This window comes from Lactuca sativa, chromosome 8 (genome assembly GCF_002870075.4).
Source record: "Lactuca sativa cultivar Salinas chromosome 8, Lsat_Salinas_v11, whole genome shotgun sequence".
NCBI lineage: Eukaryota > Viridiplantae > Streptophyta > Magnoliopsida > Asterales > Asteraceae > Lactuca > Lactuca sativa.
The window spans coordinates 187689813-187761901 of record NC_056630.2 but is presented as its reverse complement, the minus strand read 5'-3'; the positions used below and the strand labels follow the sequence as shown (position 1 = coordinate 187761901).

Here is a 72089-nt window from a genome sequence, read left to right as displayed (position 1 = left end):
AAAAAAAAGCATTATACTATTTAAGTACAATGGTCTATAATAAAAAATATTAAAAAATAAAAAAGAAATAAATAAAGTATGTTGCTAGTTCAAGTATTTGGCCCCGTTGATTGGACTAAATGCAACAAGAATAACAATATATTTTTCGGCTTCCAACTATTTTGACCGGTTAAAATGACCAAAATGATAATTTTGACCAAAATAACAAAATTAATATTAAATGGTCAATTTGATGAAGGACCAACTATGTTCTTTTGTACCTACAATTCCAAAATTAAAATGACAATAAATACTAATTTTTTTATGTTTTACTTGATTGAAATAAGAAAAATGATTAAAATGGTTTTTTTTTACCAAAATGACAAAAATTGTCTTGAGTGTTAAATATGATAAAAACTATCCACATACATTATTATGTATGGTGAATGTGAGTTTAAAATGATCAGAATAGAAACTGCATATGTTTTACCTGATTGAAATAAGAAAAATGACCAAAATAGTCATTTTAATAAAAATAGACTTAGTCAAAATAATCAAAACAGTCCAAAATGCTTTCTTTTGTACATGTAATCGAAGTTTAAAATGAGAAAAACACAAATTTTCTTCAGTTTAACCTTGTAGAAATGACCAAAATGCCTAAATTGGTAAAAATAACAAAAATAGCTTTAAATGGTCAACTTGACTTAGGACTCATTGTGTTCTTTTATGCATGCTATTCCAAAATTAAAATAAACAAAATACTAACTTCTTTATGTTTTACCTGATTGAAATGACAAAAATGACGAATATATACTTAAATTGTCAAAAATGATCAAAACGATTAGCAGGTTGTTAATTTAACTGATTTTCTAACTTCAAAAAAATATCAAAATAGCATACTACTTTGAAAACTCTCAAAATAGCATTTTTTTTTCATTTTGATCATTTACTTTAAAAAAAAATTAGAAAAGTGGCAATTTGGTCATTTTTTCCAAATTAAAAAAAGTTGGCAATTAGGTTTTTTTGGATAACATAGATGTAGCATTTTGGTTATTTTTTCTAGAAAAAGGATAAATGGTAATTTGGTCATTTTTAGAGGATAGTAAAGTGGTAATTTGGACATTTTGTGGTCGTTTTATTTTCTTGATATTTATTGCACAAATGATTTTCTAGATTTTGACAACCAGATTTGTCATTTTACCATAAACAGGAAATGAAAAACATAAATTTGATCATTTTTAACAATATTTCAGATCAGATATGGAAATTACCTGAATGATACTGGCATTTTGACAAGAATCTTGTTCATTACAACTCGAGGTTGATTTATTTGGTGAATAAACTTATATATTTGTCTTCCATTTCCAAGCTCAATTTTGAAGAACCCCCTTCATGGAACATACTGCTATTATTTATTCAATAAAATAGAGTCAAAACAACTAATTTTAAAACTCAAATCTCGTGAAATATATAATGCTTAGAAAAATTTGAAGTACCATTTTTACTTTATAATATATACTACATATAGAATGAGATTAATATTCAAATTCCTACATATTCATATCAAATACTGAATCAGAGAAAGTTACATTTTTTACCTTAAAATTCAACGAGCCTTTCCTCCGATTTTTTAACCAAAATCTTAACAGTAAATAGCAATGCGCTTTTGACATGAAAAGCCAAAGAGAAAGAAGGAACATACCATAAAAGGAGAAGTTGGAACTTTTTCATCATCATCATAACCAAAAAATAGGAACATATTTCCATCTTTCATCATCATAAATTTATCATATAATGACAAGCATTAGAGACATGAGAAAAGTGGCAATGATATGATCCGAAAAATGATAGGCAATGTATTCACTTATTTAAAAGGAGTTTGTGCCATGATCCGTGAAATGAGAATTTCTCAATATTTTAGACATCCTTATATGGACAACCATGAAATTTTTTAGTTCAAAGTTTCATCATTAGATCAAAGAGAGTGAAATAATTAAGGACATAAGTTCTTACAGTAACAAATGCCTTTGGAACCTAATGCTTTGAACCACACAAATCGTCCCTACTTTGAACAAATAAAGAGATTAAATCAATGTAATCTCTATATAAGGAACTACAATGGTAACATATTCAAAGATGCACCAATAACTAACTCTAATACAAGGGTAACAGAATGATACGAAAGTAGAAAGCTATAAATATAATGTACAAATAAATAAAATCATGTCGCAATTTATTGCATTTAGCACATATATACATGTAATTCTTATTTCATTCCCATTTCAGTATAAACTTTTTCCAGTTCTTGGACTCTTCTTCTTCTGGCTTCAAACTCTCAATATGAAGTAGTTGTCCTCCTGCTAATGTATTTGGAAAATTTCTTAAAAAATAGGATAATATAAATAACAATATCAACATAAATCATTTAGTTATCTTTAACATAACTAACACAAAATATACTCTACTTTACCTTTTAAAATTATCTGCTAAGTCCTTAAAAGCATTAAATCCAGCTGCACTCTTTGTTTATGATAGTATTCTCGCAACATCTTCCTTGAAAAAAAATACAAAATAGTTAAACATAAAACATATTTATTGATAGCATAAAGTCTAATTAGTTTTTGTAAATAAATAAAAAAAGAAACATAAAGAGTTTGAGACCTCTCTTAAGCATAATATATATGTCTATTTGATGGCTGGGAATATGGATGTAAGTGCTTAAGACATTAAGCACTTAATGAGTTTTGAAGTTTGTGAGAGTACGCCCCACGTATTCGGAGTATGCCCTGTGTACGAGGTCAACCACACCGTTGGGGGTCAACATTTGAGGATGGAGTATGCCCAGTGTACCTTTGGAGTATGTCCCGCGTACTCACACTAGGTCAATTCGGTTAAGTTGACTCAGCTGGATTGACTTAGTTGACTTAGTTGGTTGACAAGTTGACTTTAACTTTGACCAAGTTTGACCTTAAGGATATTTTGGGTATTTTGGGAATTCTAATTGAGATTTGTCATTTAGTAGGAATAGAAGGCAGTTGGTGTAGCAACCCGTTATTTCGAATCAATAAAAGTCAAAACAAGTCAACAAAATTCAAACATCTAAAATAAAATTCTAACACATCAAAATTTTAGGATAAATAATGTTATTATTTATTTAAAACATTATATATATTTCGATATTGAAAATTTCATCCTAAAAGTATGGATCAAAATCACCATTTGGTGACTCCATACAAGGCCGAGAACACCCACTGAAAACCTCATGAAAGACCCCACCTCAGACCGAAATCAGTCTAACTGCAAACCACATCGGACCGAAATCTCCTTATGACCGCAAACTCCCTTACACCAAAAACCTTCCTTGACCGAAGACACTATGTTCTCGGTTGAGTTGATAGACCATAATGTCCTTCTTTAGGCGGTGCCACACCTCCCTAAGTGATAAATTGCACTTCCTTATACATGCTAAATTATATTTTACTCCATATATATATATATATATATATATATATATATATATATATATATATATATATATATATATATTATAACCAAAAACCATCCCCCATAACTCTCATTTCCATTTAAAAAGCTTCTCAATTTTTTCTCTCAAAGTCCATACGAAATCACCTTATGATCTTAAGTGTTCTTTTTACCCAGTATCTTCAGACCTTCAAATCTTCTTAATTACCTCAAGAACATCAAGAACACTTCATATCTTCAAGTTTCCTCGGAAGAACCATCACTTAAATTAATTCTTAGGAATTAATTTGGTAAGCACTCTTATTACCATTTAGTTTTTATTTAACACTTTAAATAATTAGTTGTCTAATTTATACTCGATAGTATGTGTTAATATAGATTAGCATACGGTTAAATTATACGTGTTGTAGCCCGGGGATTCATCGCGACAAAGTTGCACCCAACCAAAAACACGCACACGATGTGAGTTCATACCCCTACGTTTTCACAAATTTTAAAATATTTTTTTGGGGAGGGGGATACAAGTAAAACACCATAAATCTTGTGTTTAAAAATATAAATTTCTTATTATGTTTTTCTTACCGTTAATAAGAAATTAAACATGAAATTTACTAAATATGAAAAATACCGTTACTATTGAATTTACAAATGATTTACAAAACATGTTAATACGCAACAGTTTTCACAGCAACACGGAAACAAACTTATAAACTATAATAGGTATAGTTTATGGAACAAAGATAGTATTTTATAAAATTCAGGTTACAACACGGAAAAAAACTTATAAACTATAATAGGTATAGTTTATGGAACAAATGAACTATTTTACAAAGTACAAGTTAACATATAAACAAAAAGGGTTTTCAACTATTACTCGTAAAAATGCTGAAGCAATTTGTGAGACGTCTTCGAGTACGTATCTAAGTACGGGTAAAAGTCATGCCCTATAACCAGAATCTCTTGTAGGGAGAGCGAGATATTTGTGTATAGATCTATTTGTGGCTAACAATCTCACATCCCGACTATTAGCTACAGTCAGGCTGGTACGCCTGGGGTGACAAATGTCGTTAACATTCTGACGCTTGAAAAACGACGCGATCAGGCTGTGACATCCCCAAAATCTCGGCTAGAAAAGATCGGTTTCATTTATGATTTTTAATATAATTTCAGAGTAAATCCTTTTGACTTTAAAAGAGATGCGGAATTTGTTCCCATAAACAAAACATGATAAAATAGATCTTTTATCAAAACATTTCATAAAGGAATATAATTTCATTTCATAATCAAAAATCGGGATGTCATGTTCCGATAATGACCATAAAGCATAAACGATAACATTACAAGTCATTCAACAAATATATACATATACAGACTTGTAAACAAAACAAGTTGATGATTCATCCATCTTTATGCTCTTGCGCCACTTCCTGTAATACAAATAAACTGAGTGGGTCAGGCTTGGGAGCCTGGTGAGCATATAGGGTTTTCAACCCACAATAAATAATTATGTTTAATTCAACAATCAACAATAACCCGATTACCCATTCCCGTTATCCTCACTTTACGTCCCTAAAACAACATCTATTATAAGGGACCTAATTTAGGATTTTCATCGGGACGGACATTACTGCAAAGGGGCTTACTTAGCAATAAAGATCCTAAAGGCAACCATGAGGGGGATAGAGTACACCGGTGAATACATCGTTCACAACACCTACAGGTTATGAGCCTGCTAGTGTTCCACAGGACTGTCTAGAAAGAATCCGTGGTCGTCATCCATACTCTGCTAAATGACTAGATCAACGACAACAATATTGAGGCCTCTCATCTTTTATTACACACCAACTATCTACCCATGTTCTACCCAACATATTAGTAGATAAAAATATACATTTTTATACATAGTTTAAAATCTGTATAGCATGCTCAATCAATACATTTTCCATATAACAGATGAGGCACCCACACATAACATGTATTTCATAGAGAATAAATCAGATCTATGAGATAGAAGAAAGTGAATATACATTCACACATATAATCAACAAGGTATACACGTAACACGTATTTCATATAAAATACTTCATAATAATGTGTTGGAAGAAAATGACTACACACTCGCTTCCCGTATTCTTAAATACGTTCAAGATTACTTGTATAATATCGCGTACTGAAAGGGACTATACACTCACTTGATCAGAAGATGGTCGGGCAGCACTACGGCTTGCAGAAGTAGTGTTTCTCCGTAGATCTGGAAGATCTTCACAAAAACTGGGCCCCTCGCGGGCAGGGCTTCGGCTCGGAAATCTCACTTCACGGGATCCTCGGGGCTTCGGATCTTGCTTCGGGGCTCGGGAATAATACCGGGGCTTCGGGGTATAAATGGCACGCAAATCGAGGCAAAAGCTAGAGAGAAAGCAAGAAGTTTGTAAAAGGAAAGAAGTTGCCCTCGTATGCTCCTTTTATAGGGCTGAACCCTCGCATTACGTTGGGCGTACTTCTTCGGTACGTTGGGTGTAATGCCAAAAGCGTCACTACATGCGTCATCGGAGTACTCGAGTGCGAGGCTGCGTCATGCTTTACTGTACGTTGGGCGTACGACGTTACGCTGGGCGTAACCCGAATAAGTCCGGGGACTCCCCTTCGGATAATATCGGAAGTTTAAATTTAAATTTATATTTTAATTATTTAATAAACTTCAAATGGTCATATCTCCCTCATACGAACTCCGTTTTCGACGTTCTTTATATCCACGCGTAGGTGAGACTACGTTCTACAACTTTCGTTTAGATTCCGTCAGCTAATTTTGACTTTATTTTTATTATTTATTTTTAGTAGGCCGGGACAAGAAAACTTCGTTATAAATTCATAACTTCTTCGTCCGACGTCCGTTCTCGCCTAACTTTTCATCGTTTCGCTACTAACAACGAGATCTTCGATTCTCATTTAGATTGTTTCGGCTAAAAACCGCTCGATCTCAAATCGAGTATTCGGGCTGCATACTGCCAAGTCGAAACTTCAGAAAATCATAACTTCCTCATACGAAGGCAGATTTGGACGTTCTGTATATATTCAGAAACTTCGTTTCGGCCGGTACAACTTTATGCAAAGATATCGGGCATATATCATACTTTAATTTTGACGCTTATTTTATTCTTAATTCATTAAATTATAATAATTAAGAAAATAAACACATAAATCACATAATTCACATACTTCACAAATAATACATTTTTATTATTTCAAATTAGGTTACAAAGGTTAACCTAGACTATTAAATTGCTAAAAATGGCAAGCCCAGAAACATAGGCGTTACACAGACCGACTGGGTTAGTATGGTTATAAGAACTCCCAATGAAAAAACAACGATATATTTATGAATAATATATTATCAAATAATTTTATTTGATTATTAACCTTACATTCAGATTTCAGGGAAAATATTATTTCAAGGGTTTTATTTAAATAATAAAACTATATTATAGTACTAAATTTCTAGATTTACACATAGTACACAAAAAACAAAACATTATATTATTTACTAATATGGTACGAACAGAAGTTAAGAAAACATATATCGACTATTACTTTTACTAAATCTATGATTACTTATTATATACGTTAGGGTTATTGTTGGGTCAAAATATGGTTTATACTTTGCTTTTCTACGAAAATGTATTTTTATTTCTAGGACTGTAAACAGCTCTGTGTTTACAGCCATACAAGTGTTTACGGTTGTGTTTACGGCCGTAAACCCATTGGACCCTTTTTCCCCATGTATATATATAGGTGTTAGGTGGTTGAGGAGGGTTTGATGAACAGAAGAGAGTGTACGGTCTAGAGGAGCTTATGTGTGTGTATTTGAAGGTGTTCTAGAGAGGAACAAAAGAGAGTGTGTGTTAGTGTGTGTGAATCTTGTATCAGGATCTTCATACATATCAATACATACAAGAATCATCACCATCTTCTTCTTCTCCTTCTCTTCTATTTGATCTGGCATCATCCGTTTGATTGGGATTCTGCACCATCAATTGGATCTGACTGATACACAAGCAGATTGGGGACTTACAATTGGTATCAGAGCTTGGATTGTATCAGTCAATTTTGTCAGATCTGGAGCTTATTTGATCTTCATTTCTAAAGATTTTTGAGTTTTTGGATAGATCTTTGAAAAATAAGGGGGGTTTGTTCTGTGCGCTTTTCATAAAAATGAGCTTTTGATCGAGTTTTGGAGCAAAAAGGGGTGAAAAACACTGTTTTTCACGTAATTTGCGAGGAGTTTACGGCCGGAAACAGTTTATGGCCGGAGTTTATGGCCGGCGGTGTGCGGCTCGCCAGACAGCTTGGTGGATCGCGGCTCGATGAACGGCTAGGGAAGCCGGCTAAGCAGCAGCCTTCGTCTTCGCACATTAAAAAGGGGGGGGGGGGGGGGATTTGGGTGTGCCGGAGATCGAACCCGGGACCTCTGGTTCATACACTCAGCGCCCTAACCAACTCCTCTAGCTAGTTGGATGATAAATTTCTTCGCTTCTTAATTAAAATATCGTATCTGCGCACCTAATTTCGCCAATTTGACACTTTTAACCCAAAATTTAATTTCTTTTAGTTTTAAATTCTTTTTTCATCCAATATATATATATATATATATATATATATATATATATATATATATAATTTAATTTTTGACTTTTAATTTTGATTTTTTTATTTTTAACTTTGGCTTTAAAACTTGACCTTTGACTTTCTCGTTTAACTTTTAAATTTTCAAATTTAGCTTTTCGGTTTGACTTTTAAGTTTGACTTTTCAAGTTTGACTTTTTAAATTTGACTTTTGAGGTTTATAGTCAAAGGGAATTTTTTTTATTTTATTTAAGTTTGACTTTTCAAGTTTGACTTTTGAGTTTGACTTTTTAAATTTGACTTTTTAGGTTGACTTTTGAGGTTTATAGTCAAAGGGAATTTTTTTTATTTTATGTAAGTTTGACTTTTAAGTTTGATTTTGGCTTCTAGTTGTGTTTTTAATGGATTTTGAGGTCAACAAGGGAAATGAAGACATGAAAGAGAATCGTCATGATATGTTAAAACAAAATTTCAACATGTTCAACTACATTCTCGGAGAAACCCTGGAGGCTCAACTGCAGCAATTCACCACTCTCACTACTGAGATGAATATATCTAGGGTCTTCTTGACCAAGTCGGAGATAAAGAAAAAGCTAGTGAATTCACATCTTAAATCGTGGGACATGAACGTGGCTGTCATCAAGAAGACAAAAGATCTCAATCATCTTAGTCTTGTTGTAATTGAAGAACTTGACGCTTTGAAGTGTGGAAAAACAATGAGTTCCACAAACATCCCGGTCAATGAAGTTTCATGCTCTCAATCATGTGAAGCTACGATTAAACTTCTTCGTGAACATAATGATTTGCTAAAAAGGGAAGTCGAGGACCTAAAATACGAAGGATATCAACTTAGGAAAGGACAGAAACCCCTAAGGCTGAATTAGAAGCAAAAACCAAAGACTTTAGGAGGCTTCAAGAAGATTATAGCAACAAATGTGAAAATTATGACTATGTTAAGAGACAACTTGCTGAATTAACTGCTGAGCTTGACATTTTAAAAAGCAAATTTGAAACTGCAGATTTTGATTTTAGAAAATTTGATGTGTCAAGCGAAGTAGTTGCGAACATGATAGACCATTATTTGAAATTCAAAAATAACCAGCAAAAGGGTTTAGGGTATTCCTCCACCTTTCAATCATAACTACACATCCATCCCTCTGACTAAGGAGCAAATTGAAAAAGAAGCACATCTTCAGTATGGCCAACCCCTGTTCCAGCTTCAGTTACGACTGAACAATTAGGGCTAACTGAGGGTTTTGAGATGAAAGATACTAATGTTTCTACTTCCTGTGCAGGTAAAGTAGCAGAAGATGAAAGCAAGGAGAAAACCATTGAACAAACCAACATCTCCTTGAACTTTGAATCTGTTACTTCAAACTCAGCTGCTTTTGATCAACCTGCTGTTGAGAAATACATGCCACCAATTCTAGTGAAACAGAGTGCCTGCTGCAATTGTGCTTGTGGGAACAATAAGAGACAAGGCAAGGACACGCCACCAGGGGCAGGAAGAAACAACTTCACAATGAAGAAAAATACATGTTTTCACTGTGGAACACCTTGACATATTGCCAGAAATTGTCCTAATCGTGCATATGTTCCCTACTATGCACAAGGGTGGCAGAACGCGCCAAGAGGGAGATACTCCAACAGAAACCCCTCAAGGTCACGTTCAGACAGTGGCGACTGGAATGCCCAGAAGGCCAATAATCAATCCCACAAGGCCAAGAATCCAAATCCCAATGGCAAGAAGGAAATGCCTGCCAAGAAGCCAAATCCAAGGGTTGCTCCATTGAAACAAAGACCGGTTAAGTCAAAGTCGTCTCAACAGCCGACATCAAGTTCAAAAGCAAGTACTGAGTCAACCATCAGATCGAAAAAGAAATGGGTTAAAGCCAACTACAAATGGGTTCCGAAGGCTCACCATCCCAAATCTTCTAACGGTTCTAATATTTCTACATCTTCTATTTGTGATAAACAGGACATGTCGTGGGAGAATGTTCCTTGCAAAGATGACAAAGGTCGACCCAGTTTCAAAGTGGACTGGGTTCCAAAGACCAACTAATTCTGCTCTGTGCTGGAGCAGCTATGGAGGCATATCATCAGACTTCGGTTTGTTGATAGTGGCTGTTCCAGGCACATTATAGGGGACATCTCTCAACTGTACTACATTCAGACCTTTGTTTGAGAGTATGTGTCCTTTTGCAGGAAAGGAGGAAAGGAAGAGATCACAAATGGGGTTAGTGCTTAATGACATGAAGAATTTTCTGATCTGTTATGAGATTATGCGTGTTATTCTCAGACCTTCTGGATACAAATTCAATCGGTGAATTACGGTTTGCGTTTTCTTCTCTATACTCTTGAGTTTATCTTACTCTGATTCGTTTTAAAGACAATTTTTCATTTTCTTAATAGTTTTTCGTTAGTATTTATTATTGGGAAGTGATATCAAGAATGTGATAACGGGCAGTCTAAAACATGTGTAAAGGACTGAATCTGAATTGTCTAGACTCTATGTTCAATGTATTGGTAGGCACGAAGGATTTAACAGTGTGGATTTAGATAGGATTTTTTGGACTGACCATACGACGCTCGAGTAGATTGAGCAGTGAGATAAACACGGGATACACTAAATTAATATGCATCTAGAATAGTGGTTCAACTTTTCCTTGATGTACGGACTTATGTCCTTAATTTTGGTTCTGATAGGGTGACCGGGGGGTTCTGATAAAGTAGGTCTGTAGGAAATTATTTTCTTGCTTTCTGTCTGTCATTCATATGTTGCCTCATCTGTGTGATCGGAAGATCCGACCTGGATTGCAACATATGCAACTCTATTTCTACGCACCTCCTTATCTATGAAAATTTTCTTATCTGTTAGCCATATGTTGTCTCCTCTGCGTGATCGGAAGATCCGACCTGGAACACAACATATGCACCCCACTATTTCTATAACCCTCTATCTCTGTTAGTCATATGTTGTCCCCTCTACGTGATTGAAATAGATCCGACCTGGGACACAACATATGCATCTATCTCTAATTCTGACTTCCTCCTTAATAATTGTTTACTCACCTAAAGTAAGGAGTCCTTAGGAAGTTCTTGATAACCAGGGTATATCGGGAAGTAGGGATCATATTCTAGTGCAACTAAAATTAAATCATTTAGAGGTTGTTTGTAGATCTTGCTGCTTAATTTAAGTGGACAACAATACCTGTGGTCGTTGTCAGCTAAATGGTTTATTTAGAAAAGTTTGTCGATATCTTTCGTGTTTAAGTGGACCATAATACCAGGAATTAACTAGATCTATTCATGAAGGTGAAGGTACTGATAAACAAAGTTAAGACTATCTCAAAACTTTGATCCCAAATATTTTTGTTTTTGTTAAATTTGTTCATAGTTTTCCTCTATGCACAAATTTAAGGGGAGAATTAAAAAAAAGAAATTCAAAAATCAGAAAAATTCAAAATCAAAAATTGGTGTTATATTATGTTTTATTTCTTGTTCAAGAAAATCAAAAATCCAAAAATATTTTTGTTTTTTTTTTTTTTCGGAAAATATGAAAAACCCAAAAATATTGTGTGCTAAATTTTCTTTTAGTTTTGTTTTGTCTTGAATAGTGAACTCAGGTGTAGATGAGACTCATAGAGACTGTATCGAAGATTTTTTGAGCCAAGGTTTCATCCGTGATCATCGAAGAATTTTCATTCGAAGGAGCAAGAAATGAAGATTATTCTTTCAACATTCAATCCTTCAACCCCATAAGCAAGGTGAAGCAGAAATTGAAGATTATTTGATGGATTGCATTGAAGCCTCCTCAATCAGTCTGCTACTATCGTTGTACCTACTAAAGTGAACCAGAAGATTTTTTCTCTCTATGTTCTCTCTGAATATTCTCAAGCTGAAAGCACTATCTTTCAAGAATCAGTACATCAAGCCTCCTCACCCAATGGGCGTTCAATGTCAATTTCTGCAGAAAATCCCAACTGCTCAAGATGAAGTCATTCTTTGAAGATTCATCAAGTTCATCTTGAAGTTGTAAAGAATTTGAAGATAAATGCTGAAGCCAAGCTTATGATGAAGATTAACAAGAAAAGCTAGCTACTTTTTTAGGGGGAGTGTGTTGGGTCAATTAAGAAAAGAAAGCTATAAACCAAGGGGGAGATTGTTGGGTCACAAATATGGTTTATACTTTGCTTTTCTAGGAAAATGTATTTTTATGTCTAGGACTGTAAACAGCTCTGTGTTTACGGCCATACAAGTGTTTACGGTTATGTTTACGGCCGTAAACAGGTTTATGCCTATAAACCCATTGGGCCCTTATTCCCCAAGTATATATATAGATGTTAGGTGGTTGAGGAGGGTTTGATGAATAGAAGAGAGTGTATGGTCTAGAGGAGCTTATGTGTGTGTATTTGAAGGTGTTCTAGAGAGGAACAAAAGAGAGTGTGTGTTAGTGTATATTAATCTTGTATCCGGATCTTCATTCATATCAATACATATAAGATTCATCATCATCTTCTTCTTCTCCTTCTCTTCTATTTGATCTGGCATCATCCGTTTGATTGGGATTCTGCACCATCAATTGGATCTGACTGATACACAAGCAGATTGGGGACTTACAGTTATATATAATAAAGATCTGATAGGCAGTAGAATGTGTGCTTTCCGCATTTCTTCATGTTCCTTGTTTGGTTGTGGGCTTAGGGCATAATCACCCAATCAACTGTCCGTTCGATTTTGATTATATATAATTTGTATACACTAAGTAATCATAGGAGGAAACATTATGGGTCATACCAATTACATGAATCATAACCTCAAATCATAGGTTATAAACATAAGAAACTTATACTTTTTAGTCTCAAAGTACTAAGACCACGATTTATTTACTAAGAAAATATTTTGGATTTTCTGGAAGAACACATTAACGTTTTCAATAACAAAGAACTTATCTTTTCCAACAAAATACTTATGAACTCACTAACTTAAATGCTGACAGTTTTTCAAACAACTTGTATTCTTAGGAAAGTTAGTAGACAGGTGCCCTCTCAGGCGTTACGAAGACGGAGCATAATAGCATTATGTATTATCTTTTGCTATGGTTTTAATGTTAAACAAGAAATGTTTTGGACACAATGTAAATACTATATTATTAATACAATGGTTGTTGTTGCTTTGATTATTATTTACAATTGTTGTGATACTGTACATGATGTCCTCCACCCCCGAACATTTCTGCCGTTCCGGTTTGGGGGTGTAACAGTTGGTATCAGAGCATTATTTATAGTGAACTAAGTATATCAACCTATAAAATATATACAACTATAAACACAATGGGATAAAAATACTCTGACCAATAATTATATTTTTAAAATATATTAATATTTTTATGAAAGTATAAATACATGCATATATATATATATATATATATATATATATATATATATATATATATATATATATATATATATATATAGGCTTAGGTTATTTTATTTTTACTAACTATTATTTGTCAGAATGCACAGATCTAGACCAGCGGATGAAATAGAATCAAAGGTCATGATATGAGGGTCTGTGATATCATAATAGGGTAACATGTAGCATATAATCACTCAAATTCACACATAAGGACATTTTAGTCAATTAACCTATATTAAAAAAGGAAATTTTCAGATTTTTAGGGATAACTAATTCCATTATTTTTAAAAATCTGAATATTTTAAATTAATTCAAATTTAAAAATCTGATATTATTCTATAAGGATGACAGAATGTCAACCATAAACTAGTAAATATATTTTCGATTTTATTATTGCAGAATATATTTAATGCAGATATTTTTGATAATTAACATGATTTAAGAATTCTAGATATTATTCATAGACATCCAAGTTGGGTCTATGATTTTATTCTTAATACACATCCGAAATAAAAATACAAATTCATACATATTCTTACATACTAATATCCTTATACATTTTAATATAGTTATACATATTCTAACATATTCTAACATAATATCTACTTGATATTCGCATATATACTTGTTGTTGAACTCGATTCCAAATATTTCTCTTGTATGATCAATATTGAATTCCTTCTTCATGCAATTCTGAAAGAATAAGATACATTACTCGTTAGTATTACCCGTTAAACAAATATACTTGTTGTTAACAAATACTCTCAAAGACATTCTAACAGAATGCATTTATATACATAAATTTTGACAGAATACATTATAGAATACACTTAAATAACATTCTTTAACGAATTCTTTTACGAATAATAGGCATCAAATCGATGAGTGTTACTAACCTCACTCTAAAAGAATATTGTGTTTTCTCATTCTGAAAGAATTTACAGGTTTGAATACACCAAAATAACATAACTACACATATTAACTTCAATTCTAAAAGAATATTTAATTTCCATTTGTTGCTTAAACATCAATTCCTTAAAAATTCTTACAGAATATTATCTGCTTTACTTCTAACATAATATTTCAACACAAGTATAAACATGTTATTGTAATTCTAATAGAATATTTCGACACAAGTATTTCAAACACACTCCTTTGATTTTGTATTACTACTAACTAACCATAAACATAACAAGTTACCAAAATATTTACTTACCTGTATATTCAACTTTAGAACTTAATTGCAAAACTGCCTCATTGACTCCATCTGATTAAATGGCATGGGATCTCCTAATACATCATTATTTGTCATCTCACTTGGTGCCATATCATATCCCATCTCATCTACCCCCACATAATTTGCCACATCACCTGCCCCCAAAACACTTTCTTGAACATTATTTTCCTATAAACTCTTATAATTAGAAGATCAAGTGTAATAATGAAAATTTTCATTATAAAGGTCCCAGTCATCTAACCTGCAAACCGGTATTTCCATCATCATCATCATCATCATCTCGATCCGGTGACCTCTGCCATTCATGGGTTTGGGGCATACAAAGTTTTTAGGAATTTGTTCACCAAAAAGATTGTATACATTATTGATGTAATCTTGTTTGTAAATCCCTGGAGGACATGCTTCAGAAAATCTATATATTGCCTGCATGATTTGTTAAACATAAAGAAGACAATTTAAGATTTAAGAACTCTCACTGACTAATCAAATTCATATCACTTACCTCTGTGAGGGAAACTGATTCTAACCGAATAAGAAAATGCATAATCATATAACCTGTCCAATTATGTCCATATGTGTAGTGGACAAGCACATACTTATTTAAATGATTTTTTTAGGAGCTGAATCGGGTTTTCTAAATAACATAAATGCAAATGTTAGTAACAGATCATATTCATAAATCATAAGTGTCGAAATTTTCAAAAACCAAACTAACAGATGCCTACTACCTCCTAAATGAACTTTTCTACAGACTCGTTATCAGGCACTGAATCCCTTCCTGCACACCTAATCTGAGTTTAAAAGGGCGATTGAGAAAATTAATGAGCTTGTTTTATTGGGATTTGGGACACTTATACATAACAAGACCAAGAAGTAGTCACTGAAGATCTTACCTTAACATATGTAATATCTTCTCTCATCTAATCTGACTCCCGATGGTCGATCGTTTTAATCAAATTTCAAAAAGGAACTGTTTTAATCGAAGAAGGAGATGGAAGATGGTCGATTGTAAAATCATAAATTAGGTTTAAAAATTAGAAATTGAGTTCAAGAACATACCAACGATATGATGTTGGTGTACGACGATAGCTATTGGCCGATTTCGGTGATGGAATACGAAGTCGGCGATGGAGAGGGAGGAAGAAGAAGATACGACAGTAGCAAGATGAGGGATAGACTGCGAATGGTCGATGGTTATAAAGAAAAGATATTAGGTCAACATATATTTATTTTATTTCCTTAATTGAAAGTGCAAAAAACCAGAAATGCCCTTTTTGATTTAATTAATTATTTAATTATTTGCTAATTTGTGATTGGTGCATTTAGGAACACAATAGTTCTAGAAACATTTGAACCTAGCTCTCTCTCTCTCTCTCTCTCTATATATATATATATATATATATATATACACACACACACACACACTAGAAGTATCACAAGAAGAACAAAACAAAAGTATTTAGATGTTGGACACTACAATCAAACCTAGACAGTTATGTAATCATATTTGGGATAAATATAGCCTGGTCAACTATATCATTTGAGATACGACCAACATGTGTTTGGGAGTGATAGTGGTGTTGCAACAAGTCTAAAACTTACTAATTCTATATACAAAGGAATACTAGAACCAAACATAAAGTTTAAAATACTATAGGAGTATTTTATTATACTATACAATAACGACAAGTCTAAAAACTTATCAATTTCGTATACCAAGAAGCTCTAGAATCAAACATATAATTAAGATACTATAAGAGTATTTTAAGAACTATAACTAACCTATGTAAAAACTAAAAGACCTTTACTGATAGGTCTATAATAACTGCGTGTATACGTTAAGGTTATATATAATTGAGATTTTGTAGACTTAGAATTTATGATTTTCACTCTACTTCCTATTCCTTGTTTGGTTGTGGTCTTAGAGTATGATCACTTATTCGAAGGTTTATTTGATCTTGGTTATATATAATCTTTATACCCTACGTGATTATAGAAAGTCCCAGTAAGGATCATCCTCATAAAAAATTATTTTTAATAGAAATGTTTTATTAATCTCGTAGATTCTTTAGACACTCCCATTCTCGCACGAACAACATAAGTAGATGTAACCACTCCACTACAATAGCCAACAAAGGAGTTGAGGAAGAACCAAAAGAGGGTTCATGAGGAGAATTCCGAGAAACGACCGAATGAAGGAGGCACTAGAGAGATCGTTAACAAACCTTACCCTATCAGGAACAAACTAGAAAGCACTCTATACGTCACGCTAGTAATGTATAAACTGATATAACTTAGTGAGTTAGTGATTACACTACTCGCACTATGTGTTATGTTTACCGTACCTTTCATCACAACTAGTAACAGTAAAATCAAGAGAGATACTCCCTTCCAAAACCCATGAAACCCGATCAACTTAAGATTTCAATATCTATACCCTATTTTGTTAAACTTAACATTTGTACAAAACCTATTTCTACTCTCTACCATGAATACATCATAGGGATGTAGGTCGAAACATTAAGAACCATACAACAAAATGAGAAATTTATATGTATATATAAATAGATAAAGTACAACTAGCAACGACCATAATTACTTACCATCTCATCTCACATCATGCAACATAATCATGTCTTCACATGGAAATAACTGGTCAACCGACGAAACCCCAATTCTACATATAGACTCTGTTACATTCCAAGCCACAATAATAGCTACTATGACAACTGTCATGGCGTAATTCAATGCTAATAACCCAAACGAAAATGGAAACAGTGTCGACAATTCCAACCGTAGTAACAACCAAGGAAACCAATGAGTGTCGGTCATCAAGCGCACCCTAGACCACAAACCTAAGAGAAAGAAAAAAAAGTTTTGGAACAAAAAGGAGCGCAAATTATCTCAATTACTTGCCAAGAGACAGCAACTTGTGGCAGCCCCTGCAGCCACAACACCTGCCGCTCTGATACCAGCCAATCGATATGTTGGAACACTACCAAAGTGCAACAAGTGTGACTTCCATCACAAGGGAGTCCGCCGGGAATTACATTGCAAGAACTACAACAAGAATGGGCACACTGCCCGCTTCTGTAGAACTCCAGCCCAACACATCACTTCAACCACCAATGTCGGAGAAAGACCAGTGTGCCATGCATGCGGTGCAACGGGACATTTCAAGAGAGATTGTCCAATTGAGAGGAATGTCGAAGGAGAGGGAGGAGTTTAACGGAAGGACATAAAGGAGCAACGAGGAACCTATTGGGCCCTTTGATATGTTTTCTAAATATAAGCATCGAATTTTCACAAAAGTTTTTTTGACAATTAAAATCAAAATCGTAAATTAACGCATCGTTCATATAAAAACTAAGAATTCTCACAGGCGAGCTATGATGGCTTAGTGTAACATTAGAGTCATAAATAGTTAAGATTTTGTAGGCTTAGAGTGAGTGATTCCGCCTTATTTCCTGTTTCTTGTTTGATTGTGGATTTAGGGCAGAGTTACTCAGTCAAATGTCTTCTCAATCTTAACTATGTACGATTTGTATACACTAAGCGATTATAGAGGGACTTTGTAGGAATCATATTACGAGAATTCATAACTAATTATAGGAGCACTCTTACTACCTATACTAGTTAAATGTGGTGTAAATATTCGCAACAGTAATAACAAGAATAAAACAGAAGGCACTAAAGACATATACATAGAGTACGCCATCGCTCTAAATAAACACTTCTTCCTAATCAACTTAACACCCATTACGATATGAAGTTCCGGCGTGGCCATTAGAAATGGATTGGCTTGGTCCTCACCATACCAACTCCATATGCCACGGAAATACTCTTCGCTTTAACCGACCGTCTAACTAAATCTTTTCAACCTATAACGATAAATCCGACATAAACCTCTCTATCATCTCTCACTTCAAAACTCAGAAGTACCCATGTGAGGGATACCACGCTTTCCTAGCTTACTCCGTAGACAAGAAACTTAAAGTGAAACAAACCAAGGATGTTCCAGAAATCAATAATCTTCCCAAAGTATCCTCTGCAGACCTCCCAGGAATACCACTTGTACAACAAATCAAGTTCAAGAATAGAGATTAAGGACCCATGCGGTTAACCTATCACTGCTAAATGTATACACGAGGTTGGTATATAATTAAGATTCTACAGACTTAGGATGTGTGATTCTGCCCTACCTCCGGTTCCTTATTTGGTTGTAGACTTGGGGCAGATCCACCCATCTGAACATCTTTTCAATGTTAATTATATATGACTTGTATATACAAGATGATGATAGATGATCCAAGTATGATTCCTACCATGAACCTCGGGGCAAAGCTGCCCAAGACTACGAGTGGGCGTGCTATTATTCAAGTAAACATAGACAAGTAAACCAAACCCACACTTTCTCCCATCTTAACTATAGTACCATCCTAAGATAGACAGTCAGATTAAACGAAACAAGGTCGCATACAAATAGCGAAGGTCCGCTAGAACGCCAAGCGAGGACCTGGATTCATTAGCGAACAGAATAGCCAATTGAAACAAAGGTACCCACATCCTTTCCCTAGATCATGAATAGCCGCTTTAGAAACAATTTCGGGATGAAATTCCCTCTAACGGGGGGATAATGTAACAACCCGTTATTTCGAATCAATAAAAGTCAAAACAAGTCAACAAAATTCAAACATGTTAAATAAAAGTCAAACACGACAATATTTTAGGATAAATAATGTTATTATTTATTTAAATCATTATATATATTTCGATATTGAAAATTTCATCCCAAAAGTATGGACCTAAATCACCATTTGGTGACTCCATACGAGACCGAGAACATCCACTGAAAACCTCATGAAAGACCCCACCTCGGACGAAATCAGTCCAACCGCAAACCACTTCGGACTGCAAACCTCATGATCGAAATCTCCTTATGACCGCATTCTCCCTTACACCGAAAACCTTCCTTGACCGACGACACTATGTTCACGGTTGAGTGGATAGACCGCAATCTCCTTCTTTAAGCGGTGTCACACCTCCCTAAGTGATAAATTGCACTTCCATATACATGTTAAATTATATTTACTCCATATATATATATATATATATATATATATATTATAACCGAAAACCATCCCCCATAACTCTCATTTCCATTTAGAAAGGTTCTCAATTTTTGCTCTCAAAGTCCATACGAAATCACCATATGTTTTTAAGTGTTCTTTTTACCCAATATCTTCAAACCTTCAAATCTTCTTAATTACCTCAAGAACATCAAGAACACTTCATGTCTTCAAGTTTCCTAGGAAGAACCATCACTTAAATTAATTCTTAGGAATTAATTTGGTAAGCATTCCTATTACCATCTAGTGTTTATTTAACACTTTAAATAATTAGTTATCTAATGTATACCCAATATTATGTGTTAATATAGATTAGGATACGGTTAAATTATACGTGTTCTAGCCCGGGGATTCATCGCGACTAAGTTGTACTCAACCAAAAACACGCACATGAGGTGAGTTCATACCCCTACGTTTTCACCATTTTTAAATTGTTTTAGGGGGGAATACAAGTAAAACACAAGAAATCTTGTGTTTAAAAATACAAATTTCTTATTATGTTTTTTTACCGTTAATAAGAAATTAAACGTGAAATTTACTAAATATGAAAAATATCGTTACTATTGAATTTACAAATGATTTAGAAAACATGTCAACACGCAACGGTTTTCACACCAACACGGAAACAAACTTATAAACTATAATAGGTATAGTTTATGGAACAAATATACTATTTTACAAAGTTCAGGTTACAACATGGAAAAAAAAACTTATAAACTATAATAGGTATAGTTTATAGAACAAAGGAACTATTATACAAAGTACAAGTTAACATATAAACAAAGGGGCTTTCCAGTTATTACTCGTAAAAATGTTTAAGCAATTTGTGTGACGTCTTCATCTACTTATCTAAGTACGGGTAAAATTCCTACCTTATAACCAAAATCTCTTGTAGGGAGAGTGAGATATTTGTGTATAGATCTATTTTGGACTGAAAATCCCACATCCCGACTGTTAGCTACAATCATGCCGGCCTGGGGTGACTAATGTCGTTAACATTCTGACGCCTGAATAACGTCGTGATCAGACCGACTAGGTTAGTATGGTTATAAGAACTCACAAAGAGAAAACAACAACATATTTACGAATAATATATTATCAAATAATTTTATTTTATTATTAACCTTACATTCGGATTTCATGGTAAATATACTTTCAAGGGTTTTATTTAAATAATAAAACTATATTACATTATTTATAAGTACTAAATTTCTAGATTTTCACATAGTTACACGAAAAGCAAAACATTATATTATTTACTAATTTGGTATGAACAAAAGTTTAGAAAACATATATTGAATATTCTTTTTACTAAAGTCTATGATTACTTATTATATACGTTATATATATATATATATATATATATATATATATATATATATATATATATATATATATATATATATATATATATATAATAAAGATCTGAGAGGCAGTAGAATGTGTGATTTTCGCTTTTCTTCTTGTTCCTTGTTTGGTTGTGGGCTTAGGACAGAATCACCCAATCGACTGTCCGTTCAATTTTGATTATATATAATTTGTATACACTAAGTAATCATAGGAGGAAACATTACGGGTCATATCAATTACATGAACCAGAACCTCGAATCACAGGTTACGAACATAAGAAATTTATACTTTTTAGTCTCAAAGTACGAAGACTATGATTTATTTACTAAGAAAATATTGGATTTTCTGGAAGTACACATTAACGTTTTCAATAACAAAGAACATATCTTTTCCAAAAAATACTTATGAACTCACCAACTTAAATATTGACACTTTTTCAAACCACTTGTATTCTCAGGAAAGTTAGTAGACAGGTACCCTCTCAGGCGTTATGAAGACAGAGCATAATAGCATTATGTCTTATCTTTTGCTATAGTTTTAATGTTAAACAAGAAATGTTTTGAACACAATGTAAATACTATATTATTAATATAATGGTTGTTGTTGGTTTGATTACTATTATACAATTGTTGTGATATTGTACATGACATCTTCCGCCCCAAACATTTCCGCCATTCCGGTTTGCGGGTGTGATAGTTGGAGCTCAGATTTGGAGTTGAGATTACATCAGCTTTTGTCCAGTTTGCAAGGTGAGTTTTCCTCATGGTACTTATGGGTCGAAGGCATCGAGGCCTACCCATTGGTTTCATATTCATTGATATGCTAAGTATGGAATAGAGTTGCATGTTTATATTAGTTATTGATATGTTAGTCTGGTAGATCTGTAGGACTACCTGTGATTCTGTTGCATGATCATCTATATATGTTTATTATAAGGTATATGTCGACATATTGTGTTGGGTTGAGGTTGTAGTGCTCCGTGCAGTAGCCAACAAACCCTGGAGCATTCTAGATATGAGATGAGGGTCGGGTAGGGCATGCTAGACTCATAATGAGGGCTCATGAGCATTCCAAATACAAGCTAAGGACTAGGTGGTATATCGGAATCGTACTGAGGGCTTTATGGTATTCAGTATGAGGACTGATCTAGTTGGGGAGAAAGCCAAACATAAGTTGTGGGCGCCAAGGGCAAGCCAGACATATGTTGTGGGCTCAGGGGTAATTCAGTATTTTAGTTGTGGACCCATTTCATGTTGTTTTTGTATATGTTATTGTTTATGTGATGGTATTTTGGAGGAACTCACAAAGTGTTGGCTTACAATTTTGGGTTATGTTTCAGGTATTTCGGATGACCGTAGGAAGGCGAAGGCGTGACCGTACACATCCTCTTGTTATGATCTATGATTTTAGGAAAACTATGATGTTGGAAATGTTTTGAAAACCATTTTGTAAACACTTTATGGTTTTGGGTGGTAGTTAAAAAGTTTAAATTTATCATTATTTTAATAGATGTTACAAGTTTGTATTAGATCCTTGGTTTGAGTGAATTGGAGGAACACTCGTGTGAATCCAGTCTCAAACTAAGGAAAAAGATTTTTAAAAATGATTTTTAAAGTGTTTTCAAAATAATCAAAAAGATGCAATGTGTACGATCAGCCGGAGCTAGTAAGTAGAACCCAAATTACCACACTGTTATTTGATCTTGTGATATGTTAGAGAAGTATACCAGTGATAGGCTAGGGATCTTCAGGAATTGTATGATAGAATTGTCTGATTATATGATGCCTGATAGCCTAGGGTTCTTCTTTATATGAAATTGACAGCATTACTGTAGTTGCTTAGTGTATGCATTCTATAGCCTGAGAATGTTTGGTTTGGCCTTATTTTTTGTTCTTGTTTGATGAAGGTCTTAGGGTTGGATCAGATATTCAACTGTCCATAGCGTCCAGTGTTATGTATGATTAACATACACAAGTCCTGCAGGGTTGGTGAAAGTTTCATGGATGAGTTGTGTGGGGTCATGTGACATCCCCAAAATCACGGCCAGAAAAGACCGGTTTCATTTATGCTTTTTAAAATAATTTCAAAGTACATCCTTTTGATTTAAAAGAGTTGTGGAATTTGTTCCCAAAAACAAAACGTGATAAAATAATATTTACCAAAGTATTTCATAAAGAAATGTATTTTTCATTATATAATCAAAACTCGGGATGTCATGTTCCGATACAGACCATAAAGCATAAATGATAACATTACAAGTCATTCAACAAATATATACATATACAGACTTGTAACCAAAACAACTTGATGATTCATCCATCTTATGCGCTTGCGCCACTTCCTGTAATACAAATAAACTGAGTGGGTCAGGCTTGGGAGCCTGGTGAGCATATAGGGTTTTCAACCCACAATAAATAATTATATTTAATTAACCAACCAACAATAACCCGATTACCCATTCCCGCTATCCTCACTTTACGTCCCTAAAACAACATCTTCTACAAGGGACCTAATCTAGGATTTTCATTGGGACGGACATTACTGCAAAGGGGCTTCCTCAGCAATAAATGTCCTAAAGGCAACCATGAGGGGGATAGAGTACACCGGTGAACACATCGTTCACAACACCTACATGTTATGAGCCTGCTAGTGTTCCATAGGACTGTCTAGAAAGAGTTTGTGGTCGTTACCCATACTCCGCTAAATAACTAGATCAACAACAACAACATCGAGGTCTCTCATCTGTTTATCACACATCAACTATCTACCCATGTTCTACCCAACATATTAGTAGATAAAAATATATATTTTTATACATAGTTTAAAACCTATATAGCATGTTCAATGAATACATATTCCACATAACAGATGAGGCACACACACATAACTCGTATTTCATAGAGAATAAATCAGATCTATGAGATAGAAGAAAGTGAATATACATTCACACATATAATCAACAAAATATACACATAACACGTATTTCGTATAAAATACTTCATAATTATGTGTTAGAAGAAAGTGACTACACACTCACTTGATCAGAAGATGATCGGACAGCACTACGACTTGCAGAAGTGGTATTCCTCGGTAGATCTGGAAGATCTTCACAAAAATCGGGCTCCTCGCGGGCAGGGCTTCGGCTCGGGAATAACGCTTCTCGGGATCTTCAGGACTTCAGAACTTGCTTCGGGTCTCGGGATGATACCGGGGCTTCGGGGGTACTTCTTTGCTCGTAAATCGAGGTAATATGGGTGAGAGATGAGAGAATATAGCAACCCTAAACGGCTGGCCCTTCAAATCTATTTATAGGGCAAAATTGGCCCTTGCCATGCCGTGGCACCTTTTCCACGTCGTAGGCTTGGTCGTCACTGCATGCGCCATCGCAAGTTGCATCTGGGGGACTCCCGGACGTGTCAGAAGACCTGCCACGTCGTGGCACTTCTTGCCACATCGTGTTATCTGACAGTTTTGGGGTTTCGCGCCCCGAACTTCAGAAATTCATAACTTTCGCATGCGAACTCCGTTTTCGACGTTCTTTATATCGACGCGAAGGTGAGACTAGGATCTACAACTCTCGTTTAGACTCCATTGGCTAATTTTGAATTTATTTTGAATTTATTATAGATATATTATTTATATATTATTTTTAGTAGGCCGGGACAGAAAAACTCCGTTATAAAATCATAACTTCTTCATCCGACGTCCGTTTTCGCCTATCTTTTTATCGTTTCACTAATATTAACGAGATATTTGATTATTGTTTAGATTGTTTTGGCTAAAAACCGCTCGGTCTCAAATCGAGTATTCGGACTGCATACTGCAAAGTCGAAACTTCAGAAAATCATAACTTCCTCATACGAAGTCAGATTTGGGTGTTCTTTTTATGCACGCTCTCGGTTTAACAAAATCTACGACTTTCATTTATATCACTAAGGCTAAATATTGCTCTAACATAAATTTCACTTTTTACGTTATTCAGCTTCGTACCGGTTCTATCGCGAAACTTCGACATGTCATAACTTCTTCGTTATAACTCGGATTTCGGCATTCTTTATATATTCGAAAACCTCGTTTCAACTACTACGACATTATCCATAGATATCGGCTTTATCTACTATTTTATTTTGACGCTTATTTTTATTCTTAAGTCACTTAAGACACACAATTAAGCAATTAAGCATAAAACACATAATATTCAGATAATACATTCTTATTATTTCAAAATGGGTTACAAAGGATAACCTAGACTATTACATTGCTAATAATGACAAGCCCAGAAACACAGGCGTTACAGGTCAGTTGGCCAACTTCGTAATGTTTAGTCTTACTTTAGGAATTGAGGATTGAGTGTTTGTATGCATGTTAGTGTATATTGTTAGGGTTGTTGTGATGATCCTCTGGGACAAATACGAGTAGGTGTGGAAGGTAGTATGGGCCCATACTACTGGAAGAACATGACCCGTAAGTGTAACAGGGAAGTCACAACCCCTATGGTTTTGTTAGGAGTTGGTTCTCCTAATATGATATGTGTGTTATCTGATATCTCCATGGTTTATTTTCGGTATGGTTATGGCACGTCATTTCGAGGTAGGATCTGGATCAGGATCAATGACAGGTGGCCAGAGTGGGCCAGCTATGTCCGAGGACAAGATTAGGGAGATCCTTTAGGAGGAGGTTGTTGCTTACTTTTTAGCACAATTTCCATAGATGTTTGGGTCTATTAAGAAGGCCATGGTGGAGTATTTTGATGAGCCTTATGTTGCATTGTCTAAGACTACTGATGTTGCAGCTACCACAACCGTTGTTGCTGCTGGGTTGTTTTTGGTGAGTTTTCCAGTATTGGGACTTCGACAATACGAAGCCCCAAACATTTGATGGAGTCCAGTACCCGATCATAGCGATGAGGTGGTTGTCAAACATTTAGGGGTGTTTCTTCACTTGCTCTTTCCTAGCTGACCAGAAGGTCAGGTGCGCTTTGAACCTTTTAAGGTACAGAGCGAAGGATTGGTGGAGACTTGTTACCTGCTCGTATTATCATGAGCAGAGGACCGTAGTCACCTGGGAGTATTTCTCGGAGATGTTCCGTTATAGATATGTTCTACTGGTGGAGCAAGAGAGGTTGTCCCAGGAGTACTTGGATTTGAGACAGGGGACGGAGTCTGTAACGAAGATCAACTAGACGTTCACGAAGAGGGCCATGTTTTGTCTTGAGTTTGCCACTTCTACGCAAGCTCATATAACCCGTTACTTGAGCATGCATAAGATGAACATCATGTATTTTGTATCCACTCAACGTTATGGATTATTGTTGGAGTTACAGGAGGCCGCCAGGCGGCGTGAGATTGAGATGGAGCTCCATACGAGGGAGCAAAGACCGGACTTGAAGCTTGTGGGAAGTAAGCCAAGGTTCATGAAGGTGTTTGTTGATCATCTTCTAGGTGCCACAATTTTGGCCGACATGGCCATATGGCGAAGGATTCCTTCCAATAGGCCCTAGCACTCAGCTCCATGATTTGTTACCACTGTGACCAGGTTGGCCATGTGAAGGCCAACAATCCCTCACTTGTTGCTAGTCCGACGCAGGCTCCAGCGCTGACTACTCTGAGGATCACGGATGGGAGTCAGGGCAGGGTGGAGCCCCCGAGGGATCGAGGCAGGCTTTCCAACTCACAGTAGAGGAGTCAAGGTCAGCACTAGACGTCATGAGCGGTATGTTTCTATTTATTATTTTGTTGATTATGTTTTATGTTATGATTATATATATATATATATATATATATATATATACCCCTGATAGGTACGTTCCTAGTGAACTCTTTGCCTGCTCTTGTGTTATTTGACTCGGGCGCAAGTCGGTATTTTGTATCTCGATCATTCAGTACGGAGTTTGATATCCATATTGGGGAGTTAGAGTGTCTGTTACGAGTTTCTATTGCCAATGAACACATGGTTTCTGCATTTGCAGTATATCAGGGTTGTGTACTAAAGATCTTCAAGGTGCTTTATCTGATTGATTTGATCCTTATTCCAATGGGGGATGTGTGCGTGATAGTGGGTATGGACTTGATGAGCAGGTTTGGTGCCATGATTGATTGTGAGGGCTAGTAAGTGGTAGTTCGAAACCCAGGTGGGGGAGAACAGGTTATTTATGGAGAGGGCACCAGGTTCGGTTCAAGGTTTTGTTCGGCAGCTAGGGCTCGTCAGTATATTCTGGTGTACAGATTATTTGGCTTATGTGGTTGAGAGTTGATTTGGGGATCAGATGTCAGTTTCAGAGGTTCCATTGGTCAAGGAGATTGCTGATGTGTTCCCGAAGGAGTTACCCGGTGTGCCTCCTAAGAGGCAAGTTTAGTTTCGGATTGATCTTATGCTAGGTGTGGCCCCGATTGCCAAGGCGCCATACCACTTGGCACTGCCTGAGACGTAGAAGTTGTCATCTTAACTGCAGGAGCTACTAAGCAAGCAGTTCATCAGATCGAGTAGTTCTCCATGGGGAGTGCTGATACTGTTCGTCAAGAAGAAGGATGGTTCACACCGGATATGCATGATTACCAGGAATTGAACAAGTTAATGGTGAAGAACCGTTATCTCCTTCCGCAAATTGATGGCCTTTTTGATCAGTTTTAGGATGCATCTTGGTTCTCTAAGATAGATCTAAGGTCTGGGTAGCATCAAGTTAGAGTGAGATATGAGGACGTGGATAAGACCATGTTCCGGGCTCGTTATGGGTATTACGAGTTCGTGGTGATGCCGTTTGGGCTCTCCAATGCGCCTGTTGTGTTTATGGATTTGATGAATCGAGTATACAGGTCGATGCTTGACCGATCTGTCATTATGTTTATTAATGATATCTTGGTGTATTCCAAGACCAGAGAGCAGCATGAGGAGCACCTTCGAGAGCTTTTGGGGGTTTGGAGGCAAGAACAGCTTTATGCCAAGCTCTCAAAGTGTGAGTTTTGATTGCGAGAGGTTCAGTTTCTTGGGCATCTCGTTAACCAGGATGGGATTTTAGTCGATCAGGCCAAGATCGAGGTTGTGATGTAATGGGATGTTCCAAAATATCCCTCAGAGATCAGGAGTTTCTTGGGTTTGGCAGGGTACTATCGAATATGCAGTCATGACTTCTCCAAGATTGTGGTGCCCCTCACTCGTCTGATGAGGTAGGGGTGGATTTCCGATGGGGCCCAGAGCAACAGTCAGCATTTGAGACTCTTCAACAGAGGTTATGTGAGGCCCTTGTATTGACCCTCCCGGAGGGAGTCGAGGATTTTGTGGTATTCTATGATGCATCTATCACTAGTTTAGGAGGGGTCCGCATGTAGAGAGGATGAGTGATTGCTTATGATTCACCTCAGCTAAATCCGCATGAGTCGCGATATCCCAAACATGATCTGGAGTTGGGGGCAGTGGTGTTCGTCCTCAAGATTTGGAGACGTTATCTATATGGGGTCCATTGTACTATCTACATAGATGACAAGTGTTTGAGATATATGATGGACCAGCCGAACCTAAACATGAGTCCGTGCAGGTAGTTGTACATGGTCATGGATCATGAATATAAGATCCTTTATCATCCGAGTAAAGCGAATGTGGTGGCGGATGCTTTGAGCTGCAAGTCGACTGGATCTTCGGTCGGGGAGATGTGTATGAGGATATCGATTGATTCTCCACTTTTGGGTTTGATAAGGGAGGCTCAGGTTGAAGGATTTGGTAAGGAGAACTGGAAGCAAGAAAGGATTAGAGGTGAGGTTGACAGATTTGTCACGAATAGTCGAGGGTTATTGATGAGGTGTGGTCGGGTATGGGTTCCAGTTTCTGGTGGGGTTAGGCAGGTTGTGCTAAAGGAGGCACATAAGTCTCGCTTTTCTATACACCCGAGTGCCACCAAGATGTATTGGGACTTGAGATTGAGCTACTAGTGGTCGTGTTTAAAGAGGGAGATAGCTTGGTATGTTGAGACATGCTTGATCTGCATGATGGTCAAAGCTAAGCATCATAGGTTACATGGCAAGCTACAGCCTCTGGAGGTTCCCATGTCAAAATGGGAGCACATTACCATGGATTTTATCACCAAGTTGCCAAAGACGACAAAGGTTTTTTATTCTATATGGGTCATCGTGAATCGATTGACCAAGAGTGCCTACTTTTTGGCCATCCGAGAGAGCTCTTCGGCCGAAAAGTTGGCCAATATTTATGTCTAAGAGATTTTTTCTCACCATGGGGTTCTGGTCTCTATTGTTTCTGACCGAGATATCTGGTTCACTTCCCGTTTCTGGCAGAAGTTCCACGAGGAACTCTCTGCTTATCATCTACAGACTGACAGCCAAAGTGAGCGGACGATACAGACCCTTGAGGATATGTTGTGGGCTTGTGTTATTGATTGTGGTAGGATTTAGGATTCCTACCTACCTTGTTCAGAGTTCTCATACAATAATAGTTATCACTCCAGCATTGGTGCCCCGCCTTTTGAGCTCTTATATGGTCGGAGATGTCGTACCCCAGTTTGTTGGGGGGAGGTTGGTCACAGGGTTATAGGAAAGACCGAAGTAGTCCTTCAGACTACGAAGCTTATTCAGTAGATCAGGCAGAGATTGTAGAAAGCTTAGAGTCAGCGGAAAAGATATGTCGACCGGCGCTGATTAGAGTTGGAGTTTTAGGTTGGCGATACGGTATTACTGAAGGTCTCACCTTGGAAAGGTATGATACACTTCATGAAGAGGCGGGATTTGGGTCACTAGTATATTGGGCCTTTTCGAGTCATTTTCAGGGTTGGAAAGGTTGCTTACAAGTTGGGTCTACCTGAGAGCTCAGTCAGATTCACAACATTTTCCATGTTTCGCAGTTGTGAAAGTGTGTATTGGATGATGAGACCGTGGTTTCCTTGGACGGTATTCATGTCGATGGGTGACTGAACTATTTTGAGTGGCCGGTAGCAATTTTGGAGAGAAATATGAAGGTCTTGTGCAATAAGGAGATACCTTTCGTAAAGGTACGGTGGCAGCATCGGATGGGCTCCGAGTAGACCTAGGAGCCGGAGGCTAAGATGCGGAAGCCTTATCCTGAGTTATTTGCCAGGGCAGACTTCCAAGATGAATTCTAGATTAAGTGGGGGAGAATTGTACCATCTCGATGTGAGGTACTTCTAAATTAAACCCCTTTAATTCATTTATGTTGCATTTTGGTCCCAAGTTCAAGATATGTATGCAAAAAGGGCCTTAATGGCATTGTTGTAATTTTAGGCCTTTAGAGTACGCCATGCGTACGCGATGTATGTTGAGCGTACTAGGGTGCCCCCTAGTATGTTGGGTGTACATCAGTGTACGCTGGGCGTACTTTCCAGATGAGGAAACCCTAATTTTTAGGGTTTGGCTGGTATTTAAGCACTCTTATGACCTCGTTTCCTTCACCTTATCAGCCTCCACTCTCTCATACGTTCTTGTAACCCTAATATCCTCTTGAGGAGCCATTTCTAAGCTTGTGTGTGTTTTGGTGCTTTTGAAGTAGAAGGAAGGAAGAGAAGACCACCTTGAAGGAGTGAAACTTTCTAGATCCAGGATCACACCACCTTTTGGCACCATTTTCAGGTATCAAGTTTTGTACTTGGTGTAATTTCTTATAGATCTTGTTTTGGGTTAGTTTGATGTTCTTTTTGTCCCAAATGTGGTGTTTCATGAATAAAGCATGTTCATGACCCATTTAGCTGTCCTTCCAGTCCCTTAGGAGGGTATTGAGTCATAAAAATGGGTTTCAAATGGTTGGTTTTGCTCCATGCATCTTGTGTAGAATGTGTTAATGGATTAAGAAGTTGAGATAAGCACTTAACAGGCATGTAAAGTCATAAAGTTTGATACTTTATGACTCTAAAGTGTATTTTATCCTTGGATCTAAAATATGGACGTCAGTGCTTAAGCCATTAAGCACTTAATGAGTATTAAATATTTGTGAGAGTACGCCCAAGTACTCGGAGTACGCCCTGTGTACGAGGTCTACCACCCGATGGTGGTCAAGATGTGAGGATGGAGTACGCCCAGCGTACGTTCGGAGTACGACCTGCATAGTCATTGGGTCAATTCGCTTAGGTTGACTAACTGAATCAGTTGGTTGACCAGTTGACTTTGACTTTTACCAAGTTTGACCTTAAGGGTATTTTGGGAATTCTAACTGAGATTGGTCATTTAGTTGGAATAAGAGGCAGTTGGAGCTGAGATTCGGAGTTGAGATTTCATTAGCTTTTTTCCAGTTTGCGAGGTGAGTTTTCCTCACGGTACTTACGAGCCGAAGGCACCAAGGCTGGCCCATTGGTTTCATATTCACTTATATGATGAGTATAGGATAGATATGCATGTTTATGCTAGTTATTGATATGCTAGTCTGGTAGATCTGTAGGACTACCTGTGATTTTGTTGCATGATTATATGTATATGTTTATTATCTGGTATATGTCGACATATTGTATTGGGTTGAGGCTGTATTGCTCCGTGCAGTAGCCAAAAACCCTGGAGCACTCCAGATATGAGCTGATAGCCAGGTAGGGCATTCCAGACTCATATTGAGAGCTCATGAGCATTTCAAATACGAGCTGAGGACCGGGTGGTATGCCAAACTCGTACTGAGGGCTTGATGGTATTTAGTTCGAGGACTGGTATGGTCGGGGAGCAAGCCAGACATAAGTTGTGGGCCCCGAGGACAAGCCAGACCCATTGCATGATGTTGTTATTTATGTGTTGGTACTTTGGGGGAACTCACTAAGCGTTGGCTTATAGTTTTGAGTTATGTTTCAGGTACTTCGGATGGCCACGAGAAGGAGAAGGCATGACCATACAAATTCTCTCACTATAAATAAAATGTCATTTAGTGGCACACATTTTGAATGACATGTCTTTTTTATGTCACTATAATGTGTTTGTAGTGGCATATTTTTATATGCCACAATAAATTAATAGATTTAATGGCACTTTATAATATATGTCACTAATATCAATCTTTATTAGTGGCATAAATATTCTAAAAGCCACTAAAAACTCTTTATTTCATGTCATATTTTTTTTATATGCCACTAAATTGTTGTTGTTTTTACCGATTTATTTTTGTGCCATTAAAAAAACTAAATCCACGCTTCTTAGTTCTTATCCCCTCTCCAAAATGAATCGGCCTCGATTATGGGTGGCCTTTGACGTTTCCCTAATTCTTATACCCTAATCGATCGCATTTCACAGCTCACAACATCAATACATCATACATCCAGATGATGGCGAGTTTTCTAAGAATAGGAAACTCAAAATCAAAATCAACAATATGAGAATCAAATTTTCTTATTGCGTTATCACTCTTCTCCGAGCTCCTTCATTTTGAATATACTCAACGAAAACGGAGAGCAAGAATTCCTGGATCCTGTCACCGTCGCCTCGAATCATGAGCCGAAGGAAAGGTTCTTTAAGCAACAAAAGAAATTTGAATATGATTCACGTGAGTTCCGGACTTTCCATACAATCTATCATTGTCGTCGACGCCTATGAAGCAGGAAAGGAGATAAACACCGATTCATAACCAAGATCTTCCACCTTAGTCAACGGATGTGATGCACGGTTGCAGTTCATGGCGAGTTTCGGATTCCGGTGGTTATGAGGATACAAATAAAAGTAATTTGGATTTTGAATCATCTTTTAGAGTTATGGATTCAGCTATTAAAAACATCATCAGGCAAAATAGCACTCCTGGATTATCGTTCTCCTTGACTGTTGAAAATGGCAAACAATTCAACCTACTTGTTAATTTCATTATTCTCAACTTGCAGTTGATTTATTATCGAAAAAAGTTCATATGTATTAGAAATTGACATATATTGGCAGTTTACTTTTTGCTACTGGTTTATACACCCCAAATTTGTCATGATGTATGATGATCTAATGAACGAAAGACTTCATCTTATTTCTTGTTTACATTTTTTACTTGTAAGACCGATATCCAGAGTAAGATTATTATTGCTTTGATCTTAAAAGGTAGGTCTTATAGGCATGAAAAATGTAAGAAAAGGCGGTTTATCAAGTGCTCCGAATAACCAACATCTTAAAGAATAACTTCTAATTGGACAACAGGGAGTTTAGAGTTGTAGACAACATATTTGAGTTGCCCAAAAGATAACAGAAGACTCTTCTCTTTGGAATGGAATTTGTGTATTTAAATTGAGCATGTAACTGATAGTAATCTCTCCCTAGTTAGTTGATCCTAATTTCTTCTATTCTTCATTTCCCTTGTAGTTCAAGAACTTTGAAAGGTGCACATTTTCAAATGCATATGGAACCCATTTCATTACAGCATTCACCATCAGGAAGTACTTAGAATACACCCCTTTCCAGAGGTACTTGTTATCTATATTCTTGTATAGTTAATAAATTCCTTTAATTTTCTCATTTTTTTGTTCTACATTAAAACTAGTGTTATCTGATGTAGTGTTTTCTTATTCTATAGAATAAATGATTTTCTAGATTACCTCAACCTTGGACAGCGAACCCTTAAGGGATGTATTGAAGCTTACTCCTCCGAGTAGAATCTATGTTTTGGGATAATTTATAAATCACAGGTTCTTATGTATAAAACTTCAAATTTTGAAATTCCCACTTGGTTTTTACCTTTTAATCATGCGAGCATACATAAGCGACTGTCTCTCAATTTGGAAAATAAGGTATAATTGTAGAATAATAAAAATTAAATAATGGGCCTTTTATCATTATTCCTAATGTCTGGTTTCTTTTATAAAATTGCTTGATTTTTTTTTAATTTCATTTTAGATTCTTGATTATCTTGGTAACTCTCCTGAAGTCGACTCACCCGTTGAATATATTTCTAATAGATCTAGGTGATAATGCAACCCTTACCTAGGTTAACTTTACTATTCATCTATTTAGATTAGATCATTATCGGATTTGGTTGTGTTTCAATAGCATGTTTGTTAAACAGCTGAAAGATGTTGATCTATATGATTTTGACTTTGTACCACATGTATCCAGACTATGACTACATGTAATAACTTTATTTTGCTATACCTCATATGTTATTCAAGTAGTTTAGAAGGGGTAAATTAGGGAATCAAATAAATAAATAGCAACCTATTAATGGGAGGGGTCTTTTGGAGTTTGTTGCAACATAGAATATAAGAGGGTAGATAGTATATGGAAATCATCATATATCTTGTGAGAAATCTTGTATTTCATACCTTGGGACAAGTATCAAATCACTCGGTTTATCTTGATATTTTGAGTCTTATCAATACATCAGTGCAGTATTGGTTTTCGGTTCTTGTTTTGACCTTATATTCTAAATCATTTCTGATAGAGATATGGAATTACTAACTATAAAAGGACATAAACCAAGAATTCTCCATGTTTGTTCAGGAAGGGAAAAATCGGTAAGTGGCTAAAGTTTTTCTGAGGTAAGAAAAGAATAAAAGGGAATGGAGAGAGACGTGCATGCACGATCAGTTATCTTATTGTAGTAATTTCATGCACGATCAGTTATATATATATATATATATATATATATATATATATATATATATATATATATATATATATATATATATATATATATATAGGGGGAGAAAGAGAGAGAGAGAGAGAGAGAGAGAGAGAGTTGGTTATTTTTTGTGTATCCTTGACAATCATTACAGTAATAACAAATCTTCTTCCCTGAATCCATTGTTCTTCATTTCTTGTTCACTCTTACATTGTTTTATTACAATCTCACTCCCCATCAATTTCATAGCATATTTCTAGTTAATCGAAGGAGGGTTATGGGTAATGACATTGTTAGCTTGATTCAATACATAGTTGTTATAATTAATCTTACATCTATATTGATTCATTTTCCACCTACCCCTACCCCACTTTTACTGGGAAAGTTGAGCTCATGATCAATAACACTAGATTGGTATTTTGGCCAACAACGAATTATCATCTATTTTTTGCATTTGTGTAAGTTTGTATCACTGACAATCAATTGAAAAGTTGTTGGCTCGTGCGTATGTTACTAAAATGCTCAAAATCTTTTCATTTGTTGATTTGGTACAAGTTCCTAGATTATCATTAAATGATTATTCATCAATTTTATGTAAAATTTGAAGATATAAAGTTAGGCGAGTGGAGCAACTGGAAACATTAGAGCAAGCAAAATCATGGGCGTCTACTGCTGTAAGTTTTGTGACCTAAATGTATTTCCGTTTATGTTATTATTAAGTATTATATTTAGTCATTTGTAGATAATGTGTCATTATTTATTAAATATTATGTTCCTAAATGTTTACATGTAACTCAAAGAAAACTAGTAAGTATCCTTACACCATCAACCTTATCAATGGAAACATTGGGCCTTAAGCTATACATCTTCTTGCTATAAAGGAGGTATATACTTTTTAGTTATATAAGACTTTGTTGCCAATTGCCAATATATTACCATCATTTAAATACTTTATTTAAATATAATCGTATTTATTAATAATTTCATTTGTGCAGGAGGTATTAGAAGTCTTGATGATGATTCAACTGCATATGGATTTGCATTTGTTGATTGTGTTGCCTTAGAGTTTTGGGTAGGTTTAGTGAGTGATGATGCTTCATGTGCAGCTTTAGACTTATTTAGGCCTGGCAATCGTGTCGTGTTCGGGTTGGCGTGTCGCGGGTTGGCGGGTTGGCGTGTCAAAATGTGTCAACCCAAACACAACCCATTTAAATATACAGGTCACGGGTTGGCGGGTTTGGAACATAAACCCATATATGACCCACCAACCCATTTATTTAAACGGGTTCGCAAGTTGGCGGGTTCGTGGGTCAGATTTGGGTTCATGGGTCCGAATTTTACATATTTAAGTCTTAAACATCCAAATGAAAATTAAAAACATTCATAGAAACATGTTACAAACTTAGCCTTATAGCTTACGACTTATGACATTAAACCATTCACCATTAGTCATAATGTCAAAACAGTCAAATGGTCTATGAATAAATGGTATATTTTTGTAATACTTATTAAATATTAATACTTGATACATAAATACATTTAAAAATAAAATAATTTTTTTATTAATAATATAAATGGGTTGGCGGGTCAACCCGTTTATTTTTTGAGAAACCCATATATGACCCGTTTAATAAACGGGTTGGCGGGTTGGCGGGTTGAAAAACTCAACCCAAACCCATTTATTTCGTGTCGTGTCGCGTGTCGCGTCGAGAATTGCCAGCCCTAGACTTATTTGACATTTACGTAGACTATTTTTTAAAAAAATTCAAAATATCAACAATGGAACTTTTATTATTTTCAACGGATTACAATTAAATTAGTTTTTTTGTGTTGCTATAAGTAGCATGAATTTTGAAATCATGTGTAATTAGCGGTTTAAAATATATGCCACAATATTTTATTGTATTGTGGCAAATAAAAAAGTGCCACTAAACCTCTAAAAACTGCAGCGACAAAACTGAAAAGTGTCACTAAATGGTTTTAGTAGGAGCACTTCTAGTGACACTTTTTTAGGTATTTAGTGACACTTTTTGTGTGCCATTAAATGACATTTTGTTTGTAGTGCTTGTTATGATCTATGATTTTGGGAAAACTCGAATGTTGAAAATGTTTTGAAAACCATTTTGTAAACACTTTATGGTTTTGGGTCGTATTTAAAAAGTTTAAATTTATCATGATTTATATGGATGTTACAGCTATAAACGGAAAAATCACCATTAATGGTCATTTTAATCAAGTACATTACCATTCTTCATTATTTGACTTTGTTTCTTACATCTCTTTTCTATCTTGACAGCCAATTAGATTCATCGAACAACGATTTATAAAACCATATTTTATTTCGAATAAGAAAAACTTATAATCCGTCGATATTAAATAATATTGTTTTTTTCTTGCATTTAGCTTCATCGAACAACGATTTATAAAACCATATTTTATTTCGAATAAGAAAAACTTGTAATGTGTCGATATTAAATAATATTGTTTTTTCTTGCATTTAGCCTCTGATTAGGCTAACGGAGAAGATATCAATGTACTTTATAATTTTCCTTACTATTTATCCCAATCTCACATTCCTTACTAATAAACACCATTTGTAACGCCCTGATCCTCAGGTATTAATATTGACATTTTGGTTTGTCATTTTTTGAACCTACTCAGTGAGTTGGCTTCCTTATTCGTCGAGTAGTAGCAGGTTTGCCCGTGAATTTTAATGATCTACTCGCCGAGTTCGCTATGGGACTCAACGAGTAGATGCTGGCAGATGAAACCCTAAACTTCGGGGCCTTGCACCCTATTTAAAGGGTCATAAGCCTCCCTTAGCCTCCCCTTTACAGTTCTTTTCCTCCCAAAAACCCGGATTTGAGTGCGGGTGTGTTCTTGGTGATTTTAAGCTTGAAGGAGAGATTTGGTGAAGGAAGCACTTGGGGAAACAAGCTAGAAGAAGCAAAGGACTCGTGGGGATTCAAGATTTACATCTGTGGGGCACTTTCTGGAGGTATTAAGTTGTTCCTTGGCTCATTTCCTTCCAAACCCTTTTGTGCATGGATTCTAGGAAAGGGATTTTGTGTTTAAGCCAAGATCTGAAGTTGTAACTTCAGATCTGGACTCCTTTTGACCTTGAGATGCATAAAGTTATCAATTTGGCCTAGCATGTGCCTCCCCTCAAGTGTATGACTCAATTCCAAGCTTAGATTTGCTATTTTAAGGCCTTAAAGCCATGCATGCACGTAAAGTTTGCAACTTTACGTGAAAAGCATGCCTCAGGAGCCTAGATCTGTAATTTGGAAGCATTACATGGCTCCAAGGAGTCTGTATGGCTCGAGATCTGATAGGACTCGGCAAGTCTCAGGGGGAGACTCGGCGAGTCATATGAAGACAGGCATGGACTCGGCAAGTTGGATGAACAACTCGACGAGCCTGATGAACATTGCTATGAACTCGACGAGTTGGATGAACAACTCGGCGAGCCGGAAGAAGATTGCCTAGAACTCGACGAGTTGAAGGAACAACTCGGCGAGTCAAGTAAGATTCCCCAATTGATTTGATGGTCATAAACGTGTCGAGTGGCAAGCAAGGAAACTCGATGAGTGGACCTTAGATTATCAGCCAAGACCGTATGAACTCGGCGAGTCACCTCGATGACTCGGCGAGTAGATGTTATCCTTGGAAACTCGGCGAGTCATTAGTTGTACTCGGCGAGTTTGGGTCAACATGGACTGTTGACTTGATCCTAACTGAAGTGGACCAGGGCGGACTTTAAGGTTAATGACTGGGTATTACATGTCACTTTTAGGTAGTTGAGTTGGAGCAGTTCGTGGGGCATATCCAGTCGAAAAAGTATTAGTTCAGCGTTCGTGTCAGGTGAGTCTTCTCACCATACCTATGGGTCTAAGACCCCGGGGGGAGCCCGTGGCATTGGATGTAAGACCATGTGGGGTAGCCCTTGGCATTCCTAGGTGAAGACCATGTGGGGGAGCCCATGTCAGTCCTAGGTAAAGACCATGTAGGGTAGCCCATGTCACTATTATAGATTTTATGTATGCATGGTTTATGTGTTATGCGTGTAGCTTTATGGCTATCAGGATATGTGATTGTGTGTGGTATGCTCTGGGAAACTCACTAAGCATTTCGATTACATGTTGTTGATTGTTGCAGGTACTTCGGAGCCTAAGGGCAAAGGCAAGGCGTGATGACGTGGCGTGTACTCTACCTCTCTTTTGGATGTTTTGGGGACTCTCTGATGATTTCATAAAAACACAACAATGATGTAATGAATGTGAATTGGAAACAAATGTTTTGAAAACTCATGGAATGTGTAATCGGCTGATTAATTAAAACGAAAAATTTTCTTTGTAAAATTTGGGCTGTTACACCATTTAAACTATAATTATATTCAAATAGATTCCACCGCCCTACCTGATTCACCTCATGTCATCAATTTTGTATCTTGATATTAATTGAATTCGAGAAAAAAAACAATTATTAGTTTAGTATGAAAAACTTTCGCATAAAATTTATCAGGGAAAATAAATGAAAAAAATGTACGCATGTGTTACAATGTGTGTGCGTGTGTGGTTGTGGAAAACAGAAATAACAATGTACTTTCTTTTTTTGTCACACACATGGAGTACATTGTTATTTCTATTAGGGATGTAAGTGGGTCCAAACCCAGACCAGATGGACCCGGAACCGGTTAACGGGATTTTGTACAACCGAAAACCAAACCGGTATATAAGAACCGGTTCCGGTTCGGTTCCGGGTAAAGTGGGTCTAGAACCGGAAAACCCGGAAACATCAAAGTGGGTAGGTTGGAACCGGATAAAGTGGGTTTAGAACCGGAAAACCCGAAAAACCCGGATTTGTTTGGAAATTACTTACTACTTAGTGGGTTGAACTTTAAACAATTTCATAATGATATCCCGACTTCGGGGGACTGTAAGTCATTGAATATGAAACCAAAATTGACAAACTTATAGTCCAAAATCATGTACAAACTCTAAACTACACTCTGGAAAAAACCACATGTCAATCCGACTTTAAATGAATGAGATATGCATGTGTTAAATTTTTTACAGAATTGAAAGTACAAAAACAAATAGTTGAAAAGTTGAAAATTTTCAGCTTTGATATCCCGACTTTGGGGGCTGTAAGTCATTGAATATTAGACAAAAAATGACAAAATTATAGTCTAAAATCATTTACAAACTCTAAACTACAAGCTGGAAAAAACCTCATGTCAATCCGACTTCAAACGAATTAGATATGCATGTTTTAAAAACTTTCACAGAATACAAAAAAGCTGAAAAACTAAAAGCTTCCAGCTTTGATATCTCGACTTTGGGGGACTGTAAATCAATGAATATAAAGCTAAAAATGACAAACTTATAGTCTAAAATCATGTACAAACTCTAAAATACACGTTGGAAAAAACCGTATGTCAATTCGACTTGAAACGAATGAGATATGCATGTTTTAAATGTTTCACAAAAACCGGTTTTTTGTGAAACATTTAAAACATGCATATCTCATTCGTTTCAAGTTGAATTGACATACGGTTTTTTCCAACGTGTAGTTTATAGTTTGTACATCATTTTAGACTATAATTTTGTCATTTTTAGTTTTATATTCATTAATTTACAGTCCCCCAAGGTCGAGATATCAAAGTTGGACGCTTTTAGTTATTCAGCTTTTTTGTATTCTGTGAAAGTTTTTAAAACATGCATATCTAATCCGTTTGAAGTCGGATTGACATGCGGTTTTTTCCAACTTGTAGTTTAGAGTTTGTACATGATTTTAGACTATAATTTTGTCATTTTTGGTCTAATATTCAATGACTTACAGCCCCCCCAAAGTCGGGATATCAAAGCTGAAAATTTTCAACTTTTCAGCTATTTGTTTTTGTACTTTCAATTCTGTGAAAATTTTAACACATGCATATCTCATTCATTTAAAGTCGGATTGACATGTGGTTTTTTCCAGAGTGTAGTTTAGAGTTTGTACATGATTTTGGACTATAAGTTTGTCAATTTTGGTTTCATATTCAGTGACTTACAGTCCCCCGAATTCGGGATATCAATATGAAATTATTTAAAGTTCAACCCACTAAGTAGTAAGTAATTACCAAACAAATCCGGGTTTTTCGGGTTTTCTGGTTCTAAACCCACTTTATTCGGTTCCAACCTACCCACTTTGATGTTTCCGGGTTTTCCGGTTCTAGACCCACTTTACCCGGTACCGTACTCGGAACCGAACTGGAACCGGTTCTTATATACCGGTCCGGTTTTCGGTTCTACAAAATCCTGTTGACCGGTTCCGGGTTTTCCAGGTACGGGTCCATCCAGTCCCGGTTTGGACCCACTTACATCCCTACCTTAAACCCCTATTCTATGCCAAAATTAATTATTTTAAACATATTCATATAAAATAATGCCTAAGATTTATAAAGGGATTATTTTCAATTAAGATAAGAATAGGATAAGGACAAAGAGGTTTGACTTTGTGATTTGACATAATTCTTATTCCATATGCAAATCACAGTAACCAAGGCATTACCCACCAAATAACAAAGCATGGACCCTCAGATTTCCATACACTTAAGTCTCCCACCTTTTCTTTTATCCTCTTAAAGCAATGTCTGTGGAGGAGTTTTAGACTTCCCCACTTCTATCACTCTCTCATATTCTCTCAAAAACTCATCTCAAAAGCAAGAACAAGAGCTAGTTGAAAGCTAAATTTCTCAACTCCTCTCTAGAGTTTTTAAGTAAGTTTCTCCACTCATCTAACATTTTATTTAATTTTCAAAATGAATCCATATTATTTTATTTATAATAATATGTGATGATCACCTTTAGGACAACATTCCTCCCAGGAAGTTCCTAATCTCAGCCAAAATTTTAGGCTTGAAATCTTCACTCCATCACTCCAAACAACTCATCAACCAACCCAAGGTGAGCTTCGTACCCCACCTTTTCTAAGTTTTTATTGTTTTTGGGGGAGAGTACAAGTCAAAGTCTTGTGTAAATCATGATCTATTTGTTTATTGTGTATGCATGCCTTCTTACATGTGCTAAGTACGAAACCCCTTATAAATAGTCCAAAAACTCGAGATTTTGGTCAAGTCTCAAGAGTTTGGATTATATTTCACAAAACATGTTTGGAAACAAGAACTAGTATGTACCAAGTATAAGTCACAAATTTTTTTTATCACAACTATAAGGAATTGCTTCAAGCTTTACTTAAATAAGTTGTTAGATAAAATATTTTGGAAAGTGATTAAACTATGGAAATAATAATATTTTGGAATCACTGTTGGTTAAACATAAATATAAAGGTTATCTTGGAATATTATGTCATACTCATGAATTTTTACTAGATTAACAAACTAGCTGAGATTATTTATAAATATTTAATATAAATAATTTTATCAAGAGAAATATACGAAAACAGATTTTCATGACAAAAATATTTGCATGTCATAAACTGCTGTCGTAAAACCTTCAGAAACATAAGTGATGATATGTATGTCATAAAACAGAAAATGCGTGTCATAACCCGCAATCATAAATTTACACAAATTACAACTTGACACTTTTTCTTTTATCTAATATGGGCCCGAGCCGATAAATTTATAGAAGGGATGGACCATTTTTACCAACTCCGATAATTTTAGGTCATTTCGATAAATGTTCAAAATGGGTTATTTTTCAATAATCGATATGAAACGAAAACGATATTTCTATTCAATGAGTACGAGTATCATTATTTATCTAACAGATAATGGATCTCAACGATTGCTCAAAAGGTTGTTAATATTCTAGTCAGACAAATCTCAAAAGTACCTAAATCTAAAAATATTAGTGTACGTCTAAAATCCTGTAAGGAGTTATAGCCATAGTCTCCTGGAGGGAGAGCGGGAATTTGTGTATAGATCTATATGGGGTTGACACCCCGCACCTTCGTTGTTCGCTACAGCTAGACCGGCCAGTCTAGGGTGACATATATCTTTATCAAAACGAGGGCGCCTGAGAAACGCCAAAACATATCTCGGTTATATTAGTATGATTATAATGACTCACTAGAATATGTCATGTTATCTTGAAATTTATGCAAGGAAAACCTCATAAATAAATTTTGGCACGTTGTGTTGACTGTCCTACGCAGGGTAGTGATGGTCCGCATTTGTTGTGTTGACTGTCCTTTTTCATTGCGTAGAATGTCCACAATCGCCATGTTGATTTCTTTCACCTAACCAGTATTAGAGTTTTAATACTACTATTTTACAAATAAGAAAACGTAAGACTTTATGGAAAACGTTTGTAAACAATTTTGAAAACGATAAGCTAACACAAGTATACACAGTTGGAAATAGAACTTACGAATATTTTATGGCAGAAAATATAGGATTTTATGGAGAAAACGATTTTATACGATTTCGATAACGATAAACTAGAACGAACACTCAATTGTACCCGATAAGAAAAACAAGATTTACAACTATATTCTCTTTTCGAAAATAGGGGATTTTTCTAGAAACGGTTGCCTATTATTACTCAAAATAACTATTCTCTCGAACACAGCTCGCCTTTACAAACTACACTACTTTTCAAAATCACTCATAAGGATAAACCAAAGTAACGACATGCACACATATACCCATGATTTTCAAAACAAGACTTCAAACGATTTCATATAAGATATCGGATCTTCTGAAAGTACAATGAGCACGATTCTAAACAAGTGTAAAACAATTATATACAAAAATGTTTATGAACTCACCAACTTTTTAGTTGACGCCTTTTCAAAACGACTTGTGTTCTCAGGGATCTAGTAAGCAAGTAACAAGGGACGCGAATGCAGGACTATTTAGTTGTAGTTTGGAATTTTTTTGCTTATGTCTCTTTTGTGTTACTCGAAGAACAAATACAATATTTAAACAATGTAAGTTTGTTATCTCAATGTATGATGTTTGGATTGCTTTTTTTCATTTATACTCAATTGTTATGATACTGCACAATGAAGTCACCCGCCTCCGGACGTTTCCGCCGTCTGGTTCGGGGGTATGACAGGAATCGAAACCAAATCGATAGGAAACCTTTTCCCGAACATATTCAGAACAATCCTCCGAAATACCCTTGCGGAACTGACGGTGCGATCATCTGTAATCTCCACCTCTATTGGGGAATCCAAAGTCCCCGGAGCATGTCGAAACTTTTTGTTGAGCGTAAGATATATAAATGATCGGGTAACCCCCAAATCAAAAAGAATCTAAGCCGACAAACCATTGACCAGAAAGGTCCCTATATGAAATCATAACAACATAAGCATAACAATAAGATAAGCAAGACAGAAATAGATTGCATATCAGTCACGATGTCTAGCGCTACACAGGCATCCTCAGTAGTCAACTGAAATGTGCGACTCTTCACCGCAGGAGCTTCCGCCTTGATCGGGCGGCCATCAGTGATCCTTATCGTGGCGGGTGCAGGCGCTGGCACCGCTCCTCCTCCTCTATCCAGCCTCGGAAAATCGGCCTTTTTATGACCGGTCTGGTTGCAGTGGAAACAAATCAAGCCCTTCTTGGGGCAATCCCGACTCATGTGACCCAGCTGACCACATGCATAGCATACCGGGCCTGTAGCTGAATAAGCTCCACTGTGTGGCTTACCGCACTTGGCACATTGGCCACGGCCCTGTTGGCTCTTTCTGGGAGGATCGGAGGTCTTAGGCTTCTTAGCCTGACCCACAGTTGCCTGAACCTGCTCAGGCTTCCGCTTCGTGCAGAGCTCTAACTCAATTTCCCAATCTCGGGCCTTCTCTACCATGCCATTCAGGGTCTTGCACCTCAAAAAGCTCACAAACTCCTGAATATCATCCCTCATCATGGAATGATACCTCGCCTTCTTCATCTCCTCATCCGCAGCGTACTGCAAAACCAATAATGCCCTCTTCGAAAACATGGCGGTGATCTCCGCCACCATCTCGGTAGTTTGCTGTAAATCTTGGAACTCTCTCACCAAACATTACACTTCGATGGACGGTGAAAACTCATGATCAAACCTCCGCACAAACTCCTCTCAAGACATCTTAGCCACACCTGCTGATCCTACCTCGCGAGTAACCTCCTCCCACCAGTCTCGTGCTCGATCCCTCAACATATAAGATGTGAACCCCACCTTTGCCGCATCGAGGCAAAAGCTCGTGCGTTGGGCATTCTTCATGTCTACCACCCAGCGTCGAATAGTGATGGGATCCCTGACCCCGAAGAAATCAGGCGCTCCACACGCCTTGTACTCCCTGAACGAGGGAGCTCGGGCCCTAATCTGACCTGCAACAATCTAGGCTCGGATACCAACTTGTAACAGCCTAAATTTTATAGAAATTTTTAACTTTTATAAATATAAAAATCAACCATAATTGTGTCCAAAATAATCCCATTACACAGCCACAATGTTTCCAAAAGATCAGAGTATCGAAAACTAGATGCATAAATATTAGAGAATGCATGTCGCGCCATCAAGTCGGGCCATTGCCGTTAGAACCAGAAGTACCTGAAACATCCAACAAAACTGTAAGCACACGCTTAGTGAGTTTCCCAAACATGCAAACATAAAATCACATAATATCATGCACACATACATATAATTTTGCCATGGACTCCCTCTGTGGTCTTCAATGGAATGCCATGGGCTACCCCTATGGTCTTATATCCCTGGGTTATAGGCTCCTCCCATGTTCTTGCCAAATATCATGGGCTCCTCCCATGGTCTACACATAAGTCCACATATAGATCAATAACAAACAAGTCCATATTCCAATACAAATCATCACATAACAATTAATGGGCTGGCCTTGGTGACTTCGACCCATGAGTGTAGTGAGAAGACTCACCTTAAATATTGAACGATAGCTAACTAGGTCCCGGCTCCGAATATCAGATTTACTCAACCCCTAAACAGAAATAAATCCTTAAATACAACTCAAAATGCCCTAAAACCCCTTATAAGTCAAACTTGGTCAAAGACTAAAGTCAAAGGTCAAAGTCAACAGTCCGAGTTGACCCAACTCACCGAGTTGTCCTTCAACTCGTCGAATTTCTCCATTAACTGCACAAATCGGGAAAACTATCATCAACTCGCCGAGTTCACTAATGAACTCGCCGAGTTAGCCAAAAATCCAACAACTTAATGCATTAAGCTGTTTCCCTCAAATCTAGGAACTCCAAATCTCATATCTCCTCTGAAATGATGTCTAGAAGGGTAAAGTTTCCAACTTTACCCTTAGGAACCATCCAAAGTGAGTCAAACCCAAACTTTAGACTTATTAGATTGAGGCTTGACTTCCAACTTTACATCCATGCAAGCTAAAAAAGAAACCCTTGGGTTCAAGATGGGCTAAAAAGGAACTTATTGCATGAATGGGACCTAGAACTTAGTAAAGCTTGCAACTTTAAGTCAGAAGGGGCCATAAAATGGTCAAATCTAACATAACAACCCCTGGAACACACAACTTCTTGGACAATCCACCCATGAGCCCAAAATCAAGATAAAACCTTAAAACAAAGAGATCTAAATGATAACAAAGCAAGGTATAAACTTGATACCTCCAAAAGACTGCAACAAGTGGGAAGATTCTGGATCCAAGTCTTCCCTCCAAACTTTACACCTCCAACTTCAAAGCGTCTTCAAAAGAGCACAAAAGATCAACACTCAAGACCCTCCACAAGCTCACACGCTCACAAAATAAGATGATGCACGCTATTAAGGTTTTCTGGACAGAGGAGGCTGACAAGGAGGCCAACCAAGGGACTTAAGGCCTTTAAATAGGGTGCAACACCTTAATAATTAGGGTTTCCTTCCCAGCCGCCAACTCGTCGAGTTAAAGCACCTCAACTCGCCGAGTTGGTAAATTAATTTTCGCAGCCAAAGCTCTCTCGACACGTTGAGTTGGAGCTTCCAACTCACCGAGTCCCAAAGGAAAATACAAACAATTTGAAGAATAAGCTCATACCTAAACCAAGCATTACACAACTTATAAGAGGTGGCATCAGTTATGAGGGAATGCGTGATTTCCTCTCTAATAACAAACACCCACAAACCATACTCTCTCTCTCTCTCATACACACCTAGATGACTTAACCATCAGAGTGTACTTCTGGGTCTTCAGCACATGGTGCCACTAGCGTATCCTCTCTCATTTGTTCTCATGTTTTCCGACTGAACGAAGCACGTACACTTCATCGTAACCAACTAAAAGACCGTGTTCACATCATGAGGCTTACATTATGAATCAAATTGGGAAAATGAAAGATATCAAAGGATTATGATTCATGTATTCAAGTAATATGTTCATTATTATAACTTGAATAATAAATGCGATCAACAAAATCCCAGTTAAATGATGAAAAATATAAAATAATACATTTGATTAACAATAAAATGTCAAGGGATTTCATACCACTAGACCAATAAACTTTTTGAAAATAATGTTCGGCACAAAGCGTTTGGAAGCTTCTAACACAACGTTTTAAACAAAAAGACTCGTTTGACACTATAAGCTTTTAACGTTTAGTTTAAACAAAACGCTTCAAATCCAAATGTTATTTCGCGTAACATTTAACAAAATGTTACCAACTAGTTTTGTCAAATACACCTTTTGACAAATATACAAATATTAACCATTATTTAAAGTTGTATGTTGTTAAAAATTAGGAAAAAAAAAAGGGGGGGGGGGGGGGCAGAGGGGGAGGGGTCTGAATGTTACTATAAATAGAAAATTAAATACTTATCAAAAATAGAAAACATAAACACATGTTTATATTAATAACAGAACTTGAGAGTTAGGTTTGGCAATTTATTAATAGTTAAATCGTCTAGGGTTCATCCACACGATTAAATAAAAAGTTGAAAGTTGTTACTTGTTAGTGACGTGACCGGAAATTCATCTCGGCTCACCGTAGACCCTCCGTATAATTCAACCATCAATTCCTGCGAATTCTTTCCCCCAAATTCCATTCCAATCCAATCCTCCAAAATCTTTCTCTCTCTCCCCCCCTCCGTGTCAATGGCGTCGACGACCGCCGGTGTTCTCCTGTTCGCGGCCCTCATCGGCGTTTTGGCAATCTCCACCACCGCAAGACCTTGCAAAACCATTTTCTTCATCACTTCGTCATCATCTCACTACCCCACCGACGATCCTTTCCTCCCAAAACCTAATTTCCATATTCTTCGAAACCCCAACAATTCCCCACGTCTCACCTTTTTCGTCACCGAAATCCGCGAATTCCATCGCACCAGATCGCTTCCTCGCTCTGCATCTGTTTTTGATCGCTCTATCGAATCATCATCATCCGATGATGTTGTCTCTTCAGTTCCGTATTATTCCGCAACGTCTACCTCTGTTAAAGCATCGATTCGTGAACGTACCATGGACATCATGAGCATCGTCGGCGCGTTACTCTTCGGCGTTGGATGTGGTGCTCTCACCGCCGCTACCATGTACTTAATCTGGTCCCTGTTCGCCCCCAGACGCTTTGATTTTGGCGCGGATTCTGATGAGGAGAGCGATGACGAAGAAAATGGCGTTAGATCTAATTCGAACGGTTACGTCGCCATCCCTGCCGTTGCTAAACCTGTGCCTCCTACTGCCGACGAAGTTGCTGCAATGAAATGAATGAAGCGTTTTCGAGGTTTCTGCTTCTAGTAAGGCTTTTCGATTTTCAAAATCTTTCTTCTCTCTGTCTATTCTCCCTGATGTTACTAAACCTTAATATTGCAATGCAATGAATATCTGGTGTTATGATCATTCTCGAATTCCATGGTTCGTTTCATTGTGTGTGAATTGCGATTGGTTAATTTGTTTCAACTCTAAACAATCAGACATTCATAATCATGATCACTTCTACTTGAACACTCAAAATAAAGTCGTAATAATATTATAATAATCAGATTAATCTCACATCCACACACCTCCATTGCATTCTTGATTGATTGTGTCAATTGGGTTAGGCTCAAATTGAGGGATTAATATAAATCTGTAACAAAATTCATCTTAAAAGTTCAATGGATTTTCTTTACTGGAAATTGATTCTTGATATGAATTTCTTTATCTTAAAGTGGTCTTTTGACCCAATTGTATTAATGGAACTCTGCAATCTATAGGCTTTGGATGTGGGACTAAAGCGATTATTGCAATTGATGTTGCAATGATCTGTTTTGAGTGTTCAATTGGACTCATCATCATTTGAGGGTTTCTAATTATTCAAGGACCAAATAATTAGATTTGGAGAAAAGTGGAGTTGTAGCAGAAGAATTATTTATTCAATAAAAACATGAAATTACTTAATTATCCTTAGTTTTAGTTAATTGATAATTTGATTCATAGAAGTAGAAGGTAGAGGTAGGTACTTGTGACAACCCCATGTGACTGGTTTTCTTTATATGTTATTAGTTTTCTATAGGGCCCACATATGTTGGGTAACCATATAACATGACATGACAATTTTATACTGAACTGAGATTGAGACTGATATATGATTTGTTAATTAAATTTTTTTTTTGCTATAACGTGTTTCCGATCGTGATTGGTTAAATATGAACAGAAAAAGTATTTTATTTCCATAAATTTCTATGGCTTCGTTTTTGTACATGACATTTGATGTGGATAACGACATGGTAACATGTGCCACATTGGTGTTACGTTGGTTATATATTGTGTGAATTAGTGGAAAAATAAAAGTTGGTTGTTAATATGGTAAAAAAAAATAAAGTACATTTCCTATTTTGGTAAAAAAGAATGAAAAGTTCATTGCTATATGCTACAATGATTTTTATTATGATATAGTACTTACCCTAGAAAGTGTTGGGTTGAAATGTTTGATTATTTACTTAAAAGGCAAAACAAAAAATGTTTAATATGACAAGTAAGGTATAAGATTTAATCATTAAAAAGGTTTGGGAGGGTCTCAACCGATAAAGGAATCTCTAAAAATGTTGAGGGTCTTAACCTATTAAGTCGGAAAAATATGTTGTGTTTTTCTATATTTTGTCCAATTTCGGATTGTGGTTGATGAATGTGATTGGTAGGGGATCATGACTTTTGTAACCGCTTATCATAACAACCCAAAAGGAAATTTTGTTACATGGATGGTATAGTTAAATGATCAAATATATAAAAAGAGATATAGAAGAGGGGCAAAAGAAAATTATCCTAAAAACTTGAGAATTTGAATCCTGAGATGAAAGGGTATGCATCCTTCCTTCTAAAGGTGAACATATACCGGTTTTGGTTTTGTAAAAACCGTTTCTTTTTTTAAACGGTTTTCTCTAGACCGGTTTTTGTTTTTAGTTGTATAATAAAAACCGATTCCAAACCAAAGATTTGGTTCTCAAAAAAAAAATGGTTTTGGAAAACTGGTCCGGTTTTTTTATCGGATCTCAAAAACCGGTTTTAGATGTGAACCTCGACTCCCTTCCCTTTCTTTGTACATAACTCTCTTTTCCTTTCTGTTCACAAACTTCCCAAATCATATAGAACATCAACTTTAACTAATATTCCATTGCTAAAGACACATTACTAGACTTAATTGAAACAGTATTTCACTAGAAAAAATACATTTCATACATTAAAGGGTACGAGTTGCAATATTGGATAATCTTTAACAATTCTTCATATCGTATCATGAGAAAACTCTTTGATAAAGATGCATATTCAATGTGGGTCTCCTAAATTATACTGACTTCCAGTTGACTACTACCACGTTTGATGTGTTAGATACCGATGAACTTGGTGATATCTTTTTTCAAGGTCTTCTACTTTTAAATTTATTTGATAGATAGTATGCTCATCATTTTCCATTTGGTTTATAAAATATGTTTGAACCTAATTCCAAAAAAGATGTTCTACCCTCGTAATTGTCGATAACTTCGTATTTTGTCATATTAACCCAAGCGTTGGTCAACACGACTTCTTCGTTGGTGCCAAGACATGTTTTAAAAGGTCGGGAAATTGTGTGATAAGAGAATGAGAGAGTTGCAAGAAGGTTGTGTTGTGATAAAATGATAAGTTTTATTATAATATTTATAGGGGAAAATGACAAATATGTTCTATCAAGTTTTTAAGGTTTACCCTTTTAGTCTTTAAATTATATATGTGGCTTTATGAGGAAACGAATTCGTGGGCAGCCTGTGTTTTTGGTCCCCTTTACTTGCTTTAGTAGGTTTATAGACAAAACTTGCCACATCATCCATGACAAAGCTATGGAGATGGACGATAAGAAAAACCCACAAGAAAAACTCTAAACCTAATGCCACAAACTCACCTCCACAACCAAATCGCACCAGCTGAATCTTCGATTCCACAAATCTCATACACAATTACACCTCCAATCGCTATAATCCCTCAAATCCCAGTGTTCCCTCTTTTGCCTCCCTCAATCCCACGTCCACTTTCCCTTCTTCCCCCTATGCGTCAACCAAATGGCGACATTGCAAAGACTACAAACGAAAACGTTGATTCCGACAAAGATGGTGACGAATCAGGTCCCAAATATGAAACTTCAGAAGATAGCAAGTTGTTTACAGAGAAACAGGAGACTAAGGCAGTTAGGTGAACCAATGAAATTATTCGGTTAAAGAGAAATGGAGAGAAGAGATAGCTTGGGGATGATAATGACGAAGTTAGATTCAGAAGGCCAGGCTAGTTGGAAAGACTGATGTAGATTTTGGAGGAAGAAGAAGTAGCTGTGAATGTAGCACAAATGGATGATGGAGGGAATGAGGTCGAAGGAGAGACGGCATGAGGTCGACGGAGAGGCATTTCAATATCCATTTTATACAGAAAGATTTATGGCTTTATTGAAGACACTATATGAAATTACAAAGGATTCAGTGGTGAAAGCTGTAATTAGGCCAAAACATCTCAAATCTCCTTCGAATTTGTTTGTTATACAAATACCGTGGTGTTTATCTTGACACCAACGTAATAGTATTGAAATTTTCTCTAAATCAATGAACTCGGTCGGGAGCAGAATTGGTGATGTGGCAAAGTTTGGTCAACAAATTGAGAAAATTCAAAGTCAATACGGGGAAATTGGTCAACAAATGTCAATCTGGCAAATGGGTAACTGGATAGCCCTTTCACTTTGACCAAAAGGATGTAATCGACCCGAAGTAAACGACTGCGTTCCCTTATAAAGCCACGAAAATAGTTTAGGGACTAAATACACCAACCCTAGAAAATTTGTAGGGCATTTGTGTCATTTTCCCATATTTATAGCGGTTTAAAAGAATAAAAGATAGTCATTCAAGATCATGAGCAATAATATTTAAAGATTTCAGAACCAAGAGTGTTCGAAGATTTCAGGATCTCAACATTCGTCCTACTTCTGCTTGGAATGAGGGGTGTATTAGATAGTATTATATTAGTATTTGATATTATCCTATTTTCCATATTATCTTCATATAGTTTCTTTATTTTATTTTTAGAGTGATAGAAGCTTCCTAAATTGTATTCTATAAATACCTTTGGCATAAAAGAGAATGAAATACAAAATATTCTAAACATATATCTAACAATAACAAGTCAAAAGGATGTGTAGTGAAACTAATATAACATGCAAAAATAATAGGAAGGAAGTTAACATTTATACTACTAATATACTACCCACCACATGATACTAAGCCTCTACACTCCTCCTATATGAGGTTATGTCCATGGAAAAATTTGGCTCCTTCAACTTTAACCTCACACTATCTTCCTATTTCCTCGTTGGACAACCTCTCATCCTCACTTCACCTACAACAATCATCCTCACCCTCATCATGGTAGACATCAGATGTATTTTATGAATGTGTATGAACCACCACAATCTTCCTTCCTTTAATTTCTCTATGATCAATGTACGCCCAACACATTTATGATTGTTGTGTATGGAACACTGTCCCATAAGTTTTTAATTCAAGTCCACCATTACATCCTTATTTCCTACAACCTCTATCTTCCGCTCAGTGATTCTTCCTAATCGGCCAATATTTTCAACCATGCAACAAAGTTCGCCTTACAAGCACCATGCAAATTTTTACCCTTGAGTTTCAGTGTGGCTTCCTTATCATAAAAAACTCATGTGGTTGCTCTCCACTTTAACTATCTCGCCTTGCAATGTTATCTTCAACACTCTTTTTTTATATATCATAGATCATAGATATGTAAAACACCCTTAACACCCTTTTATTATATATCATAGATTATAGGTATATAAAACACCCCTTTAGAGGAATAATTTGTTCATTGTTACATACTTATAGTCCTTCATTCTCTCCCCACTAAAATATCACCATACATATTGTTGGAAATATGCCCACTGTCATAACATACTAGTGATACAATAGTTGCATAGGTATGTATAAGTTTCACACTCAACTCAAGATTATGTAGCAAGAATATTTGATGAGAGGAATTAATTTAATTTTTATTAAAGTGTCAATAAATAATTTAGAATTAATAAATTAATTTATTATTTATTGAAGTGTTAATAAATAATTCAAAATTAACTACTAGAATTAATTAAATAATCATGCTAAAATAATTATATTAATTATTATAATTAATGAATAGTTCTTATAGAAAATTATAACGGATTATATCAATAATATAGGTTTCTTGTTTGGTTGCTTGTTGAGGGGTGTGATATTGTCATATGTATTATGATTTAGACCATTGTCTCTAATTGCCTCCATCATAATGTAACCCTAAAACCTTTCTTGTAGGTTAAGTAAGTTGCTAATATTGTATGAACAATTATCAAAGTGGTTAGATCATAGTGATTTATTTATTTGAATCTACTGTTTGTTTTGTTTATTGAATTTGAAATAAGCACTATGATCCAACACATATCATGTGTTAATTGTATTGATGTGAAACCCTTTTTCTTCCAACATTGACTTCTAGCCATCCAACCTATAATTTAGAATAGTCATAGTGTCTGTCATGGAAACAATGTATTGGAAAAAGCATACACCAATGTACCCTGATGTGTAAAGGATAGTTTATAAATGTAACATCCCTAAAATCAAGGTATAATTTTCATTTTTCAAAACCATTCAAAAACATAAGTGTCCACAAATCATAGTTTCCAAAAGTCAAAACATGAATATAGCTTCCCAAAATCATAAACTCATAAAATATCTAGGATGATGTGCACGATCAAGCCTTCGCCTTGCGCCTGCGCTCTGAAGTACCTGAAACCATAACAATCAACTGTAAGCCTAAGCTTAGTGAGTTCCGCCAAAGTTCCACACACAACCATACAGATAACAACATACATATATGAGCCTTCAACCTGACTGGACCGCCTCGCAGGCCTTCATTCTATTCGGACCGCCCCAGGTATCTTGTCCTTCAGTACAAAGTAGGACCGCCTCAACCCAACAAACCATAACATGTCGACCTATACAATAACAATCAATAACCAACAAGTACAATTAATCATACATAATCAGTGAACATAGGTAATCATACAGATCTACCAATCTATCATATAACCAACATAACATCAATCCAATATACCATGATACATAATCCAATGAGTCAGCATTGTTGCCTTTGACCTACAAGTACAGTGAGGAAAACTCACCTCACAATCTAAAATTTAGCTGAATAGATCACTGTTCCAACTACTAACTCTACCGGTCACCTATTCAATAAACAGAGACCTAAACTCAAACTACTACTCAAATTACCCAAAATGTCCCAAGGTCAAACTTGGTCAAAACCCTGGTCAAAGGTCAAAGTCAAAAAGTTAAAAAAAGTCAAGACCCATATTATGTTGAGTACGTCCTGCGTACTCCATCTATATGCATGGCATACATGACTTCAGCCTTGTACGCACTGTGTACCACTTAGGTACGCCCAACATACACAAGGCATGTCCAATTTCCTATTAATAACTTATTCACTTAAGATCTTTCTTCCAAAGCTCATATCTGAATCCCAAATGACATTCTAACTCATAAGGTTTCCAACTTTATGACTTTGCAAGGCTAGAAAGTGCCCAAAACCAAAATCCTAACTTATTACACAACTCCAAGCTTCATATCTCTTGCATAGGTGAAAGGAAAGAATCAAGATGAATTTTTTATGACTCAAAGCACCCAAAAACATCTAAAAGGACAACTCATTTGGTCTTAGAGTAAACCAAACTCATATATACCAAGATTATGGGACAAAAATCTCATAAAAGCCAAAACTAGCTAGATCTAACAAATGAATCATGAAGGTTCAAGCTTTATACCTTCTGGAGTTGAGAAAAGCAATGTAGGCTCTGGATCTACAAACTTGAGCTTCAACAATTGACAAGCTTGGACATCTTTTTCTTCCAAAATGCACCCAAAACACATAAAAAGGCTCTAGATTTGCTATAAGGGCTAGGGTTTTGAGTTGGAGGCTCAAGAGGGTGGAGGCTGATGTTAGGTAAGACCCCAAGGGGTTAGAGTCCTTAAATAGGGCTCAAAACCACAGAATTAGGGTTTCAACACTACGAAGGTACACTCACTGTACCATAAGTTACGTCCAGCGTAACACCCTAAAAACGCGTCCCCTTCAGCCTAGTACGCCCAACGTACTGCCAGACTCCCTTTTCCAACTTAACTTTATATCTTCTTCGTTTCAACTCTGTTTTTGATGATCTTTATATCAACGACAAGGTATCGATGAGATCTACAAGTCTATCTTGATACTTATAACTAAAAACATCTCGAACTAAAATCATTAATTTATGCAAGAAGCTCGAAACATAACCTTTCCTATTTTACCCCTCAGCTTCCATCGAACAATTCAAGATTTAAATCACTTATCCAACATCATACATGTCACACCCCAAAACCGGAACGATGGAAATGTTCCGGGGCGGAGGACATCATGCGTAGTATCACAACAATTGTATCATAGCAAGCATAGTAAACACAACCAAACATTGAATACATATATGAATAAGGTTTACATTGTCTTAGTACATAGTTTTGTTCATATCCAAAGTAAAATAGAAAGACGTGACTCTAACGCTCCGACTTCTCCAATCTCCTGAAAGTACCTGTCTACTAATTCCCTAAGAATACAAGCAGTTTTGAAAGAATATCAGCATAAAGATGGTGAGTTCATAAGCATTTAGTTTTGGTGGAAAATGTTTCTTTGATTCTTTTGAAAGGTGTTCCCCAAGAAAACCCTATATTTTCTTATGAAAAGCGTGTTTGAAAACCCATTCTTTCCATGACTTCCCGATTCATACAAGGTATATACAATCCAAGGAGTCGTGGAATGAATATGAATATATGTTAGTTATATGTAAAAACAAATACGTTTATGAAAAGCCGAGTTATCCCGGGAAAATCCTATATTTTCCCTAAAAACAGGTTATCCGTCCTAGAGGTAGAGATGCAAGTTTAGAAATCCCTGATTACTATCAGTATATTTATGAAAGTAGTTTTATTACTCAAAATAAAACAACGAAGAGTAGAGTCCGTAAACCAAAGTTAGTTTATACTTATTCATCCATGAAATCTTATTTGGAAGAAACTACCTAGAGGGTTATCCCAAACTATACCATTATAGTTTATTAGAGTTCATATGGAAAATGCTTTGTAAAAACCTTTCTGAAAGCTATGAAGTTAGATTTCCAAATTAAAAATTTCCCTTATGCTCAAGATATTAGAAAAAGGGATAAAATATCCGAATATGTTATTAAACATGGAAATCATTGGACTGTATTAATAAGTTTAAAACTTAATAAAATACTTTGAGTTTGACTTGTATTCCCCACCTGAAAACATTAAAAACACGGAAAATATAGGGGTATGAACTCACCTCGGGCGATTTGAATGAAAGATCGATACGGGATGCCGGATGTTCAAGTGAAGCCTTGAACACGATTGGATCCTAATTAACATGTAATGACACATAAAGGAGTCAAATGAAGGTATTTCTCTACTAAATATGATGGAGAACCACTCTAAGAACTTGGGACTGCCTACATTAAGTGCTAGAACCTTAAAGGATTGCATGAGGGAGGTGTATGGCCACCTTATAGGTGTGTACGGCCATGGGTGTGCGGTCGTACACTCATGGTGGAAGGTGCTTTTGAGGTGTTTTTGAGGTCCATACTTGTATCCATAAAGTGTTCTAGGTCCACAGTTAGTTGTAATACAAGTTTAGGGTCTTAGAAATGAGTTTGTGGTCCTAAGGTGTGTGTGTGGTCGCACACGGGAATGTGCTGCCTCACACAAGGAGTGTGTTGCCGCACAAGGGTGTGTGCGGCCATACACAGGTGTGTGCGGTCATACACCCTTCATGATGATGTCCAAAAAGCCAATTCTAAGGTGTAGCAAAGCTAGGTTCATGTCCAACTAGAATATGGAAGTCCAACTCTCACTTTGGAGGGTCTTTTAGGAGTGTAAGGCCACCTCGTGTGGGTGTGCGGCCGCACTCCCTCAAAGAGATGAAGAACATGAAGGGGCTCAATGATTCTAGGCTTAGATTAAGTGGTTCTTCAAGCACAACAAGCTAAGGGATGGATTACTCTCGTTTTTGAAGCCTTGGGAGGGTTTGTGGTTGAAGAATCTTGAGAGAAATGGTGTTGTGTTCTGCCAAGGTGTTAAAGGAATGAAAGGAAACGGGTCTACCCTTTATATAGGGGTGGGTGTGTGGCCATGAGGGGTGTGTACGACCGTACACCCATGTGTGCGGCCATACACCCATGTGTGCGGCCGTACACCCATGTGTGCGGCCGCACACTCCTCCAAAAGGGGTGTATGGCCGAATTTCGTCCCTATACGACTAGCTGACTCATTCCTAATCTGAACCCTTAATCAGTGCTACGAGTTAACAGAAACGAGTTTAACTTAGATTAACTGTCTAGATGTACCAGGTAGAAGTTTCGGGTTATCACAATACACCTCCTATAGAGTCTAAACTCCATTCCATTGAAGCCTAATGCCTCCATTTATTGTCCACAGTCCTGAAATAAGAACTTCCCGAAACAGAATGTTACATAAAATATACTTGAAAACCATTCCATTAGATAATAGAGCAAAAAACTTGATTTTATAAACTTTAAATACAAGTCTAGTTTTTATTTTATAAATCCGAACGAGCCAAACTAAGACTATCTGCACGAGGTAGTGTACCTGATTATAACTATTATAACTTAGGTAAGTAAGGGTGTCGAACACATGGGGAACGGAGATGCACTACCAATGTTAAATATTATTATCAATCAATATCAAAATAAATCATATAAAGGGGATTTTAAGATAAGTGTCAATTTAAATATATAAGCAAACAAACTACTAACTAAACAACCATGTAAATAATCAAGTGTGGCTAACTTTATTAGATAACATATTTGAAGGTAATCATATTTATATTTGTAACGTCCCAAAATTTAAGACCAAAATTTTCGTTTACATAATAATAAAGTCATCAATCAACATGTTTATAAAACCATAAGGAAAAACAGAGTATGTTAGTCAAACATCCCAAAATACATCATAGTCAAGTAAGGTATAAATCATGGTGTGTGTGATGTGATCATCCCGAGCTCTTCCCCTTCGATCCGGAGATACCTGAAACATTAACTGAAAACTGTAAGCACGAAGCTTAGTGAGTTCCCCAAAATATCGCATACCATACATATCTTCCAGCTCAAGGATGTGTCGGTTCTTTTTCACCCCCCCAAGTATATCTCAACTCATACGTCGGCCCAAGGCCGTACCAGGTCTATTTCACCCTGAGTCTATTTCAACTCATGTGTCAGCACAAGGTTGTACCGGATCTATTTCACCCCCATATACATCTAACAAATAGGAACACATGCATATAACACATACAACAAGAGTCATAAAGACTACAAGCACATAACATAGCCTAGTGTCCTACAGTATAGTGAGAAAACTCAGCTCAGTCTACTGTTGGTCGAACAAATGATCAGACTGCTGAACTGGAAAATACCCGCTCTAATCAATCAAATAAAACCCCAATCAATAATTAGGCCATAAACCATAACTGGAAATCTAGTTCATTTGTCCAACACCCAAGGTAAAAGACCATTTTACCCTTTCCTCACTTGGCCCAATAACCAAGGCCAAACTAAAGGCACTAAAAGCCCCATATAACCCAAATCCCTAAATGATACCCAAAACCCATTATGGGCCCGAATCCAAGAAGGCCGAAAGCCTATCAATAACCCAAAGTCAGAAAGACTAGTGGCCCAACAAGGCCCAAAACCCTAATAGTCCAAATATGGCCCAAATCGCAAAAGTCAACGAAAGTCAACACCTGTTGAGTACGCCTAGCGTACTCAGACTTACACCATGTGTACGCCATCTTTCGCCAGTACGCGTTGCGTACGAGCTGGGTATGCCCAACATACTCCATAGAAAGCCAAACTGACTATTAAGTCCTTAATTGGTTAAGCCACTAAGTCCACTTCTCAGATCTGATCCTAAATGATGTCTTAACACATAACAAATAGCAACTTTACTCTTTTTCATGTCTTAATGGGACCCAATACTTGATTTTGATCAACAAAACCCATAATAAGAACCCTTACACATGCATGGTCCAATATAATACATCAAGATTTCATTTCTATGCACAAGGGATCTCAAAAATGCTAAGATCTATCATCCCTAGCTTCTAGAGTAGCTCATAGTCTCATGCATGACTTAGAGGACCATAAAAAGCATAAAAACAAGCCCTAACTAGATCTATCAAAATGATCCATCAGGTTAAGAGCTTTATACCTCCAAAATCCTTCCAGGTTGGTGATGATCCTGGATCTACAAGCTTCAACCACACCAATGCAACTTCCAAGAGCTCTTCTTCCTTCAAGATCGCCAAAAACCCTCTCAAAGATTACTTCCAAGCTCAAAACGCTCAAAAAGCAATTAGGGTTTTGTTCTCAGGGTTTGGAGAGATGGAAGCTAGTCATAAGAAGGTCCAACGGCAACTTAAGGTGTTTAAATAAAGCACAAACCCTAAAATTAGGGTTTGTCTCTGATGGTCATACACCCTACATACTCAACGTACGCCTAGTGTACATGAGTTACCTTCGTAACCAAGTTATTGAGCCAGTATGCCCAGCATACTTCTAGCGTACGCCTAATGTGCTCAGCGAGGAACCAAAATGCAAGAATTTTAAGTTAAGGGCACAAAGGGAAAAATACCAGAAATGCAAATGTTACAATTCTCCCCCACGTGAATCAGGCTTCGTCTTCGAAGTCCGTCACTACAAACTATCATGGATAATGCTCCTTCATCTCGGCCTCAGGCTCCCACGTCCATTCTGAACCCTTGTGGTGCTGTCATTGAACCTTCACCAACCCCACAACCTTGTTCCTCAAGGTTTTTGTCTTCAAATCAAGGATCGTCACCGGTCTTTCAATGTAATTCAAGCGATTATCCACCTGAATATCCTCCAATGGAACCACCATCAACCAAACATTTCCACAACTGCGAGACGTGAAAGGTGCTATGGATCTAACTAAGCTCCTTGGGTAAATCCAAACAATAAGCAACCATGCCCACCCACGCCAAAACCATGAAAGGACCGAATACTTGGGGCCCAACTTGCGCCTCTTCCTGAATCGGATGACACCTTTCCAAGGTACACCTTCAGGAGAACCATATCCCCAACCTGAAACTCTAGATCTGATCGGCAGTTGCCAGCATAACTATTGGAACCTGAAAGTGAACCTCTAACAATCTTTATCTTTTGGATGTTTCGGATTCAATCAGTTTCGAAGTGAAGGGTGTTCCGGAGTCATTCTGTGGTCCGAAGTCAAATTGGTGTCTGGAATAATGGATATGTTTAAAAGTTGATGTTATGAATTGGTGTATGCTTCCGAGATCAGTTTATCCATCTGTATTAATTACTTTTGTCAGGAGTAACTCTATTATCCAGTCATATGTATGTATTTGGTTAGTACAATGTAACTTGTTCTCCTATTTAAGGAGCATTCAATGACAAACTAAATGACGGGTTGTTTTCTCAAAAGATAGATATTTTCACATTTACTTCACTTGCACCTTTCACTCAAATCACTATTTCAAACATTCCTTGTGTTCACTTATTGTCTTCACCTTGATCATATTCATATTCTCATATTTAATACTTGAAGTACTTTGTTGATTCTCATATTCAGTCTTGACTGGTCTTGCCAGACTTGACTGGAACTATCAATCATAAGCAGACATTGATCTTAAGCATTAACTCAAGGCTTGAGTTTTCAAACCTTGTCCTTGCGCAATCAGATCCTTGCTATCACAATTGGTATCCGAGCTTGAGTGGTTGTCCTTTGAATCCATAAGAACAAATTATAGTTGATTAGAGATTACCTTGGTATTTCAATCATTTCTATGTTCAGGATAAAAGTTCTTCTATATACCACTTTTGCTCAAGATATCTTAACTTCAATGGTTGCTTCTAATTCTCAACAAATGTACTTAATGCAAATAACAAATAGCGTGGGTTACCCTACACGTTCCCCATTGCTAGTTGTTGAAGAGTATGATCACTGGAAAGTCAGAATGGGAAGATTTTTACTTGGAAAAGAAAAAGGTGAATCTATCTGGAGATCCGTTAAAGAAGGCCCTCATGTTCCAGTTCGAACCATTGTTAGAGATGTTGCTGCAACTCTCTTGGGACAGAATCAACAATGATAAGCACCTCTCACTGCTGATGATCTTAAAAAGCTGCATGTTGATCAAGTTGCTTTTTCTAAATGGTGTTTGGTGTTCCACCTTCTCTCTTTAAGCACATCAAACTGTGCAAGTCCGCAAAAGAGATTTGGGACACACTTTAAGATTTGTTCGAAGGGTCAGAGAATATGAAGGATAAGCGCCTAACCTCAGTTATCAATGAGTTTGACACTTTCACTACATCACCAGGTGAATCTATTGCCTTAGCCTCAAACAGATACCGAATCGTTGTCAACAACATGATAGCTCACGGGATAGTCCGAACCCCACTTGAGTACAATCTCAAGTTCATCAACAGCCTCGGAAAGGGGTGGGGAAATGTGAAATCATGTCTTCAGAGTAATGGATCTCTGAAAAAGCTGAAGCTTTACCAACTTTTCGATGAGCTTCAAGGTCATGAATCAAATGTTGCACAAACCCTGCGTGAACTCACTGGAGGCCCTCTAGCTCTAGTTAGTTCCTACAACCCACAATCTCCGAACCTTATTGTTTCGAACCCTCTCTCTGCTGTTGTTCCTCATATTCCTCATGTTCAACCCTCACCTCCAACCATACCTGCTCCTACATCTAACAACTATCAACCAATGGGTGAACTTAACTCTGAAGAAATAGACTCCGAACTCCACTTCCAATAGGAGTTTGCCTTACTTTCCATGAAATACAACCGTCCTTTCAACAAGCCATATAACAATCGTTTCCAAGCTTCTCACCAAAACAATCATTTCGAGGAACCTCACCAAAACAATCCTCAACCTTTCAACAAACCTTTCAAAATCCCACCATCCTACAAGCCTAACCTTCCTACACAAAATCACACCTCAGAATCATCACAGATTCCAAAGTCGGAAAAACCCAAGATTGTATGTCACAAATGTGGCCATGCAAATCACTTTGCCAAAGATTGCTTAGCCGAAGTCTCACAGAAACCCAAGATCAAGGAGTCTGCTTACTATGCACGACGAGCTCAAGAAATGGCAGAAAATGAAAAGGCTTTTGTTACCCCTTCCTGAGACTCCTGGCCAATTTGCTTCATTAATTCATGAGTTTCAACCTATAATTGTCAAGTGTCCTGATTCCACGTACTTTCCGCCTCTGACAAAACTGGACCTGAATCGGACCTCTGAACCCTACTCTAGTATTCCAAACCCTAACATTCAAAATTCGAACCATAGCCCTCCTAACAGCTGTCTTGTTGAGGACATTTTCCGGAGACAACTGGACCTGAATTCTCTAAGTGTGTTTGGGCATCTTTAAATAGTGAAGTCGATGATGCGTCAATCTCATGTGAGTCTGAACCCCAAGTGATTTCCAAGACAAAACTAGTTCCAATTAAGCCTATGCTCAACAACCCTTTGGTAGGACAAACCTCCAAATCTTCGCCTCATTCCAAAAGAAAACCCATGTTGAATAGGAAATATATTGTCGATCCTAAGGTAAAAGCCCGGAATGCACACAAAAAGGATGTTAAGTCTAGACAAAATTCTAGATTCCTTGACAACTCCAAAAAGAGTGTATCTCGGACTACTCTTTCATCAAATAAGAGTCAAAACACCTTCACACCCACTAAGATCCTCAAGAGACCTTCAAATCCTTCCAGTCCTGTAGAACAAAAGAAAGCCATCAGTCTCACTCAGAATAAGCCTATCGTAAGCACTACATCTGTCAGAACCAACTCTCCTCATACTGTTTCGTCCGTCTTTATAGAAAAAGTCAATGGTACAATTTTTAAACCTAAATTGTTTTCACAATCAAATGTACCATCGAACAAAGAAAGATTTTCCAAGAAAACAGTTTTACAAAAATCTTCAAAACAAAACCTGTTTGGAAAATAAATAAAAAAATCCCATTAGTGAAACTGTGACTCCGGAAGGCACCACTGCTCCGGAAGTTCCTTGTCCGAGAAAAGTTGTTCTGGTTCCTCATGTTATTGAGTATGACTATTGGATAGATGAAAGAATCATGGCCTTCTGTTTGTTTCCCAAAGTATTTCGGAACAAATCTTCTAAACCATCTGTTGCTCAAAAGTCACAACCAAAGCCCAAGACTCATGTATTTGTCCCAAAACCTAACTCGAAGCCTAAAAACTCCACAACTCACTAGTTTTGTAGGCACTCTGTGCTTTGGAGCAAGAAACAATATGGTATATTGATAGTGCTTGCTCCATGCACATGACGGGGCAGAAGGACTTTCTGCGAGATCTCAAACTTTCACCAAATGTTGGCTATGTGACATATGGCAACAACTCCAACTCTCAGATCCGAGGTCATGACATTCTTACAAATAGCAATTCTCCATTTCAAACTTGGCATATGTAGCCGACTTGAAGCATAATTTGATAAGTGTGGCTTAACTCACTGATGCAAATCTACGAGTTGAATTTTGCAAGAAACACAGTTGTGTCATGTCCAAAGACCGAAAGGAATGTTTAATCAAGTCAAATCGCAACAAAAACATGTATCCTCTTGACATCAACAAGCCCCAACTTTGCTTACTCACAAAAGTTGTTCCTGGCATCAGTTGGTTATGCCATAGGAGGCTTGCTTACCTGAATTTTAAATATATGAATGATCTTGTTTCCGGTGAGATGGTACGAGGTCTGCCACTTCTCAAGTTCGAAAATGATCATTTATGTGTTGCATCTGAGTGTGGAAAGCAGTCAAAGAAGGATCATCCCATCATCATTGAAAAATCAATATCGGAGCCGTTAGAAGTTCTACACATTGATCTGTGTGGTCCTTTACAGTAGAGAGTTTGCATCATAATAAATACATTCTTGTGATTGTAGATGACTTTAACAGGTTCACCTGGATCTTCTTCCTAAGGCTCAAATCAGAAACAGCCTCCAAAATCATCAACTTTATCAAAGGAATAAAAGTTCTTATCAAACTACCATTAAGGCGAATCTAAAGTGATAATAGTTTGAAATTCAAAAATTCAACCATAGAAAACTTCCTCACCGAGAGGGGTATTGACCATAACGTTTTTGCTCATACACTCCACAACAAAACGGTGTAGTCGAACGACGTAACTGAACACTTGTTGAAGCTGCTCGATCCATGCTTAACTTTGTAAATCTTCCACTCTATCTATGGGCCGAAGCTATTTCTACTGCATGCTTTACTCAAAATAGAAGTATCATTAATCGACGCCTTAATAAGACACTGTATGAAGCCATGAACGGTCGGAAGCCAAGTATCTCTTTTCTTTACGTTTTTGGATGTAGATGCTTCATCAAGAATAACCATGATCAGCTTACCACGTTCCAACCCAAAGTTTATGAAGCCATCTTTCTTGGATACTCTGCTAAATCAAAGGTTTATCAAGTTCTTAATCGGCGAACTCGTGTTTTGGAAGAAAGTTTTGACGTTACCTTTGATGAAAATTTCGTTCGGAATTCTGGCCCAACCCATGTTACAACTCATGTCATGGAGCTCGATGCTCCAGCGCCAGGATGTCCGAACCAACAAACAATCTATGAAGTTGACTTTGAGACCTTGTTTGGACCCGCAAAAACATCTCTTGATTCGGAATCTCAAACAAGACAAACCACATCCGACTCTCCTATCTCCCAAAATGTTTCTAGTCCGACACCTAGTTTTCCTCCATTTGATTCTGAAACCTTTCAACCTTCTCAGTTTGAGGGGGAGAATGGTCAACCCTCCCTTGAATCAAATGTGGATGGATTTCAAGATGCAGCTACTGAATTTGACTCTAATCCTATCAACATCGATGATGATGCAAATTTCTTCGATTTCCACCTGATGGTGACGTTAACCTATATGGTTCATAAATTCAGGGGGAGCATCATCCACAAGTTCAAACTATTCAGGGGGAGCAACACAACTCTATTGCTGATATTGGATCATCTGCAGCACAAGAACTTCCAAGACTACATGCTTGGACTACAGATCATCCTCCGAACCAAGTTATTCGAAACCCAAACGCTGGTGTATAAACTCGTTCTGCCACAAGTGTTCATGAATGTCATTTTTCGGCATTTATCTCAATGGTTGAACCCAAATCCATCAAAAAAAGCACTATAACATGCTGATTGGATTACAACCATGCAAGAAGAATTGGCAGATTTCGACAGAAATCAAGTATGGACTCTCGTCCCTCCTCCTCAAAATCATCCCATTGTTGGTACTAGATGGGTGTTTTAGAACAAATTAGACGATACATGATTCATTACTCGGAATAAAGCAAGATTGGTGGCTAAATGATTCACACAGATGAAGGGCTTGACTATGATGAGACCTTTGCCCCTGCTACCCATCTTCAAGCTATCAGAATCTTTCTGGCTTATGTTGCTCACAAAGGCTTTAAGGTTTACGAGATGGAAGTTAAAAGTGCCTTTCTAAATGGTGAACTTGATACTTAAGTATATCTTCAACAGCCCCCCGGTTTTGTCAATCTCTCATATCCGAACTACTGCTACAAACTCCGGAAAGCGATTTATGGCCTCAAGCAAACTCCTCCCGCATGGTACGAAACCCTCATCGACTTTCTCAAGCATTCGGGTTTTCAATGAGGAACTCTCGATCCCACTCTGTTCCGAAGGTCAAATGGAAAACATCTCATGCTTGTCCAAATTTATGTTGACGACATCATTTTCGGATCCACCGATTCATCAATGGTTGTTGACTTTGCTAAGTTAATGGTAGATTTCAAATGAGTATGAATCGGAAATTAATCTTCTTCCTTGGTATCCAAGTCAAACAGACCAACAGAGGAATTTTCATTCACCAAGAGAAGTACATTTCGGAACTCCTCAAAAAGTACTCAAACGACACTTGTGCCTCAGCCAAGGTACCAATGGGTTTCGGACACAATATCTTTTCGGACCCTTCAGGTGTAGCAGTTGATGAAAATAAGTACAAAGGAATGATTGGATCCCTACTCTATCTCACAACAAGTCGTCCAGACATCATATTTTCAACATGTTTGTGTGCCAGGTTTCAAGTCAATCCTAAGACGTCTCATCTTTTGGCCGTAAAACAAATATTCTAATACCTCAAAGGTACAAAGAATCTCGGAATCTGGTACCCAGCAAATGAGAGTTTCCTCCTTCAAGCATATTCTGATTCAAACTATGGTGGTCTTCAATTACACAGAAATAGCACATCTGGTGGCTATCAATTTTTAGGTGGCCGATTGGTCAGTTGGTCATCTAAGAAATAGAACCGCATTGCACTTTCAACAGTCAAAGCAGAATACATTGCTAAGTCCATAACTATTTTGGTATGTACTTGACCCAATGGTGCATGGTCCTTTTGGGTTGCCTTCACCAAAGCAACTTGATAGGATGAATTATGGAGAGAGAGGATTAATTATGATTTATTAATATATTATGAGAATAATATATTAAAGGAGAAATCATATTGTTTAATTAATATTAGTCAAGAATTAATTGATAATTAATTTTGTGGCTAAAAGAGATTAATTAAACTTAAGGGACTGAAACTGTAATTATAAGATAATTGCAATTGGGCTATGGATTACTTAATAATATATAAGTTGGATGAATTTAATGGGGAAGCCCATTAGAAATCGTCCAAGGGATATACTAAAGGAATCCATAGGCTGCTTAGGGCTTAAGCAGTCAGATTAGGGTTTCCTAGTTGAAAACCCTAATAGCCTACATGTATATATAGCACCCTTAAGCCCCAAAAACGTGGCCAAGAGTTATTCTAGGGTTTCTGGACGTTTTGGGTAGCCTCCACTCTCCTTGTTCTTCATCCTCTTGCTCTTGGTGTTTGTAAGCCATTAGAGGAGTGACAATTGTGACTCTAAGCTTTCTAAAGTCATTACAAGGAGGATTTGAGATTTTTATTGCTACATAACAATCAAGGTAAGATCTAAGAGTCCATTCATAAGTTAATATGATTAATTGTATGCTAGATCTAGGGTTTAAAGTCTTGGATGAATTGCATGTACAATAGAGAAACCTAGATCCAAGCATTAGGGTTTGTATGAGCATATAGGATGTTATTATGACCAAAACCCATCATATACATCTTCGTTGCTCCGGGATGAACCTATAAACTCTACTTGTGCGCCTTCTCCCTCAAAACCTGGTGCACACCACCCAAATACGGAACCCACACCCTCCGATGAAGGGTCAATTATCCTCGGCTATCATAATCGAAGGAAGACACTTGTCACACTATGTGCTCACTCTTTTGGTGCTCTTCCTTCATAGCATCTTCCTAAGCCACTCGAATTTGCTCTAAGAGTGGGGTAATCACTATTATCCTCAAAAACATATCCCTGATCGGAGCCGCGACCGCCTTGCGACTGACAGCATCGACCACCACATTGGCCTTCCCAAAGTGATAAAGAATCTCACAATCATAATCCTTCACCACATCTAACCATCTACGCTGCCTCATATTCAGATTCGGCTGATCCATCAAATACCTTAGGCTTTTGTGATCTGTGTAGATAGTACAACGGACCCCATAGAGGTAATATCGCCAAATCTTAAGGGAAAACACCATAGCCCCCAACTCCAAATCATGTGTAGGGTAATTCGCCTCATGAAACTTCAGTTACCTCGAAGCGTAAGCAATAACATGACCCTTCTGCATAAAACACCGATCCTAAAACTATGATCGATGCATCACAATATACCACAACATCCTCAACACCCTTCGGCAGGGTCAGAATCGAAGCCTTGAATAATCGTTACCTCCGAGTCCCAAAAGTTTTCTGCTGCTCAGGCCCCCAACGAAATGTAACAGCCTTCTTCGTCAAACGAGTAAAAGGAACTGTTATCTTGGAGAAATCCTGAATGAATCTCTGATAGTATCCTGCCAATCCAAGGAAACTTCGAATCTCAGATGGAGACCTCGAAACCTCCCACATCATCACTGCCTTGACCTTGGAAGGATCGACCAGTACATGGTTCCGGTTGACAAGTTTCCCCAGAAACTACACCTCGTGCAACTAGAACTCACACTTGGAGAACTTTGTAAACAATCTCTCCCTCCTCAGAGTCTCCAATACCTCCCTTAGATGCTCCTCATGCTATTCCTGAGTCTTGGAATAGACCAGGATGTCATCAATAAATACAATCACATATCGATCCAACATATGCCTGCATACGCGATTCATGAGATCCATGAATGCGGATAGAGCATTGGTGAGCCTGAAGGGCATCACCATGAACTTGTAATGACCATAACAAGTCTGGAAGGCCGTCTTCTATTCATCCTGCTCTCTCACCTTCATCTGATGATAAACCGAACACATATCAATCTTGTAAAATCAAGATGCACCCTGAAGCTGGTCAAATAAATCATCAATCCTAAAGAGTGGATAACGGTTCTTCACCATTAGCTTATTCATCTCCTGGTAGTCAATACATATCCGATGCGACCCATCCTTCTTCTTCACAAACAGGATTGTCGCTCCCCATGGCGAACTACTCGGTTGGATAAATCCTTTGTCTAACAACTCTTGCAGCTGTGTAGACAACTCTTGCATCTCTGGAAATGCTAATCGATAAGGTGCTTTGGCTATTGGAGCCGCACTGGGAACCAAGTCAATCCGAAACTCTACTTGCCTCTCCGGAGGCACTCCAGGAAAGTCATCCGGTAACACATCCGGATATTCCCGAACAACCGGTACATCATCCACAGTCGCCTTACCCTTCTCCCAAGTATCCATCACATAGGAAACAAATCCATAACAAACCTACTGAAGATAGCGCCTAACCCTAACTGTTGAACATAGAACCAGCCCACACTGAACACCCTCTCTCTGATTCACCAACTCTCTCCCACTTGGAATCCAGAAATGCACCAACTGCTGCTCGAAATCAATCATTACCCATTGGGGCTCAGCCAATCCATCCTCACTATAACCTTTCTCTCATACAGGGGAATAGGAACCAAATCAATCAGATGAACCCTCGATACCTGAACATGACGATCATCAGCAATCTTAACCTCTAATGGACAATCCAGCTCCCTCAGAGCATTGGCAAACCTCTTGTTGAGCGCAAGAGATACAAAGGATCGGGTAGCCCCCAAATCAAACAATACCAAAGCAGAGATATCGTTCACAAGGAACGATCCAAAAACAAAACACACATATATAAGCAGAAAAATCAACATAAATAAAGGGATAAGGAGAAGATATATACCCGTCACCACATTAGGTGTTGTACGAGCCTCCTCGGCTGTCATCTGAAAATCCATGATCCTTACAACAGGTGCATCCGCATTGCCATGGCGGTCATCCGTGATCCTCAAAGTTGTCGGAGCAGGTGTTGCAACTAGTCCTGCTGCTAAGTTGTCTACCAGCAAGGATGGCTCCCTAATCCAGTCTATTATTTTGTGTTGTGAAAGACTTAATTGGTGTGATTGGTCCCATTGGTCATAGTAACCTTTTAAATTGTCTAAATCACTAGCACAATCATGAACATTAAATCAATATTGCTAATATGCATGGATCTTTAATCAAGCATTCATAATAAATTAAACAACTCGAACTAACAAAATATCAATCAACATTAAAACTAGGGTTTCATAAATCTCAAATACTCATAAAGGGTTTGATCCCAAATCTTGAAAATAACATGTAAGAGATCAAATAGTTGACTAATTATAGATAGAAAAGAAAACAATTTGATAACTTAATGATTTCTTCTCTTAATCTTCAGATTTATGTATTTATATTAGTCTGCCATCAAATATAGCCTTAAGGAATCTCTAAACAACCCTTCTTGGCCAAATCCTTCTGCATCTTCTGTATTGTATCTTCTTATGGTGTGTTGTGTATTGTGTGATATTTAGGTCGAAATTAGTTATGTATTTATAGACTTCATGACCTACATGGTGTGTGTATGCTTCTCCACGGCGTGTGGGATAGATTCTATTCTCCAAGCTAGGTCTTTTAAATGCATTTTCGTTGTTTTCACGGCGCAAGGGTTGATTTCCCCGGTGCGTGGGGAAGATTCAACATATGCTCGAATTTCGTGTAATCTAACTCGTTTTCAGCCCTTTGAGCTTCTTTTTTACCAATGCACCCATTTTACCTACAAAATACAAATATGAAGGAACTAAGTACCTTTTGATATATATTGTGACATCCCCATTTTCATGGCCAGAAAAGACCGATTTTGTTTATACTTTATAAAAATCAGAGTAATTCTTTTAATAAAAATGTTGCGGAATTTGTTCCCAGTAAAACATGATAAATACATTATCAATGCATTTCCGAGGAAATGTATTTTTTATTCATTTTAAAACATTTGGGATGTCATCGTCAAGACAGAAACATAAGCATAAACAAAACTTACATTCATTTACATTAGTGATCTACATCTCTTTAATCTCTCAGTGTAATGTGACTTCATATCAACACCTGTGATATAAATAAACTGAGTGGGTCAGGTTAAAAAACCTGGTGAGTACATAGAGTTTTCAACCCACAATAATATAATTATTATGTGTAAACATCAAACAATCAACCCAATTACCCATCCCCATTATCTACTTTACTCTTAAGGATTGACCCTAAGAATCAGCTACTCCTCGTTCATTCATTCCTAAGGATCGTCCTAAGGAATCAGCACGAAATCCATCGTTTCCAGGGTTTACTCAACGGGCACTAAATCCATAGCTGCCAAGGTTTGCTCAACGGGCACTAAATCCATAGCTGCCAGGGCTATTTCGTTTATCAACAGTATCCACTCGCAATACATGTCAATGGGTTTTTTAGATTACACCGGTGAACACATCGTTCACAACACCTATAGGTTGCGAGCCTGCTAGTGTTCCACTGGACTATCTAGAATAGTCCGTGGTTTTCATCCATACTCTGTTGAATGACGGGGTCATCATTTGGGAAAAAGGCTTCTCACATCGTCCACCTCTCACCCTCACCTCGTGTTCTATAACACCTATCAACTCATGATCCAACTCATACTCCATCTATTACACCTACCCATGTTTTACCCTAACATTATCATAGATATAAAATACATATACAATTTAAATCATTTAAATCATGTATAAAATCATTCATCCATCATAGACAACAAGTGTTCAGATAATAAGCACACATAGCACGTAATTTATATAAAATACTTCATATCTATGTGTAAGCTAAAAGTGACTATGCACTCACCTAGTAAGGTGATGAGTCATCACTCGGACAACACTTCGTTACTCTTAAAATAATTATCTCTTGACGAAACCTAGTATCATTACCACCAGATTTTAGTCTAACGTTAACCGCGACTAATTAATAGTCTAGCTATTATTACTATTATATAAGTGTTAAAAAAATACTTATATAACCCATAATAATAGCCCAAATACTTCTTATAAGGTCCTAATAACATTACTATATTGAAACAAAAGCTATACAAAAGATAAGTTAGGCGTATCTCACTTACAACAGGTTTTCTCGAAAGCCGATCTTCGCTGGAGCAGCGTTCCCGAGCCGAAAGGCTCTTTTCTTGGGGCTTCGGGAGCCTCGGGGCTTCCTTCGGGTGCTAGGGGGGTTTACCTAGGCTTTTAGGGGGGTTAGGGAGCTTAGAGAGAGAGAGTATAGAGAAAGAAAGAAGAGGGTTGAGGGGTGAGGAAATGAGGGAACCT

At 37.0% G+C, this 72089-nt stretch overlaps 1 protein-coding gene across 1 annotated transcript; it reads left to right on the top strand.

The window, feature by feature from the left end:
• Positions 1–47621: 47621 nt before the first annotated feature.
• LOC111916187 (uncharacterized) lies at positions 47622–48534 on the top strand. Its single transcript, XM_023911818.3, has one exon. The coding sequence runs from the start codon at positions 47794–47796 to the stop codon at positions 48400–48402; it is 609 nt and encodes a 202-aa protein (XP_023767586.1). The 5' UTR covers positions 47622–47793; the 3' UTR covers positions 48403–48534.
• Positions 48535–72089: the final 23555 nt, after the last annotated feature.

What these genes read in the sequence shown, in the direction of transcription:
- LOC111916187 (XM_023911818.3), top strand. Translation starts at nt 47,794, where the DNA reads ATGGCGTCGACGACCGCCGGTGTTCTCCTGTTCGCGGCCCTCATCGGC.